Source organism: Anoplophora glabripennis, unplaced genomic scaffold (assembly GCF_000390285.2).
Source record: "Anoplophora glabripennis isolate ALB-LARVAE unplaced genomic scaffold, Agla_2.0 scaffold136, whole genome shotgun sequence".
NCBI classification, from domain to species: domain Eukaryota; kingdom Metazoa; phylum Arthropoda; class Insecta; order Coleoptera; family Cerambycidae; genus Anoplophora; species Anoplophora glabripennis.
In genome coordinates this window covers 85,235-142,899 of record NW_019416313.1, presented here as the reverse complement: position 1 = coordinate 142,899, position 57,665 = coordinate 85,235, and the positions used below count along the sequence as shown (strand labels likewise).

Genomic DNA, 57,665 nt, shown 5'->3' with positions numbered 1-57,665 from the left:
TTATGTAGATTACTATAATAGTTCATTCTGTATAGTTTTTGAAGTTCCTTTAAAAACATGGGCATCACTAAGATGTTTATTTAAAACGGGATCAATTTTTGTACTATAGTCTATCAGTTCTAAAAATACCCCTTTATTTACCGAGTCACTTTTTTATTATGTCCACAAAGAGAAAGGTTACATGTACCATATAGTTTTAAGATATTTAAAATTTTTGAAAGAAGCAATCGATTTTTCTTAACAGTTTCGTTATGACTATTTACTATTTATTTGTTCTGCATAAGCACTATTTAAACAAGAAGCAATATTTACTCTTCCTAAAAGTAAAAAACTCACCAACTTATTTTTGTGTTTAGGGGAATTTTCATGTTTCTTAATTTTAATTTCTAAATGTTTCAAGTCAGAAACTGCAGTTTTCGTCCAGTTTTCTTCGCCTCCTCCAAACAATAAACATACAAAACAAAAAAATCTATTTGTTTGGTCACAACCACACAACCATAGGGTCTTATCATAAATGTTTTTATCAAATTTGCGAAAGCCGGCCCATTTTTGCACTCTTTCTGCACCTCAACTAAATTCAACACTGGCGTTGGACGTCCGTTATTTTTCAATTCGACTTTTTCCTCTAAACTTAAATTACTAATAACAAGTTTTTTTTATTTCACAAACCCTCATTTTAAACTTAAACTTATAAAATATAATGTCTTAAAAAGCGCCAAAGCAAAAACAAAACACATATAACCACACTTCAGTGATACGGGTTACCGCCTCATGGAGTCCCAAAAACAAAGCGCGCAAGCGCGCGAGCCTATCGTCGCCTATCCCCTCCACGTGCCAATTTGTCCAATCATATGTAAAAATATGCTTGCACGATGGACTCAGATTTCACGGTCCGCGATGGAGTGGGGATTGCGCGCGCGGTTAAACATAACTCTTTGGTACGATCATAGATGGCAGATGGCATTAATCTGAGCTACGTTCACGGAGTACATGCACTTTATGCAACCAACCTAACATCCAAGAGATATTGAATGCATGCTATTTAGATTTCTTATTGATTTAAATAAATACATTATTTTAAGTTTATAGTTTGAAAATATCTGGGGGGGGGCGGAGTCCCAGAGTCCTCCTTCACGAGCCGCCACTGTTGCCGACTATAAAACCGCTCTAAATTATAAATTTACTTGAAGTTATTTTCATAAAAAGCTTAAACTGCAGTACAAGCGCACACGTCGACAAATTTTAACAATCCGGTCCAGTTGACAGACGGCCTTCCGGCGACGTGGCGCCGCGCCCCGCGCGCCGGTCGATACCGCCCCCGTCTGAGGCACACGGCCGCCGCCAGTACGCACGTGACCGCTCCGCACGCCGGACCCCTCGTCGCCGTCCGTTTCCGTCCGTCGCCGCCGGGTGCCATGGAGAAGATGCCCAGCCGCTCCAGCCATGCTGAGCGGCGCGGGTGATGCGTCCGCCCGCAGGCTGCGCCGCCAGCACGGCTTCCAGCTGCCGCTGCACCCGCTCCAGCTGTCCGGCTGGCTAGTCCTGGCCGCCCTCACCGGCGGCGCCTTCCTGGTGCTGGTGCCGGCGTTGCCGCTGCACGCGCAGCCCGCCGTGCTCGCCACCCTTTCGGTGCTGCTGCTGCTGCATCTGGCCGCCCACCTGGGGGCGGCGCTTCTGGATCCCGCCGAGGCCTCGCTTCGCTCGAAGCCGCCCGAACCCGTGCCGCAGCTAGACAGGTAGGAATTAGGCTCTAAAAATGTTCCTCCGGCCGGTTCAGCGTTGTAACATATCTCGATTAAATTGCTTTTATTTTTTGGTACACGTTGTGCGAATAAATTATGACGCGTTTTAATGGGGTCGCCATGTACAGGGTTAGGTACATCTTATAGCTGTTTTCATTGATTATTTATTCATAACAAATGCACGAAGTTCTTCATTCATAAATGGTTTGGTTTTACACTGCTACAGACTTCGTGAATTTCTTTGATACATAATCAGTTCTACCAACAAATTAAAGTAGCAAATAAATTTCAAACTTCACATTCAAAAAAATGTCATATACCTTTTCACATATACATAATGGTACAACAACAGCACCGTTTTGACACTATTTATAAATATTAGTATTTATAAGCAACAAATCAGTAAAAACAATAAAAAAGTAGTACGACACCACATAATTATTTATTACATATGCCAATAACATAACCTCATTAGGCTCATGAAGCTGAAGATTTGTTGGGTTGGTATTTCTGAACTGAATGAAAATAATAGCTGTTTTACATTGACAATTTATTGATGAATAAATTGACGAACTTCTTCATGAATTAATTCACGAATTTATTGGTAAACAGTGTGGTTTTACACTGCTACAGACTTTGTCTAGTTTTTTTACATATGAATCAAAGAAGCAAATACATTTCAAAAATGTCATCTTGCCACTCATAATTGTAGTGATACAACAGCGGTACCGTTCTGACACATATTATATAAATATTAGTTTTTGTAAGCAACAAATCAGTAAAAACAATACAAAACTAGCACGACGCCACACAATTATTTACATATTCTAATAACATAGTTAACCTATATTCCAGTAACATAACCTCATTACTGATCTGAGGCTGGAAATCTGTTGGGTTGGTACTTCCGAACTTCACGAAGAAATTGACGAAAATTAGAACATGCTATAATTCGTCAAGAAGTTGATGAATAAATTCATGAAGTTATTTGACAGCAGATTTGGTGCATTACATTTGTGCAATTTCTTCACGAAGCGACTTTATGAATAAATTTGTTAATAAATTCGCACCGTAAAACAGCTATTGTAGGTATTCGCATATTATGACAGGACAAAAAGCCTTTAAAAATTGTTTTTAATGCCTCTAATTGAATATTTTCAAGAATTGCTTCTTAGAAGATTTGAAGGCAATTCTCTACTTGATTGTCGCAATATGCATTCCATAATATTTTTATTTAAAGTAATTCATTATATCCTTGATGTATCGTAAAATGGGGTGAGTTGATATCACTGTGGTGCCTTGATAAATTCTACTCCTATTTCAAACCCACATAACACTGTGTAAGTTATGAATCCGATCGGCAAGAATAAATTTGATCATACCTAAAACCTTCAGAAATCAAAACAAAGAGTTTAAAACGTTCTACTTAAAACAGCCAACAGTAATATTTTACATTATTCTCTTTTCTACAAGATGTGTAGAAGTTATGATCTAGTGCACACTTTTATACATATATTTAATTCTAACATATCAAAAAAATTTGTTTGTCCTTACTTCCAGATTCTTAGTTTGTATTTTTTTGTACTGTAATATGTATATATGTGTGCATTGCTATTCAAGTATGCATATATTGATTTGTAAATGCATGATATACTGGACATGTTCATTTGCGTGTGACATCTTATTTTTCTTGTTTTAATTAATTTTATTTTCTGATACATCTTTCATATATACATGTTTTGCTTACTGTGTCGCCCTATATACTATGTATTTTTGTTGTAGGACCTGTTTATATTTATATGCATATATATTTTTTCATTCTTCTCACTATTCTGTAATTAGGACTTGTTCCTGTTGGATAGCTTAGTCTAAACAAATAAATAAATAAAGAAATAAATAAATATTATCATACATTGGTATTACCACTTACCAGTTTGAATTTATTACAAGTGGGACCAGTTAACATTTTCTTTGAATTATTATTATTGCAAAAATAATATTAAAAATTATGATTGTAAATTATGCTCAAGCGATCTAAGTTTAGTTATTTTTTTTGTCTTTTGTAGTTTTATTTTCTTTAGATTGGTTGAGATTAGTTTTCAGTATTTCGCTAACGTCTACAAGTTCATAGAGGCATTTTAATTATGGGTAAGATATAACCTACGAAATATGTCATATTTAAATGTCATCTTTACTCCAATGCCTGGTGATTATATGAAATATATGAACTCAAATTCCATGATCAAGTGGAAAATTGACGTGATTTAGCCCAGTTATATCTTGTCAATGAAATTCTGAATATCAGCACGGGGCAAAGCCACGCGATTTGATGATTGATGGGCGTGGTCACTCATATAGAACAATACTAATAGTTATAATCAAGTATCTACGCATTTTCTTCGCAAAATGCGATCCAACCAAGACATTGAATAAAAAAAATACAGAATCATTAAAGAAAAACGGATTTTTGTCATGATTTGTTAACTGCAGAGGGAATTAGCCGGTATCCCTATAGCTATTAGAACTTCTAGCTCAAACCCGTGCCCTTTTTTAATTCATGGTTTATATTACACGTCGCGTGGCTTCTTCCTTCGCAGGGCCAAGCACCAGCACGTCATCGAGGCGGGTGAGTGTCACCTGTGCCGCATCCTGACGACGGGCCCGCGCACCAAGCATTGCAGCGCGTGCAACAAGTGCGTGGCCAGCTTCGACCACCACTGCAAGTGGCTGAACCACTGCGTCGGGGGCCGCAACTACGCGCTCTTCCTCATGTGCGTCTCCACGGCGGTGGTGGCCGCCGCGCTCGTCGCGGCGCTCGCCGTCGCGGAGCTGGCGCTCCACCACTCCTACTGGGGGGCCTCCACCGACGCGGCCAGCGACAAGAAGGTGAGTACGGATACGAATAAGAAGTATGCTCTAAATTTGACGTAACTATGTTCTGCCGCTAACTTCATATAAATGTGAGGATTTGGAATTCTGTAAAGTAGTAGTAAGGCCAAAATAAGAGGTTCTTTAAGCAGTTATACAGGGTGTCTGGGAAAGGTTGGGAAATCCGAAGCTGGAGATACTGTTGGCCAAAATAAGTCGATTGAGTCAAATATGTCTTTTTCAAAGATACAGGGCATTCAGTGTTTGAATTTTATTTTGAAATTTTTCAATTATTTTGAAAACTGTCAGAGTATAAACAAAAACACATTTCAATATTATTTATTTTTTATTTCCTGGCTATGGCGGAAAATCCTTTGCCACAGTTAATTTTCACTTGCCACAGGGGTTGCGCAAACACGTATTTTTAAATCACCCCAGAAGTAGAAATCCGAAGGATTTAAATCTGGTGATCTAGGCGGCCAGGATACTGGTTCTGATCGGCCTATCTATCCATCGATCTGGATAAACCCTATTTAAGTGTTCCCTAATTTGCATAAACTAAAATGAGGTGGAGCACCATCGTGCATAAACCACATATTATTAATGTCTGCTTGTAAGGGAAGATCCTCTAATAAATTGGGTAGTTGTTCTTGGAGAAACTGTAAATATCTCTGGTCATTTAGCCAAGATGATAATTCAAAAGGTCCTATTAAATGATGTCCAATTATGCCTGCCCATAAATTCATTTGAAACTGCACTTGATGGCGGGTTTGCCTTATACCATGAAGGTTTTCGTCTGCATAAATGTGTAGATGGGTCCGTCCCTACGAAAACCTGCTTCGTCGGAAAATACACTAGGCACAAAAATTAAGGGATATTAAAAAATTCCTAAAATTTTGGGTGATTTTCAAAGAGCTGTAACTTGGAGGGAAATAGTCGTACAGAGAAGAAAAAAAAGGAAATTGAAGCTTCAGGTGTCTAGTTTTCAGATCTTCAGTTTAAAATTTTTTAGTGTCGGCAATTTTTGAGAAAGAAAATCAATGGAAAAAAAATTGTAAATTTTTGCTTTTTTTAAAAAGTCCTACGGACTTCAAAAAAATATTTGTTTTGGTAATTTCATCAAGAAGCTCTTTTAGATAATTTAATTCTCTTCAATTTGAGTGGTTCCGGAGCCTTGTACGAGTTATCGTCGATCAAAACAAAAATAATGTTTACCTTTGGCAATCAATTACTCGGTCGTACAGAAAATCCAAGCAGGGTTTTGGAAACTGCAAAGTATTCTCTACAAGTCGTAATTATGTGTTTTTGATTTTTTTTCAAAGTTAGTTTCAAAGTGTTGGTTAGAAAAAAGTAAAAAATTGCATAATTAGGGATATTTGAATAACTTGGATATCGACTGTAACTTTTCAACCTCAAAGTGTCCTAAAGAAACCCTGATAATTTCAAAACGCTGCGATTTTGTTTTCCTAATGCCCGGAATGTTTAAATTTGTCGTTTTGCTGAAAATCCATGTAATAAGTAATTTTTCACTTTTTATTCATTTTTTTAAGTTAAAAATATTTTTTTAGCAATAATCCATATTTTCTTTATAAAAAAACGTTCCTGATTCTAAAAAAATGAAAAAAAAAATTTAGAAAAAGCAAAAATTTACAAACATTTTTTTTCCGTTGATTTTCTTATGATTACTCAAAAACTGCTAACGCTAAAAAATTATTTTAAACTGCAGATCTGAAAACTAGACATCTGAAGCTTTAATTTCCTTTTTTTTAATTCTCTCTACGAGCATTTCCCTCAAAGTTGCAGCTCTTTGAAAATCACCCAAAATTTTGGATTTTTTTTAATATCCCTTAACTTCTGGGCTTAGTGTAGTATTGAGGTGGTAAAAAAATCATGAGCTTAGTTAACCTTTTCCAAGAGCCATGTGCAAAATTGTATTCTTACAAGATAGTCATCTATGCTTAAACCTTGACCTTTTTGCGTATGGTATGGATGGAGAAGTTGTTCTTTAAGATTAAGAATATTATTTACGATGCATTTTGAAATCTGAAACTGTCCGCTACATTCCTAACACTAACTGTAGGATATACAGCGACAGAATCCAAAACAGCTTCTTCAACCTCAACTGAACGAATAGTTCTGTGAGTTGTTGAGGTCGCCTATCATTACGAGAACACGCTGTAGAGCTTGAATTACTCTCCATTTTAAGAATACAAACCCAAAATCTCTAATAAATTAATTAAAATCACAATTAAATTAGCGGAATAGGCGGACTTCTTCCACGCATACACCTATTTGCCTGTGCCGGCAGAATTGCCTGGAACCGAATAAACGCAACCCAACTGACGTCACATCCCAAACACCAATGATAGTCTAGAAAACTGTGCAATGTCGACTGCTCTGGGAGAATACGGCACACACAATTTTATACGAAGAATTTACAGTCTTTGAATTGACTGCTAAAATTGGCGAGCCGGATTAAAGATGAAATCACTGCCTATTATTTTGGGATACGATTTGTAGGTATTTTAAAAATATTTCAACAATTATAATAATAATAATTATTATTATTATTGAGAAATTTCCAAATAAAATTCAAATATTGAACGCCCTCTATCTTTGAAACCAGGAACATTTGCATAAGGCATATTTGGCTCAATCGACTTACTGTAGCCATCAGTATCTCCAGCTTCGGGATTTCCCAGCCTATCGCAGACCCCTTCTATAAAAAATTTCACACAAATCAAAGGTAAATAAATTAATTATCAGTTCACAATAGGACTTTTAAGAATACAGCAATAAACATTTATTATTAAGTTTAAGCTTCTCGCAGGCAATGAAGCTTTTATTGGCAGAAATAAAAACAGACTACGGCAGTCATTAATCAAACTAACGATGCTCCTGGGGTAATAACCCGAAAAAACATACGCGACCTTATGAATTAGCCTTCCCCTGCGCTAGGAGGCAAAGGGGTGCGGATTCGAGATGGGGCAAACGCATTTGTGTCAAGTGGAGCCAGCGTAGCTATAGTAACTGGAAGACTGACCCCTGAAATAGCTTTTCATTCGACTTATTGAATGTATGTATTTAGGCGTCGACATTGTTGGGTATTACGAAATAAGAAAAATCGATTTTTGTGGAAAATCGACGGTCTTGCCAGGAATACACACCTACCTATCGGATTTGAATATATTACTAAGTACAGAAATAAAGCATTACCCCAGTCGGCTATGCTAGAAAACTTATAATAATGCTACCGATTCTCTATTGTTTATCTTCACAGCCAACTACGATATCTTATGATTTTATTAGACATTAGACAAGTTGGAACAAAACATTTGTATATTTTTTGTATTCTTGTACAAGACGGAGCTTATTATGCCAAATGTCTTACACGCTTCCCGATAAGCAAATTCTAGGTCAGGTCAGAACTTTGTCGAACTCAACTTGGAAAGTTTTATTGGCTCTCGGTGTTCCTGGGACAATTTATATCCCAAGAAGTCGTCCCCTTCCATAAAAAGTTGGCAGAGGGGTTTGCCAAGATGGGAGATCTCATATTAATTCATTTGGACTTCTTAAACTAAGTGGAGTGATTTGATCGAAGGAACAGTAGTTGCAGGTGAAATAAAAACCGAGTTGAATTAAACTACGGATAGAAAATTATAAAACAACAGTAACGACTCCTCAGCTATTTATGTTTTCATGAGGAAACATGCCAAATTTCCATCACTTAAGTCCTCGCCCTCGCTCGTAACGAATTACGTGATTTATATGTTAAGTAGACCAAAGCTTTCCCAGTTTGCTTTTCATATGACAGGAGCTTGTGCTCGGCGTTACATTTTTGTCGCGACATTTGCATACGCTTAACATAAATAGTTATTGATTTAAACAGTTTACAGCGTCTATTAATTAACAAAATTGACGTGCTCCGTTTTCATCAACGCTGAGTGGAATGTCTTGTAGGTTACGTGATGGAAATGGCTGAAATTCCAATTGAATGTCTGTGAAAATGAAATCGTAGTAAGCCGTGTTTTTAACTTTACTTCCACTAATTATCTGAGTGGTTCTTAATTGGCGTAAGTTTCCAGGATAAATAAAAAATGTTCATTATTCAATTTATTCCATATTGTTTGCCGTTTTATTTAAATCATTTTGACTGTTTTTTTCTTTTTTGTATGTATATGTCATAGTTTATTCATCACCGTTGGGCAAATTAAATTAAAATAAATGAATAGATTGTCCATATACAATAAGACAATGTAAAATGAAATAGTCTAACAAATTAAAATTAGTTATTTGTTTAACTACGCAGTAAAATACAAGATTTAATGCCGTGGCTGTTATCCAATGGGCGAGGCGCAGCCGAGTCTATTACAGCAGCCAAAGCATTAAATCCAAATTAAATCTATTTTTTAAATAATTCAACCACTTTAGATGATTCAATAGTTCATTGACCATCTATTATTGAAAATACTAATTTAACTATAAGTGTCTACATTGAATAAAATTACTTTCGTCAAAGAACAAATTTTAATTTTCAAATTTAACGACAGTAAAAATGATTCTAATGCATAGGCAGTAAATGTGACACTTTATGCCTGACAGCGGCCACTAAAACTACGCCTTTAATGTCGATCGGCGAAAAACTTATTTAAAGTATTGCGTTTCCATCCAAAGGAATATTCATTTTGATTTTTCAGGACCACCCACCGTCCGAGACCAATTCCTCCGGCCCGATACCGCCGTCCTCGCTACCTTCGAGCGATGCTGCCTTCCTGGCCGTAGTGGCGGCTTTGGGACTACTGGCCGCCGTTACCGCAGGTTTGCTGCTTCATCTCTGTTTCTTTCACATCTACATCTCCTTCCTGGGTCTCACCACCTACGAGTACATCCGGCAGCAACGCCAGAGCCAAGTGCAATCGCCCGTACCTGCTGCTAATAGAGAGGAAGAAGAACGAGGGACGGCCAACGCCAACTCGACGCTACGCCACCGCCCGGTGAACCTCCATTGTGGAGAGGAAAGGTACAGAACACAGAGATTTTTTTAAATATAAAATGAGATGAGACATATCGATTAAAATAGAGTAAATTTATTATTATTGAAATTACAGGTCGCGGACGACTCTCTTCACCTGCACCATCCTGGAGGAGACCTTCTCCAACTGCTCCTCGGCCGCGGAACCCACCCCCACGCCGCCAAGCACGCCCCAGGACTGCCAGCTCTGCGTGTTAACCAGCAACTCGGTGGCGCCGGAGTCGAAAGCACCGCCTCCGCCGAAGAAGCTCCGGAGGAAGTGGAACTGCTGCGTGTCGGTGCCTGACAGTCCCGATGATCCTCACAGTCCGTCGGAACCGAGGTGTCTTATGTCCCTCTGCAGGCACAAAGTGAAAAGCAAAAATTTGCCTGCGCTGGAAGGCCGGCCCCATAGGACGCACGGTCACTGGTCCAGCGCCAAGCTTAGGATGTTGTTTAGGATATTGGGTGAGTTTTGTTCTATGGCTAAAACCGAAAAGAATTTTGATGGTGAGCCCCACGTTGGGCGCCAAAATGTCTCGGACAAACTTCTTGCTCTTAGGTATGTGGCGTTATATTGAAAGAATTTATTTTGGCGCCCAACATGGAGTTTTCCGTCAAAAGCGAACTCCATTAAAATTTACAACGAACAAAAACACAATATAATTGAAACAATATGGAAAGAGAGTCAACAAATAACTGCTTCATGTTAAAGTAGAAGAGAAACCAAATTTTGGCGTTATGTCTACGTGCGCTAATTCGCTAAATTATGTCCACACCCATTTACACAAATAATCTCTCGAAATCGACTTCGAAGTATTGCGTGTTACAGATAAATGATCTAAAAGTGCTAATTATGCTAATTACTGGAAATCTATTATTTGATGTGTATTAGTGTTCAAATTATTCAGTTAAATATATTAACTACGGCAAGAAATGCTAAAAATGCCACGATTCGTGGGTATTAATAGTAAATACGTGTGCGACTCGCATAAATACGTTTAATAATTTCTGTGGAACACGAGGCGATATTACTGGAAATATTTTGCTTTTTGGTGGGAAAGGAACGCCACTAGACAACCCTTTTAACGAATTTGCCCTGCTTCTGCATGTTACGCGACGCAGCCACTCCTACATTTCCTGTAAAGGCTAGTTTTACAAATTCCGGTAATGTGGTCGTTAATCATAAAATCTACTCCAGTTACACGTTTAACAATAATTGCCAGCGTACAGAATCGTGTATACCAACCCACCCCCAGCGTTTACATAGGAAATCGATATATATTTAACACTAAACACTGCGAAATGAACATTAAAGTAATATTGATATATAAACGTGTTGCATGTTTTCAGAAATGATTTAATATAACAATAATACGTTGACTTTTTAAGTGTAAATCTTTGTTTTTAAACTCTGAGTTTGTTTCGATATTTTCGACTGGTTCCTCTATTTGGAGATTTTTCCGAGTTATTTCGTTATCATCCGCTTCAAAGAGTCTCCAGAGAGCCACGCTAAATTACTAGATAATTACATATAACATTTATTTTAATAACTATTACCCTTTACTGGTTACGATACGAACAAATAATAATACGTATTATACCAACAAACATACCCCGCCAAGCAATGCTTTGCACGGCACTGGCAATGCGGCAAAGCTAAGTGAACCCGTGTAGGTACCATACAAAAAGGTTATTTACGACCTAGTGGACCAATACAGGTTTGCTTTGATGACCAGCGCGCCGCCGTCAATTCTACATCAGGCGGACTAGTTTACCAATACCGGACTCGCCGAATTGATATTCGAATATAAATTACGAGACACGTAATGGTCAAAGCATAAGAAGAAATTTCTGGAGAAGTGCATACGGTCCTGCGCTTTAAGATTTACAGGTTCCAATTGACATCGTAACAACTATACATATAATGTGACCAGTTGTAGAAATTAATTTTACATTTTCAGGTAACCTGGGCCAGAACAGGAGGCGATCGTCCCAGCCATCCCCGCATCCGTCTCCGCAACCCGTCCACCGCAGCAACCAAGTGGTGCCCTCACCGGGGGACACCGGCTGCCCCGACGCCATCCACACCGTAAACAACCTGGTGCCCGTCCCCTGCTATCCGGACGCGACGCGTCGCGCCAACGTTCTGCCCGCGTTGCCCGCTCCCCCGCGACGCCGTCTCATCAGCGATACCGAGTTAGCCAACGCACTGGCGGCGCTGCAACAGCAGCAACGATGCGGTAACGTCCGCCGTCCTCTCTACAGAAGGAGAAGAAGGAGCGTGGCGCACCGACAAAAAACGCCCGCGTTGTCCCCGATCCGAGAGAGCGGCTTGTCCAATCCCACTTCTCCGTCCCGACAGAACTGCACTGTGAGTGCCATCAGCGGGTCGTGCACGAGGCCGTTCTAAACGCGTCGCCGCATGTGGGTCCAGTTCCAAACGCAGCCTGTCAGTAGCGGATCCGTATTTTAAACGCGAGTGCCCACAAGTTATGGATTCTTACGCTAGGCGTCGCTGGAAATTTTCGTTCTGTCGCTTAGATTGGTGTGTGGCGTACGGTGCTGCCTCTAGTGCGTGCGATTTCTTTGTTTGTTAGTTCATGATAGCTGGCTTTCTAATTCGATATCTGATTCTTTTCAGCTAGGTTTCTCCTTGAAGCGTTGAAAGATCCACAGATCAAGAAAAGACATAGATACATAATTTATACCTATGTGGCTTGAAGCCAAAATAGTTCATCGGAAGGGTGAGGAAGTTGTGTTTGCATTCCCTCATGGGCAGTGGCGTATCATTTTATAGGGGCTGATTGCAACTAAAATAACAAGTTTAATAATTATAATTGTAAATTTTATTTTCCGCAGATAAACTAGGGAAAATATGATGTAAATAGGTATGTTAAGAAAGCGTGTTTTATTTCTTAAGGTATCTATGAGATTATTTAACTTTTCTTCAACCTATTTTATTACTTATGAACTTCACAGTCCCCTATATTTACTTCTTCCTGGAATACGGTTGAGATGATCTACTGACACAATTTTACTCTCATTTATATACAAAAGGAATGATACATTTCATCATACTCTTAAGCTGTTAATTAATATAATTTTTACGAGATTTTAACAAAACAAAGTATTTAAATTCCATTTGGGTAGGTCCTAGTTTTAATTTTAATAGCTTATGACACGGTGTAAAATTTGGTATCAACTCTTACATAGAATTTATGAAATTTGTATATAGGAAACTAAAAGATTGACCATATTTTAAAATCATAATTCATTTTTATAGAGTCGGTCCATTAACCCTTCCTATTACAAACACATATGTGTGAATTTATATAAAAAACTAAAAATTAGAACAGGTTTAAATATATATTTTATATAGACATGTAGATTTTTACATTGCGTGTTACGGCTATATTACTGGAGTTAAAGTTTGTCCCCAATAAAGCTGTCAATTGGTTTATTTTTTAGGTTGTCTCTATCGAATGAATGTTATGAATGAAAAAAGACAACCATATTACTCAAATAGAAATTTATTGATTATGAAATAAAATGTTTTTTGTTAACATATGCTTTATCCTAAGAATATTATCCTGCATTTTATTACAAAAATGGTCAGAGCATATATAGATATATATAGATATTGTTTCTGTATATGGAATTCCTAAGCTTCTAAACCACTGTCTTCTAATTAGAAGATTTTTCGGAAATCTGTAACATATAAAAAAATCTATTAAATGTTTTACGCCTTGGTTTATCTGATTTACTAATGCTTTTTGGCACTTAAATTTTGTCAAAGCGAAATATTTAAATTTAACCCCAACAGCTTGTTTTATTGCTACGTCTATGATTATTGTTATTTATGGAACGATCGTTGATTTTGTTTCATTTGGTACATATTGCAAATATAGCACTTCTTCGGCGTTGTTCAACACTTTTTTCACTGGAAAAAATCTTACTAACAAGCACGAAATCATTAAAAACGCAAAAACATTAGATTACACTACGAAACACAACAATGGCGAACTCGAATTTTCTGGAAAATGTCAAAATTTGAGCGTAAAAGTGGCGCGAAACTTAAATGAACCAATCACAACACGGGGAATAGTAAATATAAACATGAATCATTTGAGATTCTAACAAATACCCTGAATTATTTATCTATGTCTTTTCTTGATCTGTGGAAAGATCGATGAAATACTGCTACACTAAAGAAACGTTTGGTAACACTACCTTATAAATGAAAATCTACTTAAACCTCGTATAAAGTATCAATAAAGAGTAGATAAAAATACCTCTTGGCCGGAAAAGGCAAACTAACAACTTGAAAAACTCTTAGTTAAACCCGATTTTACCATTTTTGTTCTTAACAAATTATTAGGTATGTCTGTAAAATATGATTTATAAACGAATATGTACATTGAAAATTTTTTTAGGATCTCAGAAATAATATAGGTATATATAAAAGCAGTTGAAATTTTCATTTCAGAGATTATTAATGGAATAACCCTATATATTCGTTTTTTTATTACTGACCCTGCACATAGTCAAGATTGCCATGGAACCAGTGTATATTTATGTTTTTTCCGTAGATTTGCTAAACAGATTTTTTATATGTTTTATAATAAGCCCGTTGTATTCTAGACAAAGGACATTTTTTTAAATAATATATTTATAAAGGAATTAACAGCAAGAAGTCCCGATTTGACATCCATGTAGTTCTTTCTATGGTGGAGTCTGAAAGAGAAGGTAAACAAAGAATAACCTAATAATTTGTGTGACTTAAGAAAGGAAACATTGAATTTGAGTTCAAATATTTTAATCAAAAGTAGTCAGTTCCAACAATCGTACCCTAAAACCGTTTTTCAAACATTTCATGTTAACAATTTTTTTGTAATAAATTTTCGGGACTTACACAATTAATTTTTTAATTTATAATCCCGAAAATGTTTATTGCAAAAAAATGCTGTTAAAATGAAGATCTTGAAAAACTGTTTTAGGGGATGATTCTTAACTACCTTTGATTAAAACATATGAAGTCAAATTCCATGATCAAATGGAAAATGGGGATTGGGGGTCCACTTGACGTGATTTGACTCGACTATCAATGAGGGGAATTACAAAAAAATATGTACTTCTAATGCAAGTGCAGAAGTATTAGTCAAACTTTTATTTACTTTACAAAATTTAATTAGTTACTGACAATAGACGACATTAAGGATATATTACTGAGTTGAGTGTTTTTATAGGTGATAATTAGGCACTTTGACGCAAGTAAATGGATATTGATGTTCAGAGAGCGCTAGAGTTAATTCAATTCATTTATTTGCGAAGGTGAGAATTGTGTGTAATGCAGCGGTTTATTTCATTACTAGAGAATATAGGAGCGTAATAAAAATCAGAAGCTATGAGAGTTAACTACTTTGTGTTTTAGTGATAAATGAATATTTTTTGCCGTATTAAATATATAAAAATATACATTACATTCTACTTCTATTTATATTTCAATCCCACTTCTGATATTCAATTTTGGTAGCCGCAAATAGCTAGGAAAAGGTTCATAAATAAACATGGCAAGGTTTTCCACAAGTTCCGGTTTTTTCGATGTCTTTTCAGGTCATGGTCATCACGATGTAAACAAAATATGTACGTAGCTAAATTTTATTAGCGTGACACTGAAATGAAAATAAAAGACGAAGCCTGCCTAGTACCAGACGGCATGTCAATGAAAAAATCGTATTTTGTTTGTAAACTTCCTTAATAAGTACCTCAATTTGAAGCATTCAGGATGGATATGTTCAAAACAGGTTGGCGAGGCCTGACATTAGAGAATGTAAAAGCTTTTCGGGGAGAGTCTTCAGTGGCGCACAGGGTGAACAAGCGCTATTTGCACTAGGGCTAAATTAGTCGGTAATAAATAATACGATTTCCGAACTGAAAATGATACATCGTATTTATTATTTATTTGTTTATGTTTGAAGATATCTTGTTTTCTATATTACCATTTCCATTGTCGCTTGTATCTATTTTTTTATAACAATGTCACAACATCGAATCTTAATGTAGGTATCCGAAAGTGTGAATTGGAACTAAACAAGTACCTACAATTGCCTTCTATAAATAATTTTAATGTATTTTAGGAAGTTCATAGTTGTAATGTAAATGGTGTTTGTTATTCTCATTGTTTCAGATTCTAAACAAAATTTCAATTGCAATAATAATATTTGATTTCATAATTGTTAGTTTGCTTTTTCCACATATGGGGACAAGACATTAGAAAGTGAGAATCTACCTAAAATAGGCAAACCATACCCGCACAGTTTACAGTTAAAAAAATTCTAAATACCCATGTAGAAATAGTGGTCGGACGGAACAAAAAAATCCAGCAACGCTTATTTTACATTAAATTCCTGTTTTATATACCTAATTGTATTTTATCCCATCCGTTATTTAATATAAATATACTATTAATGTTTATAAATGTGACTCAAATTGTTAATAAAATTATATTTCGTAGCGTGTTCGTTTTTGTTACGGCATCGCCTAAGCCTAAACGCTGTCCTTCTGGCCAACTAGGTAAATTGAATGTATCCATTACGCTAGGAGTGCCATTTGCATAAAACATCATAAATCTGATCTGAATGCACGCTGCAATGTGCCGTTTGAATACAGACAATCCATTACAAAATAACAGACACGACTATTTCAGACAACTTTCTCTACGCAATTTTGTAATATACAATTGAGTTTTATACTGCGTAACAAAAGTTAAAAATGCAAATAGCATTGCTCAATTTTTTCGATGAGAATTCAATAGAGGTCACTTGTTTGTATATGCTAATTCTCCTTACGACGCCTGTTATCTACCTTATTTCGGTCACACGATTTTATCTTAAAAGTAAAGCGTTAAACTTTTACTTTATATTTTAGTACGTAACTCCAACTACTTAGGTTTTATAGTAAAATAGGTATATTTTTAATTATAGGATGACGTCATAACATCAGTCCTTTCCGGTTGACGATTTCAGTTGGTAACTAACTTAACAAAAATCGCTTACATTGGACCGTTCCTTTATGTTTCTGTTTACAATTTTGTATTTGTATTAATTTGTAGGTTAAGTAGGCAATCGCGTTTATTATATATTTTCAATGGATTTTTGGAAAAATACTTTGGGCTCACCTGTGAAAGTCGTAGCTCCTATGGTAGACGCCAGTGAATTACCTTGGAGGATATTGAGTAGAAGATATGGAGCACAGCTGTGTTACACACCAATGTTGCACAGTGCCATATTTTCCAAAGATCCCAAGTACAGAAAAGAAGCCTTGGCTTCTTGCAAAGAGGATAAACCCCTCATTGTGCAAGTATAACAAATAATACAGCATACATGGCAGTATTTAATAGTATCCACAAATTTTAGTTTTGTGGCAACGATCCACAAGTCATGCTGGAGGCAGCTTTGTTGGCTCAGGACGATTGCTGCGCTATCGATATAAACCTAGGCTGCCCTCAAGCCATAGCGAAAAGGGGGCACTACGGTTCATTTTTACAAGACGAGTGGCCTTTGCTGTATGAAATAGGTAATTATTAAGTTAAGGTACAAGTACCACGTTGATTTTTATTTTTTCAGTAAGTACTTTAAGTAAAAATTTAAAAGTACCTGTTACTTGTAAGGTGAGGAGGTTTGAAACTGTAGAGAAAACAGTAGAGTATGCGAAAATGTTGGAATCAGCCGGTTGTAAAATATTAACCGTGCACGGTAGAACTAGAGAACAGAAAGGTCCGTTGACGGGTCTAGCCGATTGGAGTTACGTCAAAGCAGTCAGGTAAACAGCAATTTATCTAGTGGAAAATTTTGATTGTTTTTTAGTGTTACTAGAGCATAACAGTCTTTTATTAAGTTTTGTTTCTCTAATTCACAACTTAAGCTTTTCTATTATAAATAGTGGTTAGTAATTTTTGTTATGTAAAGAATTTTCTATAAGTGATAACAATATTAAAATAAATGTTGTTTTTCTTTATTATTTGTTAGTCTTAATGGATGATAATTCACTTGAGTGGCAAATTTAATGGACGCTAACGTAAATAATTCATTAAACATAGTTTTTCAGTATGTTTTGCCTCGAAAACAACGAAAAATCTGATTGTCCACCTAGCAACATTTTTTATGAATTTGGAACATTGTATTGTAAAAGGTCATATTTGTTATCGCTTAATTTTGCCATTGTTTGACTTGAAAATATGTTCAATAAAATAATAATAGAATTGAATCGTACATCTAATGAAACGTTATTTTATAAACTTTATTATTTATGCTTAGCCCGAGGTTTCTGCAACCAGTAAATCATCTGTCAATTATATTATAACATTGTAGGGATGTCGTTAAAATACCTGTTATTTCTAACGGCAATATACAATGTATGCAGGACGTTACAAGGTGTTTAAACGAAACCGGAGCAGTCGGAGTGATGACGGCAGAGGGGAACTTGTACAACCCCTCGATATTCATGTACGAAAATCCTCCAGCTTGGAAACCCGCCTTAGAATACCTGGAATTAGCGGAAATGTACCCTTGCCCCTTATCATACGTCAGGGGGCACTTATTCAAATTGTTTCACCACATGTAAGTTTATTAAATTACATTTTCACGAGTTACGTGTCCTTTTTCTTTCAGTTTGTCTATTCCTTCCAACAACCATGTAAGGATAAGGCTGGGCGCAGCGAACACCATGGAGCAGTTCAAGGTTATAGTAAACGAATTGAAAGACATGTACGAACCGTACCACGAAGGGTTAAAACGGTGGGAAGAGACGACAGAAGGCGGTACTCAAAATCTCGTTCTTCCTCCTTGGCTCTGCCAGCCTTACGTCAGGGATACGCCGGAAAATCATGTGAGGAAAGTCGAAGAGAAACGGGTCGAACACGAGGAAAAAGCGGTGAGGAAGAAAATGTAAAAGTTGACCTCGACTCGAACGTTTGTTTCATTTTAAGGCGAGCGATTCTAAGCGGCGTTATGAGGATGCCGACGGCAATCCCATAAGTAGGAAGAAAATGAAGAAACTGAGGCGGATTAACAGAAGGCCGGAGAAGCCAACGAATATTCCCGAGAGAAGCTTGGAGAAGTGCCAGGAATGCCTTAATCCTTTAGTAAGTTACTCTATTTGGTCATACTTTTTTTTTTAATGACGTATTTTAGGGTTCGAAGTGCTTATTCAAATTATGCAAGAAGTGTTGTAGAGATAAGTGTTTCGTGGAGGAACTGGACTGTAAGGGTCACAGGATTTTAGTGAAAACGAGACGGGCGATGGCGAAGCTGTACGCCAGGCGAAAGATAGTGGAAAAAGCTGTTGAAGTTTCTTAGGTTTCAATAAACCCAGTTATTTATTGTCCCTATTTTTTTTACCTTGGCCATTGAATCCAAATCACGGGGTGAGCATTTTCATTTAAGATTTTTTTCCACTTTTTATTTTAAAATGTAGCTAGTGTTGATTTTTTTTTCGTCCATCGGTCCTACCAATTTGAAAATAGAAAAAAAAACACGAGTGTAACAAAAACTGGTTTTATTTTAAATTTGATTTATTACATTAACAAGGCAATTTAATTGGGAGTTTTCATTTATTTTTTTTAACTACTATTACACTCTCGCAAAAACTAAAACTTGGGATATGAACTTAAAAAATCGTAGATTATATTTTTGGTCATACTTTTTAAAGTGATACAAATTGTGAACAAATTCAATAACGGTTACATACATCCAACTTTCACGAAAGTGTAATACTTTGTAGCAGTTAGTAAGTAGTATCTTTTTTTTTTCAAATAAATAAGCATAATGCACTTTCATATAATATTTATATACAGGATAATCGCTAAAAAGGGCACTCTACATCCTTAGGACCATCCTATATATAGGTCCGAGTAAAAGCTATACACTACACTATAATCACAAATCGTTGATAAAAGGCCTCCAGAGCCAGTCCCGGTAAAGCGCATTTCGGCAGTCTCTGTCTGAGTCTGAAGCACTTCCGCCAATGTTCGTAACACGAATAATCGCCGTATCACTAATCGTCTTTCAACATACTCAAGGGATTCTTCTTGCCTGCTCTCGATGATGGTGGCGACGAATTGGTGGAAATACCTGAAAAATACCGAGATGATAAATATGTCAACATATTTTAAATAGGTACGACTGTTATAAGTTTTTTGTTTCGTCCTAAATTAATATCTCACCTTGTTGCACGTTGAGGCATTCCAACCATTCGGTCATACTGATCTGCCTATCCTTATTACTATCACAGTACCTCGGCAGCTTCTTGCCGCATTTCCGCAGGCCCTTGATGGAACCCACCATATCTTTGAACGTTTTCCACTCGTTCCTCTCCAGCATTTTGTTCTTGTTCTTGTCGAACACCACGAAGCTCCAAGTAGCGGCCTGCTCCTCCTTAGAAGCTATCCACGCCAAGCTGCTGAAGCTAGTCGTGCTGTTCACTATCTCCGACATCCTACTATGAAGGAACTGGAGGAGTTCCTTGAGGAAGATGATTTTTTTGTCATCCGGACAGCCTTTCATGGTCTTGTTTGACGTTTTCAGCTGGTCGCACTTGGGGGTGCCGTTCTTTATGGAAGTTCCCGGGATATTCTTCCCCGTGTCTTCGTTGACACACCAGCAGTATCCTGCAGACTTGTAACATTGGATCTGAAGGAGAAAGTTACAATGAAAATCTAAGAAAGCAACATTTTAAAATTTAAAAATATACCTTTTGGTATCTGCCGTCTGGAGTACATTCGGGTACGTACAACTGCTGGTATCCTTCGGACAGTGACACGTTTCTGTCGGAAAGACAGTCCGTGGGTTCCGTTTCTTCACGAATCTCTGAAGATTCCTCTTCATAGTTAGGTCCAATTATTACGCCAGGACTGAGAACTAGTAGATTTAATTTTTAATACATTTTAGGGGCAGTGAATATTAGAGCAAAAAGGATAAACGTGAAATGATTTTTGAATAATGCAAAATAGAATTTTATTCAATCGTATTTCAGGCTTTTAGGTACCATTATTTTTTGGACAAAATTGAAATCCAATCAAGTGTTCTGCTGCCAAAGCCAACGAGCTAAAAAATTAAGATACACATAAACCTAGAAAAAATATAGACTGCGTACAACAAAGGGGTTAAACTCACTCATTCACTCTTCGTTTCGATATAGATGTTCAAAATTCTAGTTCGGGCCGTCATAAATCAAATAGTTTTAAATATATTTATCGTTTTAACTACTAAAGGGCCGTAAAATGAATTCTTCATTGATCGAAAAGTGTTTGGTACTTCCTACAATGGCTTTATCAGAAATTTAACGATGAATATCAGATTTGACGTTTGAACTGATATTTTTCTATTTTTACAAAACTTTTTGGCGACAATTATTTACTTAATAGAAGCCCAATATATTGGGTTGGGAAATTAGTTTTTTTTTCAAATTTAAGATATTTTATTTTTAACTACAATTATCATTATTTTTTAAGTTTCTATATGCCTCTTCTGTAGAAATCCTCCGGTTTTGACATAAAATACTCGTCCAACCAAACTCTTAACCCATTGTCGTTAAAAAAAAAAAAAACATCGCGTAAGGTGTTTGAGAACAAGGGGAAGAGGTAAAAATCAGAAGGTGTGAGGTCGGGAGAGTAAGGCGGGTGGGGCGGAACTTCCCGATTCAACTCCCAAATGGCCGTTTTGGTGCATATGTGACCCTGGTCGCAAAAGAACGTCGATTCACCGATCAGGTCTTTTTTGTTGAATAACCACAGAGTTCGTAATAAAGAATCCCTTTCCAATCCTACCAAACACATTGTCTTTCGAGGATGAAGTTCTGATCTTGTTTTTTGGGGCTTTACCATTCTTTCCGTTGTTTCAAGTTCTCGTACAGACACCATTTTTCATCACCAGTGACAATACGATGAAGAAAACGTTCCTTATGACCACGACGATCGATGACGAGGGGGCAAAACAGCGGCAATTGCAACATGAATTTTTAAATTTAAAGAAAACGGACATTACTTACTCCCCAAAACCATTAATTATATTTTTTGATAATGTGCTAATAATTATCAAATAAAGCAAATATCAAATCTGATACGCCAAATCGCTAATTAACGGCAAATAGGGCATACTTCTATAGATGCCATCTACTTTATTATACAGGGTGTTCTGAAAGTCCGTCAGGAAACTTCGGGAGGTGATTCTACGGATTCAAAAGACATTTTTTTTCGAATTGTTATAGTTTTCAACTTGCAGCTGGTCAAAGTTCAATATTCTTTAATTTTTCTTTTTGAAATGTCTTATTTAATTCAAGTTCGATTTGGCACACCCACTAAGTAGATCAAGCTCTATTGGACCGGTCAGAGAAGACTTTCATTATGCGCCGCTAGAGGGCACTTTACCTAGAACTCAATATTTGTGTTCATAACTTTTTTCTCTTGCTAGACATCACAGAAATTTAAACATTATTGAAAAGAGAAATAATATCAGCAAAAGTATGTACTCTTTATTCAAGCCGATAATTGTAACTGTTTAGCAGGAAATCGCTAATAAAGTGTTATTGAATATCAAATTTTTGATAAATCTTTCTGTAATTAATCAAGTTGCCATGCTTCAAATAAATGTCGTTTATAATTTTAGTGTTACGAATTGTAACAAAAATTGTTTAAAGCAGGTATAAGTTTAATTTTTCACCATAATATATTTTTTTTTTGTCTGTAATAGCATTGTGGAAAAATAAAATGAGTATAATGAATTTACTAATATTTTATTTACTAAGGAAGCTGGTTTTACAATAGATGTTATTAGAGCATGGCAACTTGACTTACAGAAAGAATTATCAAAAATTTGATGTTTATTAAAACTTTAATACCGATTTCCTGCTAAACCTTTACATTTATCGGCTTGAATAGAGGGTACATAATTTTTCTGATATTGTTTCTCTTTTCAATAATGTTTAAATTTCTGTAATGTCTAGTAAGAAAAAAAAGTTATAAACAAAACAAATTTTGAGTACTAGGTAAAGTGCCATCTAGTGGCGCATAATGAAACTTTCTCTGACTGGTCCAATAGAGCTTCTTGTACTTAGGGGTATGCCAAATGAGAGACTAATCGAACTTGAATTAAAAAAGTTATTTAAAAAGAGAAATTAAAAAATTCACTATGACAAGCTGTCACAATTGACAATTCGAAAATCTGCTATTATTTTAATGCGTAGGATCATCACCCGGACTTTCAGAACATCCTGTATAGTGGCCATAGACCTTATAAACTACTGGATTGCCCAACTGTCATTTTGCCAATATAAACGGCAATCGCACAAGCGTGTGCGAGAGAGGCAGAGCTAGTGCGGGCTTATTTATAAAACTTCGACTGTAGCGCTACACTTAATTCAACCAATCATACCGGTGTCCATAGTTTATAAGGTCTATGATAACGGCGCGATCTAGATTTTTATTAATTTGTGGGAAAAAAGTTACCGGCAAATTTCGGTCACGCTGCATCTCTGGGTCTGGCACATGCTGTAAATACCTAATATTTGGACTAAAGCGGCATTCGTAGTGGGAAGGGGCTCGGCAGTTTATTTATTTAAAATCCTGTGGGACTTACCTCCGTGCGGTGGCGACCTGTTCGCACTGATAGCCTCCTCGTAGTCCTCGGAGTCGTCTCCGCTGTCGTTGGATGTGTTCTGGCTACGCCCATCTGCGTTCAGCGACAAGAACACACGCAAAGAAACTATTTAAGTTCAAAACAAAGTACGCGTATGCTACACCTAACTAAATTATTAGTTGTTTAGTAGAAGATGGATCAGTGTCCCCGAAACGTGGTCTAAACGTGTCATATTGATTAATTATATTCTTAATACTTATTCACGTGTATTCTGTGTAGATCTGGAACGTATCAAATAATAGATATGCAAATGGCATTTTTTAAAATTTACAGTCTAGTTTACGGCAATTGTCGGGACGTCGATCTTCTACTATTTAAAGTGTATGGGCGACCGGAAGAGCGGGGGCACGAGTCAAGACTGACTCGACTGCCGGAAGAGGTCGTTAGTGAGTGGTCACCGTCACTAATCTACACCTACCTAAGATTAGTACACAAACTAAAAATAATACAGACACAGACAGGTTTCAGACTATATCGAAGAATTTTATTCTCAAAAACCGGTAGGTAGGTATTTTAAATGAATAGTTGGTTTAATTTTTTTATGAGAGTATGAGAGTAAAAGACGTTTGTCCTAGCGGATTAAATTTGTGACACGCTTTCTGACGACGTCGACCGTCCTCCGTCCTGCCCTGGCGGCAAACGACCTAACTTCCTCTAAAACTGTGGGGTTAACAATTAGCGGGCCTTTTTAATACTCTAATAGCCGTCAAATTACCTTAGCAACCATTTAAATTGCTATGGTTCATTTGTTTTTGTTAGAGGTTCTCATTAAAAAGTACAGTTAATCTTTAGAAACTAAAATAACGCTTTGATTCCTAAAATTAGGGACTAAAAGCACTATTTATTTAGTTTTAAAGTAATAATTTCTTATTCCTCCGTTGTGATACTTGTGATAGTACCAGTTTGACAGGTAAGCAAAATGTGCAACACAATTTTATGTAAATTTATCATATTCTGTTTTAAATAACCTAATGTCTGTATTATTATTAATCTGTGTGTATACAGTATGGACCATTTTGGTGAAGCATCTATTGATATCTTGGAAACTATAAGAGATAGGAAAATGGTTAAATGGGGACTGTTTTGGGCATTTCTGTTGCTAATTTAATGACGCTAGCAGACCTAGCTCTTCGGGTGTTTGGGTTATTTAAAAAAAAAAAGTAAGTGTGGCGTTTTCGAAAATCGTCGGTAACTTTTTTATTTAGAGCAATTTTTAAAATCTGAAGACACTTTTTCACAGCAAGTTTTTTCGATCAATTCACTGTATATTTAGATTTTCACTGCGAAGTTTCGGTTGCGAGAAACCATCAGCAACTTTCTTTTTTCTTATGGGCACCATATTGAATTTTGAGCTGAGCAAAAACATCATTTGTGAGCTTTTCAATGATATAATATAAGTAAAAAAAAATCAAAAACGATCTCAAAAATGAACATTTTATTATTTTTAATAAATCTGTCAACACCGCATAATTTTTCGAAACTATTATAGTATAGTCTCAAATTTTTTTAAAAGCTTGGTGTTGAGTGAAAAAAATATAGGAATGGCCACGTGTTTACGAAGAAAAACCCCATTAGAAGTATATGAATCTTCTATGACGATAATAATATTTTCATTTGTTTCAAACTGCTTATCATTTTGAATTATTGTTAATCATAGAGTTATGGTGACACTTGTTTTAAAATCGGCAAAATGGCTTCATGTAGCTTTTCAAAATTTCTTAAATTTGTAATAAATTTAGAAAAATTTATTTCATTTGGTGGTGGTCTTTCGGGGTAATTTCCAATATAACTGTTTAAAGCCACATTTGCTTTTCTTTTATTTTTAATAAAGCACTCCAACATTTCACATTGTTTCTTCATTGGAATAACGCAAAGCGTATTTTTTTCACCCAACTCAATGACATTGATGATAAACTTTTACAAAATTTTGAGACTATTCTATAATAGTTTCGAAAAATTATGCGGTGTTGCCAGATTTATTAAAAATATTAAATAATTGCTTTTTAACTTCGTTTTTGAATTTTTTTTTTACTTATATTGTATCACTGAAAATCTAAAAGTATGCTCTATTTGCTCAGCTCAATATTCAATACGGCGCCCATAAGAAAAAAGAAGGTTGATGATGATTTCTCGCAACCGAAACGTCGCAATGAAAATCTAAATATACAGTCAATTCCTCGAAAAAACTTGCTTGAAATAGTGTCTCCAGATTTTAAAAATTCCTTTAAATAAAAAAGTTACAGACGATTTTCGAAAACGTCACATTTACTCTTTTTCAAAATAACCCAAACACCTGAAGAGCTAGGACCGGTCTGCAAGCGCCATGCCATTAAGTTAGCAGAACGGTCTAGTCTAAAACTTTTCCCATTTAACCATTTTCCTATCTCTTATAGTTTTCAAGATATTGGTCCACACTGTATAAAGAGTGTGTTTTTTAGCAAGTAATTTTTTAAATTGTACAAACTCATATAGCTTATTTTAGTTTTGTTTTGGTGATATTACAACGCGGCTTGCATTTAACTGGTGCCACGGTGTGAGTTATATTATTTTTTTATTATATTTAAAAAAATTGCCAAGCATCTACCTACCATCTATGCCGTCCCTGGTGAGGCACTCGGCCCACTCCTGCAGCCCGATGAGCTGGTCGCTGTTCACGTCGCACGTCCGCGGGAAGTTCTTGGCACAGCGCTTGGGACGGACCGCTTTCTTCACCACTTTGCGCAGGTCACGGTACTCCGTCTTGTCCAGCACCTCGTCGCCGTTGAGGTCCAGGGCGCGAAACTTCCACGTGATGACCACGGTGTCCGACTCGTTTTTGCCGGTGTCCCTGCAAAGGAATCAACGTTTTTCATAGGCTGTTGTTATGCCACCATTAGCCCTCTAACGCACCTGTTGAACTCGGAGTGAAAACTGTTGATGAGGTTGTTGTTGAGCGTGGCCTTATCGGCCCTTTTGCATATCCGGTTCTTGTGTTTCCGGCTGGGCGAACGCCGCCTCGTGGATTTCCGCTTCCGGCCGCAGCGCGGCTTGCCCCGCCGGCTGGTGGTGTACGGCAGGGGCAGACCTTCGGGGGTTACGCACCAGCAGGCGCCGGTGTCGGGGTGGCACTGAGCCAGCTCGTAGGTGCCGTCTGGCCGACACTTGGGCTTAAAACTGCAACAGGGAAAGGCGATGGTAATACGTTTTCGTGATATCACTGTGGTGAAGGCGATAGCTTACCTATTATTATACAGGGGGTTGGCCACTAGGTAGGAGTCCCACTCGAGGCAGGCGCGCTGCTGCTTGCAAGGCCCCCTTTTGACCAGCGTCAGGTTTTGGTTTTTGCAACGGGCGCGCTCGAGCAGGCATCTGTTGGGGTATGACAGTCCGTCCGAGCCGCAGACGGCTTTCTCGGCGTCCGCATCTCGGCTACAGGCTTTTGGGTTACAAGTTTCCTAAAAAAAAAGAGAAAAATAAAACTCAAGTTATATCCGTGGTGTGAAAATGGCGTGGTGTGCTCGTCAGCCACCTCAAATGCTCTGCACTGCACTGGCAAAGCGGCAAAGCTAAGTGAACCCGTGTACCACACAAAAAATTATTTACGGCCTAGTGTACCAATACAGGTTTGCTTTGATGACCTTCGCGCCGCCGTCAATTCCACATCAGGCGGACTAGTTTACCAATACCGAATTCGCCGAATTGCTATTCGAGTATAAATTACGAGTCACTTCATGGTCAAAGCATAGGAAGAAATTTCAGGAGAAGTGCATACGGTCTTGTGCTTTAAGATTTACAGGTTCCAATTGACATCGTATCACATTCACAACTGTAATTATTATTAAACAGGGTGTAAATAAATAAGTGCGAAAAAATTCAGTGGGTGTTTGCCTGTTGAAAATAAGGTGGGTATTTCATATAAAAAAACACACCCCAAGAGCTCCATACTCCACAATATTAAAATCAAATAGGCCTGTACTGAAATTCTAAACTGTAAGCTTCTAAATCTACTACCTACCCGACGTTTTTTTAAATAACTTAAATGAATATAGATTAAACATTTTTTTGTTTAAAAAAAATTTTTTTTTTAGTTCATCTCTGGATCTGCCCCTGCCGCAGGGGAAAATCAACAAATTATTTACTGAGTGTCTTCTCGATAGCAGAAAGCGTCTACTTAATTTCATTTCTGTCACTTTTTTGGTATTTTTATATGAAAGACCCACGTTATTTTTCGACAGGGAATCACCCCGCACTTATTTATTTACACCCTGTATATAAACGGGCAATTTAAGATCATGGTGTATGTAAAACCTGTAATTTCCACATTTACATAATAAATCGTGTTTAAAAAGTTAGTTTAAATGTATGTAGTCTAAACGTGAATGTAACGTTAAACATTGGCGATTCAAGCCATACGTTTGCCTTCTGGTGGAAATAATTTGCACCTTAAATAATGCAGATAAAATGTAAACAAATTCTAGAACTTTACGCAAAATTGTGGAATTCTTTTTATTTAAATTTAATTATCTTTACTCATGGGTCCTTGATTCCCTTGTCTCCGTCCTCTGGCATATGCAGTCAGGGCAGTCCAGTTGCTCAGGGTTTTTACCTCCGAAATCTTTATAACTGAACCGATTGACGTGAAATGTGGGGAATGTGATTTGCGTGAATGTGGGGAATGCCTCAAGGAACAAAACTTATATAGTGCCGAAGTGGGCTTTTGCCCTGGGGGTGGTTCCTACCCCTTTTTGGGGGATGGAAATTTTTACGCCCAAAATATCCACAGGAATATATAGAGGAGTCAATTTTAAGTAACAAATGTTATATAAAGTTTTTTGGATAATCCAATACTTTCCGAGTAATTCTCATTGAAAATGTTGATTTTTTTACTGAAAAGGTGCTTGTTTTCGGCCTGTTTTTTGCAAATAACTCTGAAACCATTGGATTTAACGAAAAAGTTGTAATGAACAAAAAGAAAGGTAATAAAAAAACAAATCTAATGGTTTTTGGATTTTCTTTTTCTCTAATTGCAATATAAACCGAGTTATGGATTTTTAAACATTATTATGTTTAAAACTAAAAACTAAATTGGAACCAGTTAACGTTAAATAACACCAAAACCATAAATATTAGGAAAAAAATCTATTTGAACCTTTTTTAAAGTACTTTGAAAAACCTTTAAAATGAGCTGTTTTAAAAGTCTTTAGAATCAAAATTAACGGAAATATGATAGAAATAACATGATAGTTTCATTTTTTTAAGAAAAAATTAATAAACAAATTAGTGCCTTTGGCGGCAGAATTAAAATTAAATGCAATCTATTTACAGATTTCTTCATTTATGTTCTAAGAATATGTTCTGGGTCTTTGGCTCACTTACAAAACATGATTTCGAAAAAAAAAACTTAATTTTTGAAAATGTTAAATTTTCTAATTTTTGAAAAAAATCGATTTTTACGCTGTAACTTAAAAATTAAAAGATGTACGAAAATAATACAAGAGTAAAAAAAATTAGCTTTATTTTTGCTGAAGATTTTGCTTTTTTTATTATTCCTCTAAAATTAATATTAATCGAGATATCGCCATTTTAATTTATCATATGAATGAGAGAACCACCCTTTTCGAGCCCTTTAAACCCTTCAAACTTAAAAATGAAGGGCTTAAAAAAGATCAATTCAACAGTTCATGTAGCCTTTACAATTCCCTGCAAAGTGAGCCTTTGTGCGATTAAAAATCTTAAAAAGTAAGAAAGTTATCGTCAAAAAAATAAACACGTTTATAGGTGATAATTTTAGAAAAAAAAATATACAAATATATAAATAAATGTAAGGGGTAATTTTTAAGGGCTGAAAAGTTTCAATCAATTCAAAATTATTTTATAAGAAGGGAATAAATGTTTATTTAATACGAATGCACATTTAATATGTTTGTACTCTTTCAATAATATTTTTTCATTTTATTTTTTCAAGGGATGAAAAGTAATCGATAAAAAAGATTTTTTAATCAAGAAAACAATTTCAATTTGATAAAAATGCATGATTAAAACATTTAAAGTTGAAAAAAAAATTGAGGGGGTTAGAAGGAAAAGGATTCAAGTACACTTTTTCAAAGAATGAGTTAAGTGAATATTCTCATAGTTAAAAGCTATTAAAATCTGGCAGTAAAAAGATTCAAGTTAATTTCACTATTCCACTGCCATCTATTAGCCAGTAGAAAAACATACCCAAATAAATCTTCATTTAATTTGGAAGTAAATGGATTCAAGTGCACTTGAACCCTTTTCCTACTAACCATTCTGTATTCTGTGTATACCTAAATTATATTGTGTGTACGGCGTACGGAGAGTTTTTTAAGTGTTTTCTTAATAATATTGTTTCATTTTTTAAATTTTCAATGGATAGTGATAGAGAAAGTGATGGTAAGTAAATAAAACCAAAATAGTAATAAAAATATTAACATAAGAGTGGGTTGTCCACCGATGGTCAAGTTCTGAAATGGAGAAGTATTCGTTGGTTTGGATACTTGAAATCTGAAAAACGTTCATTCAGATACAAAAATACCTTAGACAATGACTAGATGAGTTATCGATGTGTTTAAAAGGAGTGTCAAAATTTGGCCGCCGTCCATCTTTCCAGCTGTCAGCTTTGAAACCCCTCAACAAAACTACATTAAAAATAAAAAATAAAAATTTAAAAAATCTTTTAAGCCTTTTGGACTACATTCCCCCTCTTTATCATTCGTTTTACAAAAATGAAACATGATGTCAAATCTTCAATTCCAAGTAATGATGCTACCCAACAGGTATTGGCCCCAGAAGCTGCCGCCAATAACGATGATGAAGACAGTACAATACTGGAATCAGATTATGAATAAGATAACTACTGTAAAGCTATGTTTTATTAATAAAATATAGTTTAATCAATATGAATGTCATTTTATGTATCAGCCGCACTTAAATCATTTTACTACAACATTTTTATGAAGGGTCATTTGGGTTCAAGTACATTTTTTCAAAATAAACAATATTCAAAAAATAATTACAAAATGACGATTTGCCATCATTATTTTAACAATGTAAATTAAATTATTCCCTAAAAATAGGTTCTTTAAATATTTACTGAAATTATTAAACATCAATAATCTTTAATGCAAATTATCTCAGAACAATGATAAATGCACTTGAGCCCTTTTACTTCTGATGCCCTCAATTATATTATTTTCATCCAAAGGGATGGTTTTTAAAGGTTTTCCCGGGTTAAAAATTTGGGATACATTAAGTTTCATGTTAGATAGCACATGAAATTACTCATACTGCATAAATAAAAAAGATTTGATTACATAAAATGCTTAAATTTGTATTTTTTCTTTTTTTCCAATAAGGGGTGGTTTTCACCCCTTAAGAACAAAAAGCACACCTAGCGCATATATAAGTTTTGAAGTGGGGGGTAAGATGAGCCTAATTCTAAATTTTGAGAAAAATCGATGCAGTTATAAAAAATTCGGAGGTATTACTATATTTTCAGCTACAGTAACTGGGCTAAAATGTCAAATGTATCATCAGTTGAAAAAATTTAATTATTTTTTCATATTTTTTATGGCCTTTAAATAAATAAATCGAAACTACTGAATACATAATCTACGCTTTGCGAATTATAATATGAATATACCCGCGCCTCGAATTTGTAGAACCAAGGCACAACATCCCCGCAGATCCAGCCATAATAAATTTAAATATTTTTGTTATTGATAGTGTACGTAAATACGAATCTGTCGTAATTGCAATAAATAACGCTAATAACCCAGATAAGGATGTTTCTATTTCCTAGCAGCGTAATCTAATAAAACTGCCAAGATTTATGGTACCGTGATTTACGAAGTGTGCCATGTAACGACCATGTGCGCCACCTACGGCGAAGAACAGAATCGGGAAGTCCTGTTTCCTCCCATAAATACCACAAATTGCGGCAATTAGGCGTTATAATAACATTAATTTAATTATGGTACAAGCGTATTAAAAATTATGTTCTCCGTTAATTGTTATAAATTGCTTTATTATTAGGGGTCCAGTGGGTTGTGAGTTGTGGCAGATAGATGGTTAGTGTTTACCACAAAAGAAAATCGTTAGGTGTCTGGATTGAATTACTGACATTGAAGACGCAAAACTGGACCCGACAAAGTTATTTGGATCTACAGGATACAGGATGTCATATTAGTAAGTTCTATGAAGTATATCCGAGATAAAGTACCTAAACAAACTACCAATTTGTTTGAAATGTTTGTGCATGCATAAACTATATGCTTTGTGGCGAAAATTTTGAGGTTTTTGGACAGCAATGGTATACGAGGTATGTTCAGAAAATAACCGAACTTGATTATTAATTTTATACGTTATTGGTCTTTTTCTCCTTCAAAGTGCTCCCCTCCCCTATCACACACTTCTCAGCGGTGTGAGGAGGAGGAAAACAGTGAGCATCACTATGACATTGGATCGAAACTGATGTGCTTTCTTGGGGCGTAGAAATCCTTTGCCAGTCCATTGTGATGACTGAACTTTTGTCTCAATGTCGTTGGAGTAAATCCAGCTTTCCTCTGCTGCTATGATCCTTTGAATGAATGTTTATCGTCACTGGATTGTTGAATGAGTTGCCGACAAACGTCCACACGATTTTCTGTTTGTTTATTCGGTCATCAAAAACGGAACAAATTTTGCTGCAACTCGATGCATGTTCAAATTTTCAGTGAAAAATTCATGGTATGACCCAACTGAGATGCTAACCTCTTCTGTAAATTCTCTGATAATAATCAATCGGCGATTTGTTCGCACCAGATCTTTGACTTACTGATCGTGGGAGACAACAGTTGAAGTCGAAAGCCTTTCTGTCCGAGGATCATCTTCAATTGACTGACGACCACTTTTTAAATCGTGAAAACCATTCGCAACATGCGTACGACTAGAGCATCATCTCCGTGAGTTTGTTTCAAAAGTTGAAACGTTTCCGTGAGTTTTCACGCAATGCTGCCAACTGATACCTCTAAATATCTCCATTAATTCAAAAAGTTCGGTTATTTTTTGAACAGACCTCGTATGTAGCCGAAAGCAGGCAGTAATGTTAATAATTGCATGTAATAATTTTAATTGCTTACAATGTAATGTTTATGAAAGTTTCTGGAAAATGTCAACTTTAAAATACCCATTTTTATCGAATTCCAATCGACTACGGTACTTGTCTGGCTGGGTTGGTTACACAACCAGCCGACGAGTGCCGATTCCTTCTGCAATTTTCGCAGACGCGTGCTGTGCTATGCTATAATATAGCGCATATAACACTGCACATATAAATAGCTGCTTTAAATATAACAATCTGTATTTAAAATTGCGTTACTGTTTCCGAGTGAGACCAGTATTAGACTGGAACTGACTGTATAGATCTTATCGACGTTTGTTATTAATCATACACTCGTATAGTTTTGAAGACGCTTGTTCCTTTGCAACATGCCGACAGTTGAAGGACGGCAAACTGTCAACATTTACCAATTTAAATCGTGTATGCCTTGATATTGGAGAATTGTTTGCGAAATAAAATATGTATTCTTAATATTATCCAAACACACCTGCTCCAATCCGTACCGATACGATCTAACACCTCGCGATCCGTGTAACCTGCGTATCTAAGCGTCTCCATCGCCTCCCCCGCCGTGGGGCGGCCGGTTCGATCACAACCAGCAGGTAGAAGATAGAAGACATTGCACAGGTGTGAAACACAATGGGCCACGGACACCTGTTCACAATGGCGATCGGAATGCAGACCCGTTCGGACACCTGGGCTGGAAGGGCCGTAGGGGCGAGTGGGGCGTGTACAAAGTGCACATGGACGTTTTCAGCGGTTGTTACAGTTGAATCCTTCAAGTCGTAAAGTACCTCAAACGATTGTTGAGCAGAGACACCATGGTGTTGCTCGATACTGGCGTTTTGACAGATGACAGTATTAGTTTGACATATTATTTTTATTATTTATAAGTTACTATTTATACTAGCGCAGTGGTAATAAACATTTCCATTTTTGCTGTTTTCATCATGTTAGTTCTTACAAAAAACAGTTAACATTATGTAAGCAACAATTGCGGTATCGAAGGAATTATTGGAATCCATAAAGGCGGGTATCCATTTGTGTCAAATGCCCCGTAACGTAACACCGAACATGTTACGTTACAGCTAGTGGAGACGGAAAATTGTTGCATGGTACGTGTAACAAATTTGACACGCGTAACTAATCCGGGACGAACCATCAGTTGTCGGTTTTTAGTCGTCACATCAAAGGAATGCAACAGTATTTTCTGCCACATGTCGAGACGTTCGTTTCACCGGTTGGCATTTGACCACCCCCCTAATTAATGAGGTTTTCCAGGTTTCCCTCATTCCTGCACTGAATGGTGGTTAGGGCCTACCAACATAAGTCGTTCCTGGGCGCAAATGCGGCCTGCGTAATAACAATATGCCGCCTCCTCTCCCGCACAAGTTTCCGACTTCTGGGCTAATTCTCGTAGCTAGAATGAGGAGTAAAGATATTATTATTTCCGTTTCTTATTCTTCGAAATTATATGATGAATAAAAATATATGCCCTGCTGCTAATTGCAATTGCAGTGACGAATCCATTATTGCAATTAGGTTCATACTGCGAGTTTATGTTCCTGTGTCGTCTCGTAACCTTATTTTGTTACGTTACGGAATGAATGATACGACCAAAACCACACATACTTTCGCAGCGAACCGTGTCACCTTTTGCAACAGGCCGTAACATGTTCGTTGTTACGTTACGGAGCGTTGCTACAAATGGATACCCGCCTTAACTTTAATATAATACTGGCAGCATAAATGGGAACACCTGATTTCAAGACTTTGTGTTCTAAATATGGCCGCTCTCTACCCCTGCGACCCCCATCAATCCTCCCACAACGGCTTTGCCAGCGACAACGCCGAACGAGGCAACGGAGATCGCTTTCAAGGCACATCCACTTGTCGGGGCCGGCGTGTAAATCATGTTGGCCATTGTTTCCATGAGACCCGTGACACTCGCCGGCCGAGAAGCGGCCTACTTGACCCCTGGAACCGTGAGATGCCTTGCACAAACCGGAGAGCGATCTGTTTTGTTTCAAAACGGGCCGACGCCGAGGCCTGCTTTGTGGGAACCGAGAATGTATAAGAAAGAGCTGGCTGTGAAAACATTTGGTCTCAAACGGTAGGACTAGTTTGTCTAGTATGCTATGCGATACCGACCCGGTCGAGAAAGGGAATATCAAAGTAAAATGTAGTATTAACACAGCATAATAAGAGGTGACACACACACACGGTGACAATATAAAATCCTCGATTTATTTGTTAATCGGCAAGAAAAAGGCGAGTAAATTCACAACCTGATCAGCAATTGGCGACCGATCCGTTTCACCTAACCTAAGCTAGTTCACTCGATGGGTATAGATGATGAAAACTTGTCCTAAACCAACTGTTTATATTTTTATTCTAATAGTCAATGACCTGATGTACACACTATCACACTGACCATTTATTTGCATCACACAGATTAGCAATCTTACATTCTGGTGCACGTTCTGATTTATCCGTCGGCCTTTGTAATTAATAACTGAGTGAAACGTTGTGCTATCTGCCCCAGCGACATCTGCATTTATAGCGAACTCATCGCTACATATCTACGCTCTACGTATCTACATAAGTAACGGCGACGTGATAAGCAGTCGTAGAGTCGTAGATTAAAGTAGCCTAGCTGAATACTAGGTAATTGACTTTAGTTGAGGCCTACCTATTAACGATATTAAAAATTGGGTATAGTTTCGATGTCAATTGGAACCTGTAAATCTTATGCACTTCTCCTGAAATTTCTTCCTATGCTTTGACCATGATGTGACTCGTAATTTATACTCGAACAGCAATTCAGTGAGTCCGGTATTAGTCCGCCTGATGTAGAATTGACAGCGGCGCGCTGGTCATCAAGGCAAACCTGTATTGGTCCACTAGGTCGTAAATAATTTTTTGTATGGTACACGGGTTCACTTAGCTTTGCCGCTTTGCCAGTGCAGTGCAGAGCATTGCTTGGCGGGGTATGTTGTTGGTATAACACGTATTATTTTTTATTAGTTGATATTATTATTTGTTCGTACCGTAACCAATAAAGGGTAATAGTTATTAATATAAATGTTATATGTAATTATCTAGAAATTTAGCGTGGCTCTCTGGAGACTATTTGAAGCGAAAGATAACGAAATAACTCGGGAAAATCCCCAAATAGTGGAACCGGTGGAAAGTATCGAAACAAACTCAGAGTTGAAAAACAAAGATTTACACGTAAAAAGTCAACGTATTATATTAAATATATATATGAAAGTTTGAAAATAGTGAACAATGCGATAAAAAAGTTAGGAAACGTATTAACGAATTAACTAAGATATTAAAAACGACAATTTATCGCGTAATTAAAGAAGGATTGATCAAGGAAATGGATAAATACAAAATTAAAGAAAATTGACGATTTTACCAGAGGTAATGCGGCGCACAATTTATATTATGTACAAAGAAAATAAAGTTCCTACTTTAAACATGAATCGAGATAAATTAAGCGATTATCCTGATTATAATTATAAATCTTTAGATATTATACATGCTTTTGATTTTTACAATTCGATTTTAAACAAAAAACTTGACAATCGTATGGTAATTATATGGTAATGTAGCTCGGAATATAGTATATCCAGACGAGATGGGGCTATTTTTTTCTGGACGTCTATGGATTCCGTAGAATTTATGAGTTAAATATGACAGTGGTTAGATATTTTTTAGCGCGTAGTAATCATAGTTGACAGGCAAGCGCGAGAGCTAGCCGTAGCCATTTTGTGTCCAATATTGCAACAGGAAAGGTGCCTTGTTCTACGTTCCTAGAAATAGAGTATGCCAGTAACTAGAGCGCAGGGTCATATGTCACATGTTGTAGTAAACACGTCTCGGTTAGACAAAAACCAATCCTAGTTACCTACAATTATGCACGTTAACATGACGACCTAAATTCTGAATATTCTATATGAAAATTCAGAGGAAGTATCCAGAATCGGAATCTCTGAACGATTTATCTCTAAAAATAACCGCCTAATGACGGGCCTATTAAGTCCTACAAATGAGACAAACGAGTGGTCTGATTTGTTTGTTCGCGACTATTTTATGGAGACAACTAGATTTGTTTTCGTGGTAAAGCCTTACGTCACCGCGGCCGTCTTTACGCCCAAAATATAAATGCATCCTGTCTAGATGGCGTGGCATTTCATATCCATGGGACTGAGCAGTGAAACCGCAACTCGATTAAAAAAAAAACTGATAACAGGACCGGAGTGAGAGAGTCGGTTTTTGTTTGTTGCCGACAAATTTAGAACCAGACATACCTACAAATGTAACTACTTTTGCTGGTTATTAAACGCTTGTCATTTGGTGATTTAAGCGATTCTGAATGGCAGAAACGCTTCCTTTCCAACATTTTCTGTAGCAGACGAAAGTGACCACGTAAAAATCTCCGTAGAAATGATGAAACCGGTGCTGTGCGATAAAGTGCTCGACAGACATTAAATTTCAAATATTTATATGTGCGGTTATATTTTCTGTGAAATACGTCGACATCGAGAAAGTCGTAAAACCCTTGTCTATATTCTGGGAAGGTAAACATTTCGTAGTTTGAATTTATAAAATTTACGCCAGGCCGTTTATGAGCTAAGCATAGATAGAAAAGCCATGCGTTCGGATACAATGTGACACATTATCGCGAACGCCACAGAAAAGGAACAAGTTGGCCATCTGGCGGGTATTTAACTACTACTATTTAAGTACTGTCATAATACTGTTTTGACTGGCGCATCGTATCATGTTTTACGTCTAAGAAAATAATGAAATAATGCAATAACATATATAAAAAATATTGGATATATCTGCATCTGCAGATATACATTTTTTAGACAGTTCGGAATTTTCGTAGCCTAGGGTCGGGACAATAATACCTTGTATTCATCCTCGGTATTAACTAGATACAACTCGAATTAAATGCGTAATTTATAGGCAATAAAACGTGCAGCAATAAAAGAATACATGGAGATGATCATGGCAATGAACCCTCTCAGTGAATGTACGAAGTAAAAAAATCGGATGCGTAAACTGTTATGGTCGATAAATAGATACTAGGTGGTAATGTTCAAGTACACAAAGATCATGATACAAAGACTAAGAGATGTGATATTCCCGTGTACTAAAAGCGATTCGCTCGGCACGTGACGTCACGTGGAGAGTAATTTAAGTGGTTTATTAATAAAGTTACCTAACATATATACAATTTACACCACTTTAGAACACACACAAGATTAAAGTCAAACTGTCAAAATAGATCAGCATTATTAACGGCAGCGGCATTTCCGACACAGACAATATCCACGAATCGCTGTTTACTCTCCACGTGACGTCATAATACGGCCGCATTTGTGCGGAATATCGTGTCCTATTATAATTAATTTTAAAAACTTGAAATGCAGCTAATGCAAACTGAACTGAATTTAAAATAAAGGGCAGTGGTTTTCTATTTGTTGTGGGATCGTATAAATAAAAGAATGCAGTTGTCTTTCTACGGTAGTCACCTCGAGTCTGACATAAATTGATTTACTGCTAGCTATTTAGAATTATTTATGCCTAATATAGAAAAGCGGAAAAGAAGTTGACAGACCGCGGTTGTCGAGACCACGGTCAGTGTAAAGCTAATCCACAAGAGCGTTATAAACAAGAGCAACTGCGAACTATTCTCTGCAAGACGTGTACATTTTTGAACATTGAAATTGTACTTACTCCAATAAAATTTATTAATAACTGAAAAATCTATAAAGCTTTAACTATGGATTTAGGTGTATTAATTTACACTTACTTAACCCCCTCGTTTACAAAACCAAAAACATGAACTTTATATCAATTTTTACTATTTCCTTCGTATAGTACACTGTAGGTGGAAGATACGATACTTTTTTTTTATCACAGAACAGTTATCGACATACATTGGCACACGGTGTGTTCCAGAAAATCAATAAAGAATTATTACGCGAAACTTGGGCCGACCCTGTAGCGCCCAAATAATCACCTCATCAATTGTTTACAACACGGTGACCAGATCAACATCAGTGTAGTTATTTTCTTGTGACGTTACTAAATAATAAAGCATCAGATGCAATGGTTGTATACACTTGAACTGGGATATGCTGTAGATATATTAATATATCAATATAGCATCGTTTTCAAAGAGAACATATTTGTTTAAACACGTTACAAATCGGTTTTATTTAGATCGATGACCCAGTCAATTCACGCAGAAAAAATTATAATTTCCGAACACGCTATCGATATTAATTGATCGATAATATGCTTTACCCAAAATGACAGGGGCAACGGCGCCATGACTTTAATAACCAAATTGATAATGTAAATTTATGCATGAGTTCCAGATTCCAACGGTTTTTTTATGTAAACATTGGCCAGCCGTTTTATGCAAAATAACAAAATTCCCTCTTTTTCAAACGCTTTTTTGGCGTTCGTTACAGGCGATATTTCCATGCCCTGCGGCCATGTTTGATGTAACTGGTATGGACTTGCATAAATATCTTTTTTTATGTCAGACTGATACCCAACTATTAGTTTTAAATAATGTCTCTATTCTGCTCTTCGTTATTTTTATGTGTTTAGGATTTGTTGACTGAGATTATATGTTGTTAGAAATGAGTTTCGGCCAGTGGCTTCTTTGTTCGAAGTGTGTTATTCAGCGGGGTTTTGAGGTTTCAGATTGAGGCCTTGTCGTGTTTTCAGGTTATGGGTTTCGGGGTTTTAGATTAAAAGGGTTTACTATTCAAAAATGAAGGTTTGTGCCCTATGTGTAAGTTTATTCGCTGCTTATTTTGGGTTTTTGGGTTTTAGGCTCATCCAATTTTGAGGTTATGTATTTTTACGGTTGCGAGTTATCATTTTACGGCCTGTCGTTTTAACAGGTTGCAGGGTTGATTTTATTGAATTCTACCATTTTTCAGCAATTTTTTGAGGTTAGAAAAAACTCTGACGTGATGGGACTAAATGAGTTGCAGATTCGGTTTCAGCGACCCAAAAAACATCGATAGGTTTGGCCGGATAGGAGACCTTTCGTCGATTTTTTTTTTGTGATCTTGTGTAATTAATAATACGTATTATACCAACAATAAATATATCACGCCAAGCTCTGCTCTCTACGGCACTGACAAAGCCAAGTGAACCGCGTTTGACACCAAATTAATTATAGAATACCATGCAAAAAATGATTTACGACCTAGTGGACCAATACAAGTTTGCTTTGAAGACCAGCGCGCCGCCGTCGATTCTACATCAGGCGGACTGTCTACCAATACCGAACTCGCCCAACGGCGATTCGAGTATAAATTACGAGAAAAATCATTGCTAAAGTATACAAAGAAATTTGAAGAGAAGTGCAGATGGTCCTGTGCTATAAGATTCACAGGTTCCAATTGACATCGTATCAACTATACGTGATAGGAAAGATTATATTAAAATTAAATGTACGATTAAAATATCATGTTAAACAAAGAGAAAGAACATAGTCAATGCACCCTACGAAACATTTGGAAAGTATTTAGTGTTTTACTTAAGCAAAAGAATTTCAAGTTCAATATTTGTTTAAATAATAAATTGTCGAAATTTAGACGATCTAATTTAAGGGAATGTGTGAAAATTGTCTGATAAAGGTGCAGGTAAAATGTATCTTCCTAATTGTTCATCATTGGTTCAATAAACACTCGGATGTGTTAATCACAAATTTGAACACATTTGGAGACGTTGTGAACAGAACTGTTAAGTTTTTGCACCTTATTAAGCATTCCCGGAAATTCATAATGTAAAATTTGACACAATACTCAAATTTTTCTATTGGAAAATCTGGACAATAGATTTTGAACAATTTACTTCAAAAAGATTGGCTGTTAAACTCGAAGGGGTCTAAGGTCTTCCACAAAACTAATTCAACAAAGACAAAAACTAATTTTATCCAACTGCAGTTTCGGCTTGTTCGGAATCAGTTGCAGAATGACGCCTCCAATGACTTTTATCCAGTCTAACGCAGCACCGCAGGCAAATAAATTCCTAACAGTAATTTTGCAAATTGGTAAAATCAATTATTACATGGTAATAGACACTGAAGGTGAAAGGCGTACGACAGACAACAAAACAGTAAAATAAACAAGGTAAATAACCAATTATAACACATTTGCGCGGTTTCTTGAAGACGATTAGAAGGTCGGGGGCCTATTCCGCCAGTCTTCAATGTATGAAAAGGGTCTGTCTCCATGTTTCTAAAATCTATCGTTCGAATCATAGGTAGCCCCGCTGGGCGCCGCAGGAGCCCCCGGCCAGCTGCGGCCGAGGTGCGCTTTTCGATCCGCCGACGAAATTCGAGGAGACGGAGACATTTCTCAAGTCGGCCACGGAATGCAACGCCTCATTAGATATGCATCGCGCCAATGCGCGAAACGGCCGCCTGCGAGCCGGCGGCCACTCGCAAAACGAACACTTGAAACAAAAGACACCACGGCTCACCGTGATAAGAAGGGACCCGTTGGCCGGATGGTAGAGTGCTCGTGAGCCAGTAACCCAAGGGCGGAGATAATCATTTTCGAGACTCCGAACATAAAAATTATGTCATACAATAAAATTACCCGGTACGGCAGCAATTAGTTTTCGAATACTGTAAAAATGCCTTCATTTTTGGGTAATTACAATCTGATATAAGCTTATTTAAATTAAAAATTCGCGATCTTCATTCACAACTATCTTTGAAACGTTTGCTTCATAATTTTTTTTAATTACCTAGTTCAATGTTTTCCACTCACTAGATACACCCAAAAAACGACAAGAAACATAAACCCTCCCTATTTCTACAGCATTTAAAAAAAAAATCATCCTGTATAATTATATTTGTGGTTCGTCCATGGTTCTTTACACTGGTCTATAAACCGTATACATTCCTTATTTTATAATTTTAACTATTTTACATAACTGCATGTGTCAACAAGACTGAGCTTTCAATATACAGAAACCTTTACGATATTTTATTATTATTCCGTCATAGCATAAATCAAGGAAACGTTTAATAAATGGCATCTGGCAATTTCTTTAGATGTAGCGGCCCGTATCAGCGAGTGATATGTGAAATAAATCGCGAAATAAGCCACGAATACTGTGCTGTCGAGGACGATACGAATCTCCCCACCTCTCCGCCTTATTTAAGCACCAAAGTGTCGAGCTCTAATTATATGTATTAGTTGTGTGAAAAAATATGATAAAAACAAGTCATTTCGTCGTCAAAAGCCGTTTAAAACATGTAACTATTAAGCACTGTCATTATTAGATATTCTAATGAGTATTTTCAAACTTTCTACGAGGCAGTAGTAAATTATTTTAGTAATTTTAGCATTTTTCGTTTTTTTGCCACCTCCTAATAAATTTAATTTGCAATTATATCTATATCTATCTCATAACTGTGACTTTAAGTGATGTTAATTAGTAGATTTAATTGACAACTTTTATCTGGCATCTCCTATAGATTCATGTAACGTCATCACAAGGTAATTTCAAACAGGATCTAACAAAGCGGCAAAGCACAGCCATCTTTTGCAATTTATCGAATGATTCCGACACCTGTAAAAAGCGACCCCTTGCAAAAAACCACGCGTCTCCGGCACTGGAAGGCCCCGGTCGGAATATCTGGTCGACCCAGTCCAAGGATGGCGATTGATATACAGGTTTGTTTTAGTTATTTTTGCGAAATTGTCGGAATCCACCAGAAGTCGTTATTTCTCCAAACAGTATGTGCCGCGGTGTTTTTCACTAAAGCCGCCTAAAGAATGCAGAAGTACGTTCACCGAAGAATATTAAATTAGCCAAAAAAAAACTACCCACTGACCTTTCTCTATGTTCAACGCTGCCGCTGCCAACAGGTGTTACCGCCTATTTCTAATTCTGTTGGTAAAAATCCTCAGTCTGTCTGCACAGCAGGCGGTGTTCGGAGATTGTTTTTTTACGAACTATCTAGGTACAGTTTTTTTTTCAAATGTAACATGGCGACTAGATGGCGTTGATATTTTAGCTGGTAAATTGCATTTTTATGTTTGACTAACATTTAATATATCTCTTATTTTGTATCTCGACACATCTCATCTGACCATTGATCACTGATCACTGGTACTCTTAGATGTGACATTCTGAAAATTTGTATGTAAAAACCTCTCTGAAGGTAACCACCTAAAAATTTTTGTATTTTTTTTAATGCTACTTGTCGTTTGTCCCAGAGGTCGGCGCCAACTTCCTCGTTTAATACGAAAAGTATAATTTTTTAAGTCTTAAGGTCATTATATGTGCAATACCCCTTGATTAAAATCCACATTTTTATAGTTACCTATTTCTTTTAATCCATTTTCCCACTAAAACAATTAATAAAATTGTGTTTAATTTATATCTGCAGCGTGGGTAGTTAGAAAAAAACAGTATCTACAACTATTAGTTTTGAGAGATTAAAGTTGACCACCCTGTATCCAGTATATGCAGAAACGTGGTAGAAAACAATCGAAGTCGACGTTAGTCTCATTTAAAACCAATCCCTGTAACAATTTTTAAAAAAATCTGCTCTCGTTGGGAATATGAAACGGAGTTGTCGTCTCCAAGGTGGATTTTCGCATTCGCCAAGGCCGAATCAATCAACTATCAGAGAAGAATATCACTAACCGATAAAACCGCGGGAATTCTAAGTTGGCCAGACGGAGGCATAACTAATACGTGACGATCGACGTGCAAAATGCAACTCGTTAAGCAATTACATCGGCGATAACTGCGAAGATAAAAGCAGGGCAAATTGAAATATCAATCATTATTATTTAGAATATGAACGCTAATCTCCACACGATAGTCTAGTCTTTTAATTAAAACGGTTAATTGCCTACTCTAAAAATAACCCGAGTGATAATCCATTAATTTTAAACATTCGTTTTTTAAAATTTGCTAGGCGCCAGCGAAATAACAACATGCCTCTATCGTAAGACTGCATCGAGGATTCATTTCAACTGGAAAATTGAAGGATGCCTACTTTAATCGTAAATAAAAACAAGCTTCGCAACATCGAAATACTTCAAAAAAGTGCCTACATAATTGGGTCCAGAATACTGTTAATAATATGACAAGGAATGCGGTGCGGTGCTATCTGTCTTTCTTATACCTAACCATCAACTATTTTGTCTAAAAACAAACATGTCATAGGTACATAGATTAAATACTTAGGTATATACCTACGAAAATGTCATAGCTATCTAGTATGCAATAAATTAGGTACCTAACTACACCTATCTCTTTCACTTGCATTTATTTAACGTCAATTAGAGAATACGATCACAATAATGCATTAGCCACTAGTGCCACTACATTGAAATGAGGTCATCTCTCCAATTCCCGACCGCGAAGATCAGGTTGGCTGGTCAATCCAACGAAACGACGCGTCCTTGCTCGTTTTTCTTTTCAAAATGGTGATTCGAGAATGAGTCGGTTATTCGTGTAATGATAGTGATTAACAGTGGCTAATAGGTGTTATAAGATAATAACAGCGTGTAAAACTGACGAGCATTAAAAAATAAAGACGAAACGATAGAGTGGTTAGATAAAATCCGTATCGGAACTTGTTATAAAAAAAAGTTATTGGTTTAGTGAAAAATTCAGAACGGAGGGACGCCCTTTACACTTTACATACATACCTAGGTGAGTTTTAATATCATTAGTGCTGTATCTTTAATACAGGTTACCAAACTTTCTATTAGGTTATGTATGCGCCATTTGACACTTGGTAAGTAGGTAGTTATTGTAGGATTGCCCCTCTAGGCACTCATGTAACTGAAGTTAATGTCTTTATTGGAAATGCAAGACAGTAACGTTTTTATGTGGTTTTACACAATGATAATAAAATGTGATGAACGATCAGCATTAAGTTTTAGAGTCCTGCGAATCTTGTCATCTTCACATATTAATTGTGTATGTGTATGTACATAAAAAAAGGTAAACGAACTCGCATGAACTCTTATTAGAGGGATCCAGCTTTAAATCAAAAGTTACGACAGCTTGAAGACCATTGATAATGTCACAATAGATAATAGTTTGTAGGATGGCGTAACTTATAAAACCAATGGTTTGTAGCCGTAGCCAATACACCTCACTATGTCTACATTACATTATAAAGTTCAGTAAGATTATCTTGCTTACTTGTTAATCTGGATTCATTTTACCTAATTTTTGATGTTATTTAGTTGATGTAGGATTTCATACATTTGTCAGAACGAAGAAAGATTTCTACCTATAATAGCTGTTTCACATTGACAATTTATTGATCAATTAATTCATGAAGTCTCTTCATCAAGAAATTGGACCATTGTAATGCACCAAATTTGCTGTCAAATAACTTCATGAATGTATTCATCAAGTTCTTGACGAATTAGAGCATGTTCTAATTTTCGTCAAATTCTTCATGAAGTTCATAAGTACCAACCCAACAGATTTCCAGTCTTAGATCAGTGTTGAGGTTATGTTATTGGAATATGTAAATAATTGTGTGGCGTCGTGCTAGCTTTGCATTGTTTTTACTGATTTGTTAGTTACAAAAACCAATATTTATATAATATGTGTCAGAATGGTACCGCTGTTGTATCACTACAATAATTAATTATGAGTGGAAAGGTGACATTTTTGAAATTTATTTGCTTCTTTGATTCATTGGTAGAACTGATTCATACGTCAAAAAACTTGACAAAGTCTGTAGCAGTGTAAAACCTCACTGTTTACTAATAAATTCGTGAATTAATTGATGAAGAACTTCGTCAATGTATTGATGAATAAATTGTCAATGTAAAACAGCTATTATAAAAACCAATGGTTTGTAGCCAATACACCTCACTATGTCTACAATACATTATGAAGTTCAGTAATAGTTAAGAGCGCGCATTTCTGTTTGATTTCTTATATACCTACAGAATGTAATAAAAATGCTTGCCCATACTTTAACTGCGATTTTGTAGAGGAAAAGTTTTTTGCCCGTTCTGAAGCCATAACCTATAAACAACATTCATGATCATGATATAGATAGACCAGTCGCTTGTATCCCTGTAATCTCCATGGTTTATGTAAATGATAAATTCGTGGAATTGTTATAAATATAATTTTTAATGTTTTACAAAATTTGGGACATTTTCTAGTCTGGATTTAACTAATCACATGTAAAATAAACACGATGTGGATTTTTATGAGAAGCTTAAAATCTGGATTATAACTCTTTATTAATTTATTTGCTCATTCAGCTTGTTTATATACAGCTGCCATCGTTTTGATCGATTATCCGGTGGTATAAAACAAATCGGAACATCATCAGCCAAATTTCGTTCAAGTTTCGATCTATTTGTATTCTTTCGCTGCCCCAAGTTGTTCGGGGGCTCAGTGCACACTTCGACAGCACACTTGACGTTTACGAAATTGCGACAAGGGAACAACTGAAAAATGGTTTACAAAACCCACCTGATTCCGGCGTCGAGGATTTGAGAGACTACGATCTCAAGACGAAGATAGCGGGTATCGAGAAAAACAATACCCAAATCTGATTAGTTATACAACAAAATACTGAACAAAACATTCCTGTTGACACTGTGGGCGCCAAAAGCTGAATGAGGATTATCGCGAACTGTAAATAGTGAGCGGTAATCCGTTAAAGAATGTGGATATAGAGGATTTTTAGATTAAGGAATTACAAAACAAATCACGGTCGTGTTTATAATTTTAATTATTTATCTCGGATTTCGATCAAAAAATGCAACAGATTGACGTCAGGTTGGAACACGGCTTTATTACTTGTGTGGAAAAAAACGTGTTGTGATTTGAATTCGGTTTGATCTACAAACAGTATTGTATTGACCGTTGCTAGGCGGTTGCTAGGAAAACTGTGCGATTTTTTTACCGTACGTAATAGGAAAAGTGTCAAATGAATAAACAAAATGACACATATAATAGTTATTGTTATAACAACCATCCTTTTTATTTATCAGGTTGCTTTGATTAAAATATGAAATTATATTTTTTATAATGCTTGTAACTTCTAAACAAAAATGAATCGGACCTATGTTCATATAAGAAAAAATGTTTGAAATTAACCCAGCTACCATCTGTCAAAGTTTGTCATAGAGCTTGTAGAACACCCTGTATAGCTCTAAATCTAAATTATACAGTTGGTATTCTCCACCTTCTCTATAAAGTGGTAAACACTGGTTAAAATTAGTGGCAACTATCGGGCTTGGCCTCGTCAGCGACAAGTCGCAGTCGCCCCGAAGGGTCTGTTGGGATGCAATCCAACACAATGGGACAATTATCGCCGACCGCGGCCTACAAGTGCGTACAAACACCAGCTTTCCAAGCGACCGGCCTCAGACAGCTTGGCTCCGTGGCCGACAAATTGGATTTCTAGGAAGCCGATCGCACTGCGAAAACATCTGTTTGAGGACAGAGGAGAGGGCAGGTATTGCGGCTCAACTCAACAGTGCGTGTAGGTAGAAAATCTCTTCTTGTACGGTTGCACAAAACGCTCGTGGGATTCGGGTTGGGTCGACTTGCGGTCTGTTTATGTTTATGACCTGTCGAATCTGTGTATCTGGTGTAATTAATTCGCAAGTTATTACACACTGGATGATACGCAGCGTGTGTAAAAAAAATCCGAAGATAAATCATTAAAAACGTCGCAAGTTTACCTTGTAAAGAATTGTTAAACCTCTCGCTCTTTGGTTTTTATAGCAACAAAACAAAACGACACCGGTTTTCTATGCATATTTTTATTTTCAAATTTGGGATACGCTTTTTTTCTCAACTTTAACAGCTACCAGTTGGTTTTAAACCTTAGCGGTGTGTTCCAGGCATTTTGTTTTTTTTTCTTTGTTTGCTGCGACTTCGACGTGTATAACTTATCGCAGCCTTGTACTGATTTGCGAGTTGCCCGCTAAAAGCATATTGCGAGCGAGGTATTAAGGCAAAGCAATGACGGAAATGCACGGGAACATTCTCCGCGTAAAAATTGCGCCAATTTACGGCCTGGCAGCGGTAATAATGTAAGTGTAAAGGACGATAAATTATACGCCACTGCGCGGCGTCCCCTTGCAGGTTTAATCCGCACGAAAGCTCAGCGCTCCGCCGTCGTACGTACTCCATTTCGCGATTTTTTCGGCGGATAACGGCTTTTTAATAATAAACAAGCCGATTGGAATTAGCATTCATAAGACTCCACTTCGAAACTGTTCAAATTTGCCGCCACAAGTGGCGTCATCGATATATCTAAGATTCTATGAAGAGGAGTGTCTGCGACAGCAGCCCTTTTAGTTCCTCTTGACATTTTTGTTGAATGTACAGTGTGAAAAGTTATTCTTGATAAAAGGTTTTGCTTATCTTGGGAAGCCATAGGCAGTATGAAATTGTCCCTAATCAAAGTGCCTTAAATTTTTGTTTTCGTTAAAAACTGTATTTAACAAAAGTTGTTCGAGAATTCAAGAAATGCTTAAATACCAGGTTTAGTAAAAAAAAGAAGAATAATCTCATTTGTCTCGTTTTGTACAAGATAAGCAAGGATATAAGTAGGCGCTTATAGCAATAGAAGGTTCCAAACGTGCGCGCGGGTTGAAATATTATCGGAACACTATGCGAAATGAACAGCACATTACAATTTCCATAAAGAGAATACAGTAAATTATTTCATTAGATTAAGAAACAGTACAAATTGTGGTTTAGTAAAAAGGACAAATACTGACTGTCGTTTTAAAATGTCATTTTTTCGATATTAAAAACAACGACCACCCAACATTGCGTCTGTCTAAGTGTGCACGTATGTACAATCTGTAGTTTCCGCAGGTGTACAAAATTGTACCCGGTACAAAATCTAATAGGTGCGTGGACCAAGAGGAAGTGAAACCGTACCATTAAACCCGACGAATTCCTGTTATGTAAATCATTTATTTATAATGAAATTTTCAATATCTCGATTGTTTGGAAATCGGTACGTAGAAAGCGGCGTGTTGCATGTTGCAATGCAGTAAATCAAAACGAGCGTCGTTCTCTGCCACGAAAAATAGACGCGGGTACGAGTGAAACCTGCTCCAATGGTAGAACCCGTTTGTACCCGATATGAAAACTGTCAAAAAAGCGGCCATAAACTTTAGTAAAACCCACAGAAACTTTTGAGTACTTCGAGGGATTTTTATAGAGTGGTGTACAAAGTTTGAGTATGGATTGTAGCTTTGAAACTTCCATTCGACACCTGTATTTTAATGTTTAAACTGGAACAGAAAATACGAAAAGCTTCGAATATCTCGCAAACATAAGTAAACCCCAACATATAAAATTGAAAGAAAATTATACCTGTTCGTCAAAGTAGGCCTTAAATCCAACAAAAAAATTTAAAAATGCAATAATATACAGGCCGTTTCATTTGAAAAACTGAAGTCAAATAACGCCCTAGGAAAAATCGATACTTTGATTTTGTTGATGTACCCAGAGTTATAGAAGAATCCGTCTTAATTAGGGCACCCTGTATATTCATTTAGGGTCGCTAAGAGCTTAATACTGATGTAATCGGGCAAGGCCGCAAGGGGTAAAGGATCCCGTGACTGCCTCAAAACCGTTCTCGTTAGAGATTGTAATTTTATTGAAAATGATTAGTTTTATGGCATATTTTTACGACTGCCAATAAAAATTGATCTTTTACTTACTTACTGTCGAGTTGCCTACCTATTGTGAAAAAGTGTATTGAAAAAAATATGTACCAGTCGCTATAGAAAATTTAGATAAATTTTCCCAGAAAAGTTGTTCATTGAAAACATCCTCTTTTGAAGAAGCTGGTAATAAATACAAATTCAATAATACTTAAAGTAAACATTTGACACATATATGCTACATTTTAACATATAACCGTGTTTTTAATAAATATAAACAAATGTTCACATGGAAGTATCTCACCTCGGGTATCACAATATGTAGGTACCCACTATCAGTTGTAATATCTTTAGAATATAAAAAATTAACGATCACAACATCGAGGTGGCATATTTTGAATGATCTTAGTCCTTAGATATGTATTTTAATTTTGAACCAGAAAATAAAACATTGTTTTTGATCCCAGCGTAGTGCAAACATTAAATTCATTGGGAATTAAAAGTGCCACTTTACTACACTTTAAATCCACGTTTATTCTAAATGGAGTAAACTGGAACACAGCCGTGAGATTACCATTGCTAATATTGAGTAGTACTAATAAGTGCTCGTTTGTTTTTCACACAGGAATTCTAGGGGATTAAAAGTGATAATACTTTACACACGAAATCGAAGCATAAAACCACTTTAAATCCACGATGTGCACATTGGCTATAAAAATCCATCGTGGTTTAAAGTTGGAGTTAGAATATAAACTAAACTAACATTTTTACTACAGAGAGTAATTCGCGAATTAAAAGTGACAATTTACTTCCTACTGAAATAAAGGAATGAAACAGCACTTTAAATAGGCGATGCGTAAAAAAGTACATAAGTCATCGGGGTTAAAAGTGACATTAATCCTCTCAATATGTAAATTAGCATTTTTACTGCAGATAGTCCTTCTCGAATTAAACTTGACACTTTACTCCCTGAAATTAGAGAATAAAACGGCACTTTAAATAAACCATGTGTAAAGAATGTACATGGAGGCTCTCGGGATTGGAAAAAATACATACTAATCCTCTAAAACAATAAAAAAAGTGCAAAGATGTCTTTATGGGATTAAAAGTGATACTTTAGTCTCTGAAGTTATGGATTAAAACAGCACTTTAAATAGACGATGTGTAAAGAAAGTACATACATGTCATCGGGATTAAAAATAACATTTTTTAGCCTTAAAAAGTTTTTAACTCTAAAATTAGAAAATAAAACAGCACTTTAAATAGACGATGTGCAAAGAAAGTACAGATAAGTCCTCGGGATTAAAAGTGCGTGATAATCTTCAAAAATAATATATAAACTAGCATTTTTACTACAGGGAGGGTGAAAAGAACCTTCGATGATTAAAAATGACACTTTACTCTCAGGATCTAGGCACTTTTAATCCACGTGGTGCAAAAACGAAGTTCAATACGTCGAAAATTAAGCACTTTTAAGCCGTGTAAAGTGCAAAAGTGTAATGACGTAGTGGAACGCTTTATGCGAGAACGGACGGTATTGTGTTAACGCCGGGTCGATGGAGTCTCACCGTGACAGCACCGGCGACGATGAAGAACCCCAGGGGGAGGATCGCACTCAGCCACATCTCAACATCAACAAGGCATCACTGCACCACACGGTCTCGTCGCACTGTACGTACTCTCAGCACCAGCATGTCAGCGCTCTGACGACGGCCGCGGCGTCTGCACCGACACTGAACTGGCGAACGGCGACTGCGACGACTGGAACGGTCCGCGGTCTGCGTATCTCTGGGCTGGTGGTGGACAACGAACGCCGATCGGGCCGGTCGGTTTCCCCAATCCCAGCTAATTGTCTGCAGGTCGGAGGTTGATTGAGGCGGATAAAGGGAGGTCGGGTCGCTGTTCCGCCACCGGTTCGGTCCCGTTTTGCGCGCTTTTCGTATGAATTCCACACTCTTAGGAGTTCCCTGGTTTACCATAGCTTAAAACTCTCCAAAATGCATAAGATTCGAGGGTGCTGAACATGAGTCCGAAGTTATTTTTGTGCGGTCTAAACTAGTTTTTAAATTTTGGGTTTCTGTTGCCCTTCGTAAGCATTCGGAACGGGATCGTATTCTGCTTAAATTTACACTGTTCACGATTTAGGTGCTGTTTTGTTTACTTTTGCTTCGTTTAATATATCGAGCACTGATTGATTGCTGAAGTGGCTGAATAAGAAAAAAGGGTAGAAACATACAGTATTTTGTTTACAATGTTATAACTTTTTAATATTGTCTGTTTTAACTTTCCCAATTGCGTCTCTTTCTACTTTACGTAGAGACAGTACTAGTTTACCTAAACTAGGTCAGTGTCAGAGGTCACTGGCATTGAGATTTACTAATTAAGTACATACACTGCTTAAAAAAATTGTAACACATTCATGTTTTTGTTATGTTTGTTTTTTAAAGGGGCAAAAAGAATAATTTTAAAATATCTACGTACCAATATTAGTTAATATTTAATAAATGTATTTCTAATGTTCGGCTCTTCAACCACGATGAAATAAAAAAAGAACACGTCGCTAACCCTTACAAGAGCAATCTTTTTTACAAACTATTTTCCATTGTCGCCTTAAAAAGGTAACAACTGGCAACGTTGATAATGCACCGATACAACTAATCATGCTAATTTCGGGTAGCGGCGTAAACAAGAATGTTTGGTATAAAAAATTAATTATAACTCTAATATTCATTTGATTTAAAAAAAGATTTTAGATTCGTATTGAGGGGAACACGGATATAACCCCTAAAAAACTGATGACCACTTAAATTGACACCTTGTATATTACGCAAGAACTTGACCTATGTAGTATTTCATCACCCAAGTTAGGATAGGTCAGGTTAAGTTTTTTTTATAATATGCCACTAAGGATGACGATTAGACGACATTTAAAAAGTCGTCTATTCGTAAAGAGTGACCGGGGTGCCCAATTAAAATGAGATTAAGTTTTGTTTTGCCTCTAAGCCTCTTAATACGCCCGGTGTGGTAAAATTTTGACAGGTGAACATGGTAAATCAGTAAAAAACCTCACCGCTAAAATTTGCACTTTGTGTACGAGTGCCACAATCTGCGTATTAAAATTTTAACGGCTCTGTTTGCTTTAGTTACGGTTTGACAACGTAAGTAATTAGAAAAATATTTAAATGAGGTAGTATAAATATTATTCGAACCGTCTGGGCACTTACCGAGGCATGCTTTAGAAAAAATAAACGGCGTGACTAAGAGCAAATACCTATTAATTTCAACGGGTTCGTATAAATTATCAGCCGTAAGTTTTGCTGGTTTCCCACCTCGTTTTGAAAAATGTACAAACAATTTTCAGATACAAAGGGCAGTAGGTAGGTTGAACAGTACCAGTTATCCAAGCGCCTTATCGATTATTTATTGATATAATGTTTTAATTAGACACATGAAACGAACACGGCAGCAGGGTTGGGTTCAGGGTTCAGGGTTTCGGAAAATTTTAAAGTTCATCTAGTGGAATCCAAAGTGTAGATAACTAGTAAAGGGTGTCCCAAAATTTATGCAACGGCGTTAAATCGCATGATCTGGGCGGCCAATTCTGGTCACCAAAACGGTAAATTACACGACCAGGAAATGATCATGCTGTAGTTCAATTGTTTCTTTGGCTGTATGGCATGTGGCACGGTCTTGTTGAAACCACATGTCGTCTACTCCATATCTTGCGATGTAGGCACAAAAAACAGAATTATTAAGTTGGGATAGTGAGCATCATTAAGACTGTTATTGCCTGATCAGCCGCAATTTCGAAGAAAAATGGATGATTCCAGCCCAAAATCCGCACCAAACACTGACAAGTTGTGAATGCATTTGTTTCTCAACAATCACTCGTGGATTTTCTGAAGCCCAAATGCGACAATTTTGTCGATTAGCGAAGCTATCGAGATAAAAATTGCGTTGCCTTGGCTCTCAGCAACACTCTCACGAACTGCTTCGTTGTTTTGTTTCCCTCCACCCATTACAAATTAAAACATTTCTAATATGTACATCAATGGTAATTTTATTTACAAACTTATTTTGGACAATTTCGCAACCATTTTTTTATTTTCTGAAGGATCATCTGGCATATAAATTTGTAGCACCACTAAAGGCGTGTGGCTATTCGTTTTCAGATTATTTTGACAGCGTTATGCGTATACAGGGTGAATCATTTAACCGCAAATAGAACTCAGTAAATAATTCAGAATTGCCTTATAAAGCAAGTGTCTAAGTATCACCCCACTTTCTTATCATTCAACTGAGATTTTCGGTAAAACGATACTCTAAATCGATTTTTCAACAAGTATATCTTTTTTATGTAAAAGTGTCCACGGAATCTAAAAATGAATCCCAAATTAGGTCATCGGCATAGAAGTTGGGGTAAAAAAATCCCGCTTTACTACCCATTCCTACGCCACTGACCTACAAAAATTTGTAAATTTTACAGTAAGTTATGCACATAAATATATAAATGTTAACACCACACCAAATTCGAATCAATTCGTTATAAGCATAGCAAAGATTTCATAAATAATATGATTTAAAACACCGACCAATACGGCCCTTTACAGTGAAAACGGTGAGACTTAGACCCTTACTTTATAAGGCAATTCTGAATTATTTATTGAGTTCTATTTATGGTTAAAGTTTGATTCACTCGAACTGAAACACCCTGTATATACAGGGTAGGCCATTAGTGTGAGAAAATAAAATAACCCTTGTTATTCATAATACAGAAAAAAGTATATATAAATTGTACAGAATCAAGAAACCTAAACAAAATATTACATTTTTTAAATGGAACACCCTGTATATTTTTAAACATATAGAATTCTGTATATGGCAATATAAACAGTTTAACATTTTATTGCGGGGTTGTCAAGTTATGTAGAAAATTCTTCAAATTTTGGAGAAAACATGACCTCAAAGAAATTGTATTAGCTTTCAACTACTAACCCTTAGAGCAAAAATATTGGAAAGTTATAGGCAAATGTTAGACAAAGGCTCATATATTAGCTAATATCGATATTTTATACAGATCATTCTTTATAATACGACCATTTTTAGAAAGTTAAAACTTGATTTTCAAAAATTTTTCAAATGGAACACCCTGTATTTTATTGTTCTATTTTATTCCCATCTCGGTCCACTTAAACTTTTATTAAGCACGTTCTATACCTAAAACTGTTGGTTTTTAAGACATTTCTGAAAAAATTTAATTTTTTATTAAGTATGTATTTTCGGTCGCACAAGCTGGCTTTGGAAAAACTGTCACATTGTGTCAACTTGTCAGTTCACAATTTATCGTTCCATTTTGAGTTCATTTTATTAGTTAATGTTTATTTGTTGGTATTCTATATATTTAAGTTTTACTCGAAAATCGGGCTTTTTTCGAAAAACATAAGAGAGTAGTAATTTGTAGAAAATTGAAAGACGAACCCGAAAATATCATGATTGTTACCGTAAAGCGGTGGCGTACTATTTTATTTAGAAAAATATGCCACCGATAACCCTGTATCTCCCCCATTGGAGCATCTAAATTTTAAAAAAGGCCTCAGATTTTGGAAAATGTTTACATAAATGTGCCAATTTCAAATTAAAAATATATTTTTAAATTTAACACTGTATATTTCTAACGAAGCGTTAAAATACACCAAAGAATACACAGTTTCATGTTTGGTGACCATTTGTGAATCACCCTGTAATTACGTTTTGTAAAACTCCAAGTTTTTTTTTATTTAATAATTGTTGATATCTATATATCTGTTATGATGTGATGATGATATCTGAGAAATAGACCATATATTGTTTCTGTGTACGAAAAATGTTAATTATCCACTTAACACTGTTGGCGTTTATTAATTTTAAACATTGTCTGAAAATCGACCCCCCTGCAATCGAACCGTGGAAATAATTGCCTCGAAAAACCAAACAATCCGAGCGCCAGGAGACAAAGGCTATCAAAATGCCACCATAAACGGCTCTTTAATAAGCTATAAATTGGTAATGTTTACAAACTGCTATCGAATAATTGTTAAATTGTGACGGAAAGGTTTGCAAAAGTCACTTGCGCGTTGTGGACGAGGTATCTACGCAAAAAACGTGACTTGGAGTGGCAACTGTTTATGTATTTGCGAAAATGTTTATTATCGTAAGACTTTTTTTCTCTATAGCGTTCGACTGTTTCGTCAATTAATTGAAATTGGTACATACAATTGTAGATCTAGTGGTGATTTGTTTCTTATAATTATTACAGCGGCAACGTGTTTCATTTTTTCTAAAATTAAATTGTACGTTCGTGACAGGAATGATCTAATTTTCTATATTCAAATTGTAAACACTAAGTGTTTCTTTTTATCTTTGTAGATAATTTCATGAACGTAATAATAAGCATAATATTTTGTTTGGTCTACATATTAATCTAAGTAAACAGTGTAAGTGCGGCGCATTGAAAGTTAAGTTTATTTATACGGCTCGAAATCAAATTCGAATTAATAAACGATAAGTAATGGAAAATATCCTCGAAATATAATAACAGAAAAAATATTTAGTCTATTGAAACTCACATTTAGTGCGAAATTATACGTTTTCGAATTTTTAACTAATAGGAAAGCCCCAGTTACTGTGGTCATAAACTTATAAACAATAATAATTCCTTCACTATGTCTAAGTACCGATAAACTGTGTGCATGTTGTTTTTCAATTTCTTCAGTAAGATGAGATTTTCATTCATTTCTAACTGCATATATCTCCAGTGACAGATTTAATTTCCTGTACAAATAAATCGCGAAGTTTTCTGTATTGCAGCGTAAAATTCAATCCTAACCTGATTGTTGTTTCTGTTAATTTTTGCTCTAGATCCTTTGATCCCGAAACTATATACATTAGTTTCAGTTCTGATAAAATATGTCTCCTTCCGGTCCAGCAGCAATCTACCGTATTTAGATGGAAATAATATCAATTTTTTTTTTCATAGCGATACGCCGACAGTTCAAGGCGTGTTATTGCTAAAACAATAATCGAATTATTAACAACGATTATTATTCAATTTGTACTAGATAAAAACATTTTTATCGTGACGTTTTTTTCATTCTATTAACTAATAACCCTGGACATCATTCCGAGAACGTGGCGCCTATGCGAATAAACAGTTTTATAAATATTTATGATTGCTGCTGGCCAGTGATTCCCAAAATTTGGGCCGTAAGGTAGTTTGACGTTACATATTCGTGCCGAAAGAAAAGTACCGAGCAAACTATAAAAGTTATGATTTCTTTTTATTTATTTATTATAAGGGGGTGTCCCGAAATTCGCGCAAGAAGTAATTTTGATAGAAAACACAGGTTTTTAATTAAAATTTGTAATTTATTCATAAAGTTTGCAGTATAGGGTTATGTGTGAAATAGCATCTCGGGTAAATGGGCTCCACGGCTTTGTTGGAATTTTTCATGACCGTTTTGCATTAATGAGGCTGAATTTCGTTGATACAGCGCTCAATTTCCTTCTTCAAAGTGTGGGTGGTCATGGGCTTGTTGGCATAAACCTTAGACTTCAAAAAACCCAAAGAAAAAAGTCCATCGGCGTTAAATCGCATGATCTGGCCGGTCAATTCTGATCACCAAAACTGGAAATTACACGACCAGGAAATGACTCGTGCAGCAATTGAATTGTTTCTCGAACTGTATGTATGGCATGTTGGACCGTCTTGTTGAAACCACATGTCGTCTACTTCCATATCTTGCAATTTAAGCACAAAAAACTTAATTATCATGTCTCGATAGCTAGCACCATTAACTGTTATTGCCTGACCAGCCGCATTTTCGAAGAAGAATGGTCCAATGATGCCTCCAGCCCAAAATCCGCACAAAATAGTGACACGTGGATGCATTTGTTTCTCAACAATTAAGATGAAAATGAGCCGCATCGCTGAAGATGATTTTGTTCGAAAAATCAGCATTCACTTGTTCCAAAATCCATTCAACGAACTCTCTTCGCTCTGCCTGGTCAGTAGGCTTCAGTTCTTGAGTTGTAAGCATGAAGATGCAAATCTTTCGTGAGAATACGCTATAAAGAGCCTTTCAAAATGTCCAATTCTTGACCATGGCGAAGAATTGTGATTCCTTGACTCTCAGCAACACTCTCACAAACTGCTTCGATGCTGTGGGTCCAACGACTTATTGAAGGACGACCACAGTGTTTCTAACTCTTCACAGTTGATCACTATTTCGACCGCGCGCCATTATTCTATGGCTAGAAATTGGCCTCAATGATTTGGGATCGAGGGGGATTATCCCTCTTTATCCTGCCTCATCTCGTGTAGGCCTGGACAGCCTTCGTAGGTGGGCCCCATCCGTCGTCTACCCCGACCGCAAATGCGGCCGGTGTAGGCGCTTTGTGGGACCTCCTTTTGTCCTGGCTGGGCCCCGCCGGCTAGGGCCCTTTCTTCTGGCGCTCTTCTTGCTTCGCCGGCTCGTCTGTGTAAACCCCGGGGGTAGTGTCATGTTTATG

The 57,665-nt window shown here is 36.5% G+C and overlaps 3 protein-coding genes across 4 annotated transcripts; 2 read left to right on the top strand and 1 right to left on the bottom strand.

The window, feature by feature from the left end:
- Window positions 1-1,443: 1,443 nt before the first annotated feature.
- On the top strand, window positions 1,444-12,967 carry LOC108911608. Its single transcript, XM_023454046.1, has 5 exons — window positions 1,444-1,736; window positions 4,340-4,628; window positions 9,308-9,630; window positions 9,719-10,089; window positions 11,586-12,967. Exons 1-5 carry the CDS (start codon window positions 1,444-1,446, stop codon window positions 12,032-12,034), a joined length of 1,725 nt encoding a protein of 574 aa, XP_023309814.1. The 3' UTR covers window positions 12,035-12,967.
- A 3,726-nt stretch (window positions 12,968-16,693) lies between these two features.
- Window positions 16,694-18,990, top strand: LOC108911622 (tRNA-dihydrouridine(16/17) synthase [NAD(P)(+)]-like). Of its 2 annotated transcripts, none has more exons than XM_018716599.1 (7): window positions 16,694-16,983; window positions 17,040-17,199; window positions 17,250-17,445; window positions 17,994-18,242; window positions 18,294-18,555; window positions 18,611-18,766; window positions 18,816-18,990. In XM_018716599.1, the coding sequence occupies exons 1-7, from the start codon at window positions 16,771-16,773 to the stop codon at window positions 18,978-18,980; spliced, it is 1,401 nt and encodes a 466-aa protein (XP_018572115.1). In that variant the 5' UTR covers window positions 16,694-16,770; the 3' UTR covers window positions 18,981-18,990. The 2 variants fall into 2 exon arrangements, with proteins under 2 accessions (XP_018572115.1, XP_018572116.1); XM_018716600.1 differs by having other exon boundaries at window positions 16,917-16,983; window positions 17,024-17,199.
- Window positions 18,991-19,179: 189 nt separating this feature from the next.
- Window positions 19,180-50,894, bottom strand: LOC108911619 (SPARC-related modular calcium-binding protein 2). The gene is made up of 8 exons (XM_018716596.1): window positions 50,687-50,894; window positions 26,535-26,749; window positions 26,205-26,468; window positions 25,904-26,142; window positions 23,256-23,348; window positions 20,374-20,540; window positions 19,847-20,312; window positions 19,180-19,754 (listed from the first exon to the last, which is right to left on the bottom strand). The coding sequence occupies exons 1-8, from the start codon at window positions 50,741-50,743 to the stop codon at window positions 19,678-19,680; spliced, it is 1,578 nt and encodes a 525-aa protein (XP_018572112.1). The 5' UTR covers window positions 50,744-50,894; the 3' UTR covers window positions 19,180-19,677.
- Window positions 50,895-57,665: the final 6,771 nt, after the last annotated feature.

Coding starts and splice junctions, on each gene's coding strand:
- LOC108911608 (XM_023454046.1), top strand. CDS start 1,444: ATGCTGAGCGGCGCGGGTGATGCGTCCGCCCGCAGGCTGCGCCGCCAG. Junction 1,737..4,339: donor CCCGTGCCGCAGCTAGACAG/GTAGGAATTAGG, acceptor CTTCCTTCGCAG/GGCCAAGCACCAGCACGTCA. Junction 9,631..9,718: donor CTCCATTGTGGAGAGGAAAG/GTACAGAACACA, acceptor TTGAAATTACAG/GTCGCGGACGACTCTCTTCA.
- LOC108911622 (XM_018716599.1), top strand. CDS start 16,771: ATGGATTTTTGGAAAAATACTTTGGGCTCACCTGTGAAAGTCGTAGCT. Junction 16,984..17,039: donor ATAAACCCCTCATTGTGCAA/GTATAACAAATA, acceptor CACAAATTTTAG/TTTTGTGGCAACGATCCACA. Junction 17,446..17,993: donor AGTTACGTCAAAGCAGTCAG/GTAAACAGCAAT, acceptor ATAACATTGTAG/GGATGTCGTTAAAATACCTG.
- LOC108911619 (XM_018716596.1), bottom strand. CDS start 50,743: ATGTGGCTGAGTGCGATCCTCCCCCTGGGGTTCTTCATCGTCGCCGGT. Junction 26,469..26,534: donor AACCCCCTGTATAATAATAG/GTAAGCTATCGC, acceptor TCCCTGTTGCAG/TTTTAAGCCCAAGTGTCGGC. Junction 19,755..19,846: donor ATGCCTCAACGTGCAACAAG/GTGAGATATTAA, acceptor GGTATTTTTCAG/GTATTTCCACCAATTCGTCG.